The 51,390-nt window shown below is 46.4% G+C and overlaps 3 protein-coding genes across 3 annotated transcripts; 1 reads left to right on the top strand and 2 right to left on the bottom strand.

Moving 5' to 3' along the window:
- Positions 1-5,932: 5,932 nt before the first annotated feature.
- Positions 5,933-7,862, top strand: Camp (cathelicidin antimicrobial peptide). The gene is made up of 4 exons (XM_051140376.1): positions 5,933-6,239; positions 6,763-6,870; positions 7,009-7,080; positions 7,625-7,862. Exons 1-4 carry the CDS (start codon positions 6,042-6,044, stop codon positions 7,799-7,801), a joined length of 555 nt encoding a protein of 184 aa, XP_050996333.1. The 5' UTR covers positions 5,933-6,041; the 3' UTR covers positions 7,802-7,862.
- A 3,114-nt stretch (positions 7,863-10,976) lies between these two features.
- Positions 10,977-20,544, bottom strand: Nme6 (NME/NM23 nucleoside diphosphate kinase 6). The gene is made up of 7 exons (XM_051140392.1): positions 20,466-20,544; positions 20,058-20,157; positions 19,645-19,741; positions 14,881-14,983; positions 12,807-12,846; positions 11,517-11,677; positions 10,977-11,146 (listed from the first exon to the last, which is right to left on the bottom strand). The coding sequence occupies exons 3-7, from the start codon at positions 19,732-19,734 to the stop codon at positions 10,977-10,979; spliced, it is 564 nt and encodes a 187-aa protein (XP_050996349.1). The 5' UTR covers positions 19,735-19,741; positions 20,058-20,157; positions 20,466-20,544.
- An 11,047-nt stretch (positions 20,545-31,591) lies between these two features.
- Spink8 (serine peptidase inhibitor Kazal type 8 (putative)) lies at positions 31,592-38,460 on the bottom strand. Its single transcript, XM_051140391.1, has 3 exons — positions 38,277-38,460; positions 33,260-33,315; positions 31,592-31,717 (listed from the first exon to the last, which is right to left on the bottom strand). Exons 1-3 carry the CDS (start codon positions 38,341-38,343, stop codon positions 31,592-31,594), a joined length of 249 nt encoding a protein of 82 aa, XP_050996348.1. The 5' UTR covers positions 38,344-38,460.
- Positions 38,461-51,390: the final 12,930 nt, after the last annotated feature.

Below are 51,390 nucleotides of genomic sequence, written 5' to 3'. Positions count from 1 at the left end.
TAGAAGGACTTGGGCTGAAAGCTAAACACATGCATGTATGGGAAAATAAATGTCCTGGAAACTGAGTTCAGATCTCATTCACGGAGGGATGAGCTCCCTCCATGGGGCTAGGAACCCCGCAGCTGTATTGTCCATTTCTGCTGGCCATTCATCTTAGGTGGCAGCACCTTGACCACTGTTGGCCTCAGTTTTGCCTAAGTCCACCCATTGAAGGCACTAGCAAGAGAGAGCATGCAATGTGCATGGTTTCTAGAAGTCTGCACTTGCTTAGCATGTGAGACTCTGAGTTCAATTCCTAGTCATGAAAAATAAATCTGAAAACACTATACTCTCTTGCTGATCCTCAGTGTCCACCACCGTGTCCCCTGCTAACCTAGTGTGGAGGTTGTGACATTGTACTCATAGGTTCCTACTGCAAAGTTAGTGCCCAGCAGTGAACATTCTGGAAATAAGATTCTGTAGTGGGCAAAGGTGATGAGGTCTGTCTTAGGCCAGAGGCTGAGGGCAGTGATTGGAGGCCATTGGCCAATAGGGAGCCATGTAGGCAAGTAAGGGAAGACTTGCTCTCAGGGCTCTTTGCTCCTTTTCTTTCCTTCCTTCTGTTTCCTTTCCCTTTCCTTCCCATATCTCTTCTCTCCTTTTCTCATGCATTACCAAAACGGGATCTTGCTATGTAGATGAGGCTAGCCTCTCAGCTCATGTAATCATGACTCAGGCCGTACCACATCCATCAAGGGCTGAGTTGTCTCGCAGTTTTTTTTGGGGGGTGAGGGGTTCTCCTGAAATCTGGAGAAGCAGCAAAGCACTCAATTACAGCCTCTACTGGGGGGCTAAGCCCCTGCTCCGCAAGGCACTCAGAAGCAGGACGTGTGCTGGGGCAAGGAGGAGCAGGAAACTGGGCTCAGTGTGTCTTCACTGTGCTCTCACCTTTCTCAATCCTTGGGCCTTGACATGGCTTCCTGGGGCTCCCTCCTGTCCCCGTACCCACTCTGTTTCTTCATCTGTCCATAGCTAGTTGACAAATGTTCACATTCGGTGAGGTGCTTTGTGGGAGAGAAAGGGGGATGGCAAGGTGGGGGCGGAGTCAGAGCCCATGGCCTGCCCCTTTGTCTTCTTTTTTTCTTTTCATTTTTTATTTTTTTATTTTTCAAAGATTTATTTATTATGTATCAGTGCTCTGCCTGCTTATACCCTTGCAGGCCAGTAGAAGGCATCAGATTCTGTTATAGATGGTTGTGAGCCACCATGTGGTTGCTGGGCATTGAACTCAGGACCTTTGGAAGAACAGCCAGTACTCTTGACTGCTGAGCCATCTCTCCAGGCCCTTTGTATTCTTTTGTTGTTGTTGTTTTTGTTTTTTGAGACAGGGTTTCTCTTGGACTGGACTGTCTTAGCTGTCCTGAACTCATTTTAGGACTGTAATTTCTTTTCTTTTCTTTCTTTCTTTTTTTTTTTTAGATAGGGTTTCTCTGCATAGCCTTGGCTGTCCTGGACTCACTTTGTAGACCAAGCTGCCTTCAAACTCACAGTGATCCACCTGCGTGCTGGGATTACAGGCATGCACCACCAAGCCCGGCCCAATGATTCATTTTCAGTGATGCTTCTAGCCAGCTTAGGTCCAGCTGCAAATGAACAGAAAACACTAGATGCCTGCTAAGACCTCTAGTCCAGCTATGCCCCTCTGCACAAACTCTGCTAAGCTGTCCCCACTCACCCAGAGAGTTTTAGAGGAGAGAATTACTAACATCTTAGCTTGACTGTAAGACCATGCAACTGAAAAGCTTTTGTTTTTGTTTTTGTTTTTCGAGACAGGGTTTCTTTGTGTAGCCTTGGCTGTCCTAGACTTACTTTGTAGATCAGGCTGGCCTCAAACTCACAGCCATCCACCTGCCTCTGCCTCCCCAAATGCTGGCATTACAGGTATGCTTGACTTCTTTCAAAAGGCTTCTTATAGCTCAGGCTGGCCTTGAGCTAGCCCCTGTTAGCTGAAGAGGACCTTGAATTCCAGATCCTCCTATGTCCACCTCCCCAGTGCTGGAATCACGGGTGTGTGCCACAATGCTAGGCTTGAGAAGATCGCTCCTGAGGGTCCAGATAACTGCATAAAAAAGCCTGTGAGTTAGTAAAGTGTATCTTGGGGGATGTTTGTGAGAGAGCTTCCAGGAAGGACTGAGTGAGGAGGGAGCCCCTGTAAGGTGCTATCCTGTAGACTGAGGGGTCTGGGCTGAGAGATGGCTCAGCAGCTAAGGGTTCTTGTCATCAAGGAAGAGGACCTGAATTAGATTCCTGGAACCCGCCTGGTAGAAGGAGAGAACTGACTCCTACAAGTTGTCCTCTGCCCTCCATATAGGTCCACATACACCTATACATATGTACATACACAACTAAAAAAAGAGGAAGCCATAGTGTCTCCCTCTCCCCCTTCCATCCCTCCCTCCATTTCTCTGCTTCCTGGCTACCCTGAAGTGAGCTGCTTTCTGCCAAGCCTTCCCCCACATGATGGGATGAAAGCAAGAATAAATCAAATCTTTCCTGTCTTCATTTTTTTCCCCCTCAGGCATTTTCTGATGGTGACGAAACTCCCTCCCCAAAAAGAAAAAGAAGGCATCAATATGGAGGTCTAGAAGCCAATAAGGAAAGGGAAGGAGCCAGCCAAACAGTATGGGTCCTGATGTCCTTGGATTGTCCCTTTCTCTGCTGCTATAAAAGGCCTGATGTGCAAGGCCTGCTTGACCAAGAGGCCACTGGAGCAACATCTGCACCATGAAACCAGGTTGCACAGAGCCCACTTCTCCTTCCTCCTCTCAGGCTGAGTGTGCAATCAGCAGCAGTCATCCAAGCTGCCTCCCTCCCAGGTGTCCTGTCTAAGCCCCTGAAGGGCCTCACAGCATCTGAAGCCAGGAGTTATTTCAGACCTCACAGGCACATAACATGGTCAGTCCACTGAGGAGCTGCGACCAGAGTCTGCCTTGTGGACTCTGTCCTTTGCCTTGGCCCATTCTCTCTCTCTCCAGGCTGTGCACTGTATACTTTACACATCCTATACATTGTATAGCAGAGCACAGTACTGTCAATTCTTTTTTGTTTTTGTTTTTGTTTTTGTTTTTTGAGACAGGGTTTCTCTGAGTAGCCGTGGCTGTCCTGGCTTTGTATACCAGACTGACCTTGAACTCACATCAATCCACCTGCCTCTGCCTCGAGAGTGCTGGGATTAAAGGTGTGCGCCACCACACCTGGCTCAGTACTGTCAATTCTAAAAGCCCTGATACTAGCTTTATAGAAAACCCAAGTCAGTTGCTGTGTGGCCCACACATGTGATCCCAGTAATCAGGGAGGCAGAGGCAGGTGGATCTCTGTGAGTTCAAGACCAGCCTGGTCTACAAAGCAAGTCCAGGACAGCCAGGGTTACACAGAAAAACCCTGTCTTGAAAAACAAAAATGAAAGAAAGGAAGGAAGGAAGAAAGAAAGAAAGAAAGAAAGAAGGAAGGAAGGAAAATCCAAAGAGTCCCTGTCTTGATGCTCCAAATAACTGCTTCTCTTATACTTATAGTTTATTGTAATTTTAAAACTACATTAGCTGGGCAGTGGTGGCACATGCCTGTGATCCCCATGCTCAGAAGGCAGAGGCAGGAGGATCTCTGTGAGTTCGAGGCCACTCTGGTCTGCAGAATGAGTTCCAGAACAGCCAAGGCTACACAGAGAAACCCTGTCTCAAAAAACCAACACACACACACACACACACACACACACCAACTACGTTAATTTATTCTTTTTGAATGTGTGTGTGTCCCCAATATGTCCATGTATGCCATAGTGTAAGTGTGGAGGTCAGAAGACAACTTTTGAAAAAAAACATTTTACGTATTTGTTTTATGTCTGAGTGTTCTATTTGCATGTACACCTGCAGGCCAGAAGAGGGCATCAGATCCCAGTATAGGTGCTTGTGAGCCACCATGTGGATGCTGGGAATTGCTCTTAACCACTGAGCCATCCCTCCATCCCCTGGAGGGTCCCAGGGATTGAACTCTAGCCATCAGGCTTTGAAGTGAGTCTCTTTCCCTACTGAGTCATCTTTCAGGCTTTGTGATTTAAAAAAAAAAAAAATGTGTATGGGTGTTTTGGCTGCATGTATGTAGTAATATCTATGCACCATGTTTGTCAGTACATCATGTGTATACAGTGCCCGTTGAAAGAGGTCAACAAATCCCCAGGAACTAGAGTTACAGATAGTCATGAGCTGCCATGTGTGTCCTGGGAGCTGAACCTGCATCCTCTGGAAGAACAGCCCAGCCTTTTAACTGCTGAGCCATCTCTCCAGCCTCCTGTGATTTATTATTTTCTAAAATGTTTTATGGGGCTGGAGAGATGATTCAGTAGTTAAGAGTGCATTCTGAGGGCTGGAGAGATGGATTAGAAGTTAAGAGCACTGACTGCTCTTCCAAAGGTCCTGAGTTCAATTCCTAGCAACATGGTGGCTCACAGCCATCTATAATGAGATATGGTGCCCTCTTCTGGTGGGCAAGCAGAATACTGTACTAAACAAACAAACAAACAAATAAATAAAAGAGGCCATTCTGTTCTTGCAGAACAGCCCAGGTTCAGTTTCCAGTACCCACACAGCAGATGTCTGTAGCAGTTATATGTCTGTAACCCCAGTTCCAGGGAACTTGATTCCCTCTTCTGTAGGCTCTGTGGTGCACATTTACATGCATGCATGTGTGAGTACATGTGTGAGTGCTAGTATGTGTGTCAACAAACATTCATATGCATAAAATAAAAATAAATAAGTCCTTAAAAAGTAATTTTTGGCCAGATGGTTGTGGTGCACGCCTTTAATCTCAGCACTCAGGAGGCAGAGGCAGGTGGATCACTGTGAGTTCAAGGCCAGCCTGGTCTACAAAGCGAGTCCAGGACAACCAAGGTTACACAGAGAAACCCTGTTTCGAAAAACCAAAAGCCAAACCAAAACAAAAACCCACCTGTCAAATAAATGGTGTTCTAGTTTGCTTTTCTGTTGCTGTGATAAACACCATGACTAAAAGTAACTGGGGAGAAAAGGTTATTTCATCTTAGAGTTTTTTGTTTTTGTTTGTTTTTCAAGACAGAGTCTCTCTGTGTAGCCCTGGCTGTCCTGGACTCTTTGTAGACCAGGCTGGCCTCGAACTTACAGCGATCTGCCTGCCTCTGCCTCCCAAGTGCTGTGATTAAAGGCGTGCGCCACCACGCCCACCATGCCTAGCTATCATCTTATAGTTACCCACCTGTCATGACTCCTTTTTTTTTTAACGGGCATTGGTGTTTTGCCTGCATGTATGTCTGTGTGAGGGTGTCGGATCTCCTAGAACTGGAGTTACACTCTTGAGCTGCCATGTGGGTGCTGGGAATTGAACCAGGGTCTTCTGAAGAGCAGCAGCCAGTGCTCTTAACCTCCAAGCCATCTCCCATCCAGCCCCCTTAACCATATATCATGGAAGGAACTCAAGGCAGAAACAGGAAGCAGGGTCTATGGAGGAACAGCGTTTATAGTGCTTCCAACCCCTCCTATGCTCCGAGGACTGGATCCACAGAGCAAGGTGTTATGGCCTTGAATGGCAGGGACAACTTCTCCCTTGGAAGGGTGTGTCTCTGGGTGGGATGGTCACTGTCACTTATCCATCAAGTATCCACTGGGAGTCAGACAGTGCCTAGAGCTGGAGACTTAGCAGTGAACACTGCTCATTCCTAAGGAACACACAGCTCGGGGTAGTCACTGGCTCTCTTTCTTTCTTGGGATTTTTACCCCGTTGAGCAATCCTGGATATGACAGTCCCCCTAGGGCCCATCTCAGGAAGATGGGGAAATTATTTCTCCATTTGGCATGCCAGGCCGACTTCACTCACTGCCCAGGGTCTCCTGAGGCAATGAGTATGAAGCAAGTCCCAGCCCCACACGCCCAACACAGGCAGGGTGGGTCAGGAAGGCTTCTGTTTCTGCTCTGCATCCGCCTCAGGATAAGCATAAAGGAGGCTCTCAAGGCCCGGAGGAGGCAATCTTGGGGACCATGCAAACCCGGAAGGACATCCTCTCCCTGCGGTGCTCACTCTCACTGCTGCTGCTCCTGGGCCTGGGGTTGCCTCTAGCCATCGCCCAGACCCCCAGCTACAAGGAGGCAGTGCTCCGTGCTGTGGATGGCTTCAACCAGCAGTCCTCGGATACCAACCTCTACCGCCTCCTGGACCTGCAGTCTCTGCCCACAGAGGTGAGGCAGGGGGCTGGGGGAGAGAGCAAGTTCTAATCCAAGGCACTGCCTCCTTTTAGTGTGGCCTCTCCTTTCCCGGGAAGTCTCCCTAGATCTGTGTCTCATTCCAGAATACCAGCTCTCAGCCTTGGAATACCTGGCAGAAGCGCCCTCGACCTCATTCTAGTGACGAGGGTGTAATCGTTGGCTCCAGGCATTGGCTTCCTTTGCTCTAAGTTTGTCCCATACCCAGTGAAGGACTACCCAGCCTTGAGGTCCTAAGGATGTGCCTGATCCTCTAGGGAGGCCCTGGGTTCCCTATTTCCAAAAGGGGAGATGTTCTTCGTTATAGCTGCCTGAGGGCTGTTCCCACTCACTGTCTGTGTGTGGGAGAAGGAAGAGGCTCTGTACCTCAGCACTAGGCCCTTTTTCAGCACCTAGCATGTAGCGCCGGAAGGCCACCCTGTTAGTGCATGTCAGGAGACTGGTCCTTGAGATTGAGACTGAGCTTGAGACAAGTGTCCCTACTTTCTCTCCTGACCAGGATGAGGACCCAGATACGCCGAAGTATGTGAGGTTCCAAGTGAAGGAGACAGAGTGTGACAAGACATCACAGCAGCTACCTGAGCAATGTAACTTCAAGGATCAGGGGGTAAGGCAGGGGGCAGGGTGGTTGGCACATGCTTCCTGAGGAACTGGACGAGTCCTGAAGGAATCTTTCCATGCAGTGGGTTAGGGCTTAGGGGTTAGCAAATGGATTCTACTTTGATCTTGGGCTTCCCCTTCTCAGCTGGTGAAGCAGTGTACGGGGACAGTCACCCTGGACCAGGCCACAGATGCTTTTGACATCAATTGCAGTGAGGTGAGTGGGATGCAGCAGGTGGTGAGGGATGGGACATGGGTTGGTCCCTATTCCTACCCAGAGCAAACTCCTCTTCATCCTCTTGGCTCCTCCCCTGCACCTGAACTTCAACTCCAGCACTGGTTCTATTATCCCTTAGAGAAGTGACCTCAAAGTTTGGCTAACCAGGGAGGCAAATGCAGGAGGATCTCTATGGGCTTGAGGTCCAGCCTTGTCTACGTGAGTTCCAGGCCAGACATGGCTACATAGGAACTTGTTAAGGATGTAGATTTTTAGGACTTCAAGGTAAGGACCATACCTGGATACTCTGGATCCTGCCAAAGCTGGGAGCATTCTCTTACGGGGTTCACTCTCAGACCCTAGGGAGCCCCTTGCCATATCCAGGCCCCAGTGTTTTCAGCTTTTATTGGGGTTAAGGATCCAGCTACATGGCTCAAAGGCTGAAATAGGGTCCAGAGGCCACAATTGAGGTCTTAGGTGGGGAAGGATCTTGGGCGCCCCTGGGACTAGCCCCACAAAGAACCCGTTTCTTTCTGGTACATAGAATGGTGCACAACCCCAGCGGTTCTTCAAGAAAATTGCCAAGAAAATAGCCAAGAAAGCTGCCGGGCTGGGTGGACTCCTTCGAAAAGGTGGGCAGAAGATTGGTGAAAAGATTAAGAAAATTGGCCAGAAAATTAAGGATTTTTTCCAGAAAGGTGAACCTGAGACAGAGAATTAGGCCTGCCTTGGCTTGTTTCTAGATCCCCAAAATAATAAACTTGGTGAAGGAAACTTCTCAATGGCTTTTGTATTCATTTAGTCTCTAACTGTGGAGGCTGCTATGTGGATGCTGGGAATTGAGCCCAGGTCCTCTGAAAGAGCAGCCAGTGCTCCTAACCCCTGGGCCATCTCTTCAGCCTCAACCCCTCATAGTGGTTTTTTTTTCTTTTTTCGAGATTGTTTTTCATTTATTGTGTGTGCGAGCATGCCTGCACATACTTGCATACTACAGCACACGTGTGGAGGTCAGAGAACAACTGTGGGAGTCAGTTCTCTGGGACCAAAGAGCTCAAGGGCATAGGAAGTCCATGCCTCTGGCTTCTGAGTCACCAGGCAGCGCCGTCAGTGGCCTTTGAGGTCAGTGCAGGGCCTACGCTTCTGTTCCAGTGTGCCAACTGGAGAAACTGCAGCTTTGGTTCCACAGGTCTCTACGGGCATTAAGGCTATGGGGTTATGGTTCTGAAGTCCCCTTGGTCACTGTAAGACCAGAGTGGTCTCAGAGGATACTTTAGGTCTGGGACTCTAGCCACAGCCTCCAGATAGTTTCCCTGAGCCTGAAGCTTGGCATCCGGTCCCCAGCAGGCTCATGGCATCCATGGGTGACCAATGACTCTATCTGGTTACCTTGGGCTTAGTGTCTAGCCCCACTCTTGGTCCTGTTGGCACACAGCCATGAGGGGATCCTTTCTATAGCCCTTCCCAAGTCACCACCAGGAGTCACCAGTTCCCGGAGCTGAACTTCATGCAGATGTTCCTCTGAAGAGTCACAGAAGATGCTATCCCAGTAGGCTTGGAAAAAGAGGAAACCAAGGCAAATTCACTCCAACAGAAAAGTGCAATACAACCAGGACACGAGCCATCATCCATGACCCATCACCGACCACTCTCTATTAGGGAGTGGGGAGTTACGCACGGCTGGCTTCTTGACTAAGGATCAAGTGCCTGTCACAAGCTCTCCCAAGGTCTGTTTCCATTTCGCACAGCTCTGAATCCAATAGTTTTTATTTGTTCCCTGTATCTGGCTGCGCCTATCCGGAACTGGCCTCATTGCATTTGAGGTCTAACCTGCTCTCTTCATCTGTTTCAGTGTAGATTCATCTATTTGCATTTGCTTCTAACTGGACAATATGATTTGCTCTTACTTTTATCTTGTTTTGTCTGGTGGTGTTATTCGGTTATGTACATATATTTATTCTGAAGAATATTTTTAAATTGCTTTAAAGTAATCTTAAATTTTAAATTACATTTATTTACTGAGGGGGGCAATACCTAATTATGTCTGTCATGACTGCTTCCAAATGAACTCATGTTCCGAAATGATTGGAGTTAGAAATTCAATTTATAAATTGGGTAGGAAGTACAATTTAAGCCACAACTGTTGTGAAGTTATATCTTTGTGGTTTTCCAAGACAGGTTTCTCTGTGTAGCTCTGGCTGTCCTGGAACTCACAGTGATCCACCTGCCTCTGCCTTCCAAGTGCTGGGATTAAAGGCGGACACCACCACCGCCCGGCTGTGAAGTTGTATCTTTGGATATTGGCTTGTATATAATATGTCAATTAGGCATTTGGGCTTGGAGCTGTACATGTGTGTTGAAATGGAATGGTCTAGAACAGTTGGCTTGATGTTAGATCTAGACCTTAGCTTTTAGCAGTGTGTCCAGATCTCAGACCTGGATGTATTACTTGGACCTAGGCTTTCATCCTGGATTTGAACCTCAGATATGGACATCAGGCCTTAGAGGTGACTCTCACTGCAGAACCTCTAGCCTTTATTTTTTATGTAGAACAGGCTGGCTTTGAACTCACAGAGATCCACTTACCTTTTGAGTGCTGGCATTAAAGGCATGTGCCACCACATCCCAGAACCCTTATCCTACAACTCAGATACAAGCAGAAGCTTCATGAACTGGAATAAGGGCTGCCGTCTGGGCACCTGGACTAACTTGTGCTGAGCAGCTCAGCATGATCAACTATAATCAGCTCACCGGATGAATTACAGCTGCACTAGTGAGTCTGGAGGAAAACAACGGAAGCTGGCAGCTGGCAGATACAGGGAAACAATCCCTGCTGTTTTAGGGCATTGACGTCTGCTGTAACGCAGCAAAGTACTACAGGTTTTAGTGCAGGCATACCTACCATTAGTACAGTGCCTTTGTGGAAATCAGAAATACTAGCTTATTACCCAGGCTCATTAAAATGTGCCTCCACTGGGCAGAGGTACCTTGGTTCAAAGAAAAAGTACCTCTTCCTCCAGGACACAGCCCTATGTCTAGGTGCACAGCATGGTTTTGAGTCCACACTCACTTAGTAAATGGGTGCACTCATGTGCTACATAATCAACCCACTGAAAGTTTTTTTGTTTTTTTTGTTTTTGTTTTTGAGACAGGGCTTCTTTTTTCTTTTCTCTTCTTTTTTTTTTTGGTTTTTCGAGACAGGGTTTCTCTGTGTAGCCTTGGCTGTCCTGGACTTGCTTTGTAGACCAGGCTGGCCTCGAACTCACAGCAATCCGCCTGCCTCTGCCTCCCGAGTGCTGGGATTAAAGGTGTGCGCCACCACTGCCCGGCTGAGACAGGGTTTCTTTGTGTAGCCTTGGCTGTCCTGGACTCTTTATAGACCAGGCTGGCCTCGAACTCACAGCGATCCACCTGCCTTTGCCTCGTGAGTGCTGGGATTAAAGATGTGCACCACCACACCCAGTGGTAGATTCTTATACCATTCTCTCTTCAGTTAGCACAGGGCAGACACCTGGCTTCACCAGATGCAGTGACTCCAATGAAGGACAAAGAGAAAGCCCGTACAGGAGAACTGCCAGCCTGGAGGACTGGGTGGCACAGAATTTATTAAGGAAGCCAGGTTGCACAGGCACTGCATTTTTTTGGTCAAGAGGCAGGCTTCTTCTTGAGGAAGGATGATAGTACTTTGCAAAAACAGGAGTCACCATCCTTCCCAAATCCCCGTGACAACCCACGGAAGAGGTAGATATATACAGCTAGCCCTTAGCAGCTGAGCAGCACTTTGCTAGGTCTTCGGGCAGGTGGTGGGGTCCAGCACAGACAGTGCCTTCAGCGCACCTTCCCTGGCCCTAAGAGAAAAAGCTGAACACTGTGACCTGTCCTCAGGGACTGACGGGGCTTTACCGGGCTGGTCTGGGGCCTCCTGTTTCAGCTGCACAGTGGACGCCTTCCTCTGGACTGTAGCACACAGGGCCACAGCGCAGCCGCGGTTCCTCCTCTTCATACCAGCGCTGTTCACTGAAGTCAGGGAAGAAAGCTGCAATCTCTCTGCTGGCGGAAACCACGGAGTCTATGAGAAGAGGAAAGGAGGAAAAGATCTGCTTAGGAGGCTGAGGCAGGAGGACTGCAATATGGGGACCCATTTAGGAAACAAAGCAAGACCAGGTCTCGGAAAGAGAGACAATTGAGAGAAGGCGTTATCTCAGGGAACGGGGGTGGGGGCGAGTAAGACACACCACCAGGTTCAGAACCTGAACGCCTCAATCCTGGGGCATATACAGCAAGCTCACAAGCCACACAGCCCAGAGAGCTATAAAGGGCCAGACATATATGGAACACAGCTCAGTGGAAGGCCCTGGCTGTCAATCTCACCACATGGCCAACCCAGCTGCCCTGAGTTGTCCTTCATCTGTGGCTGCGGATGAGGAGTTCCAACTCACCTGAGCCATGGGTAGTATTTCGGGTGTCTGTGAGGCCCAAACTCCCACGAATTGAATCTGGCGCCACGTGGCGTGCTCGAAATACTCTGGTGGGTCCCATCAGTGTCCTCCAAAGCTGGATGGCATCTTTGTGGGCAAGGATGTAGGCTCGGATTGGCCCACTGAGAATAAAAGAAGGGATCAGACCCACTGGTCTAGAACGTGTTTGCAAGCAGGGCAAGGAGACATGTGAACTGTACATTCAAAGAGTCTCCTTGCCCTTCTAGTGAGTGCTGATGCTGCTTTAAGGAGAAAGTGATGGGTAGAGGCTGACTACTGACATGCAAGACATGATCAGTAGAGTTTCTAAGCAGCACTCAATAGTCCTCCACCATAGCCACTGGTCCAGCAAACACAGGATGGGTGCCTGCCAGGTCAGTGTAGCTCAGTCCTGTCTCTTTAGACTCGACAGTGATTACATCTTTAAAGTGAGTTGGGCGTGGTGGCACACACCTTTGATCCCAGCACTGGGGAGGCAGAAGGAGGTGGATCTCTGTGAGTTCAAGGCCAACGTGGCCTACAAAGCAAGTCCAGGACACCCAGGGCTGCCCTGAAAAAAAAAAAAAAATCTTTAAAAAGTGGTGAGGGACTGGAGAGATGGCTCAGAGGTTAAGAGCACTGGCTGCAGGCTGGGCGTGGTAGCACACGGCTTTAATCCCAGCACTCGCGAGGCAGAGGCAGGCGGATCGTTGTGAGTTCGAGGCCAGCCTGGACTACAAAGCGAGTCTAGGACAGCCAAGACTACACAGAGAAACCCTGTCTCAAAAAACCAAAACCAACCAACCAAACAAACAAACAAAAAAAAAAACAAAACAAGAACACTGGCTATTCTTCCAAAGCTCCTGAGTTCAATTCCCAGGAACTGCCTGGTGGTTCACAGCCATTTATAATGAGATATGGTGCCCTCTTCTGGCATGCAGGCATACATTCCGGCAGAATACTGTATACATAATAAATAAATAAGTCTTTAAATGGAAAAAAAAGTGGTAAGTGAGCTGGCGCACGCCTGTAATCCCAGTAATCTGGGAAGCAGAAGCAGGCAGATCTTTGTGAGTTTGAAGCCAGCCTAGTCTATACTTTGTGTCCGGGACAGCCAGGGCTATGCAGAGAAACCCTGTCTCAACAAAACAAAACAAAAAACCCCCACAAAAATAAAAACAAACAAAAAAGTGGTGAGATTGACACTTGTGTTCACAGGGAAGAGGAGCTATGCCCTAGCACATGGAGATTTGAGACCAACATTACAAGTACCTGGCCATGAACTCCACCAGCCGCTGATAGAAGAAACGCCCTGCAAAGAGAGTGGCTTCATGAAGACACGGGTCTCACTGCGCTACCTGCAATACCACACTAGTCACAGGGAGATAACAAGGACCTTGGCGCCTGGCACTCTGAGTATGGCTCTAGATTCGGCCACTTACAATCTGGACAGGTTTGGTTGAGTTGTTAATTTCCCTAGTGTGTCTTCCAAATTTTGTGTCATCATAATAACAACATTAACTTGTTATGATTTGGGAAAAAAAATTTTTTTTGAGACAGGGTTTCTCTGTGTAGCCTTGACTGTCCAGGACTCACTTTGTAGACCAGGCTGGCCTCGATCTCACAGTGATCCTCCTGCCTCTGCCTCCTGAGTGCTGAGATTAAAGGCGTGCGCCACCACACCCGGCCTGGACAATTTTATTTTATCTTTTTACAGAGATCCACCTGCTACTGCCTCCTGAGTGCTATACATTATTTTCTAAAAAAAAGAAAAAAAAGAGTTTTTCTTGAGGCCACCTATGTTGTACACACCTTCAACCTCAGCATTTAGGAAGCAGAGCTCTGTGAGTTTGAGGCTAGCCTGGTTTAAAGAGTAAGTTCCAAGGCTACACAGTGAGACCCTGCCTCAAAAAAACAAACTGCTGCCAGGAAGTATTGGTGCATACCTTTAATCCTAACACTGGGAGGCAGAGGCAGGCGGATCTCTCCTTGTCTACAGTGAGTCCCCGGACAGCCAGGACTACACAGAGAATCCTTTCTCAAAAAACAAAACAACAACAAGAACTCCCACAGAAACAAAAAACAAACCAAAAGATCCTGTTTTGTTTTGTTTTTCTTTTTTCTATAATTGAATACAGAGCCAGCAAACAGCAGTGAGGTAGTATCTGGAACACCACCTGGCACCTCCTTTTCTTGACCTGGACTCGCTTTTTTTTTTTTAAACGTGCATTGGTATTTTGCCTGCATGTATGTCTGTGTGAGGATGTTAGATCTTGGAGTTAAAGACAGTTGGACTCACTTTATAGACCAGGCTGGCCTCGAACTCACAGGGATCTGCCTGCTTCTGCTTCCCAAGTGCTGGCATTAAAGGCGTGTGCCACCACACCGGGCTGCCACTCCCTTTTCTAAATTTGAGAAAATTAACTGAAATAATGAGCACAGGCAAAGCACTTGACAAGATAAATGTTCACTCAGTGTTTTTTACTGATTTTACCAAGACATTATATTAAATTTCTGATTGGGACTATCCAGGCCGTCTCTTCTAGGAAAAGAAAATACCTATTATGGGGCTGGAGAGATGGCTCAGGGGTTAAGAGAACTGGCTGCTCTTCCAGAGGACCCAGGTTCAATTCCCAGCACCCACATGGCAGCTCACAACTGTTTGTAACTCTTGTTCTAGGGGATCTGACACCCTCACACAGGCACATGCAGGCAAAACACAAATGCATATAAAATTAAAAAAAAAAATACTGATTATCATGAGAGGTCTGTGCAGAAAAAACAAACAAAAACAAAACAACAGCAACAAAAAACCCACAGTTGGGCATGGTGGCGCATGCCTTTAATCCCAGCACTCGAGAGGCAGAGGCGGGCATATTGCTGTGAGTTTGAGGCCAGCCTGGTCTACAGAGCAAGTCCAGGGCAGCCAAAGCTACGCAGAGAGACCTTTCTTGAAAAAATAACAACAACAACAAAAAACAAAAAACCCAAAAAACCAAAACCACACACACAGAAGAGCACAGTCTGGGGAGATGGCTCCACTGCTAAAAGGCCTGCATTGCAAGCATGAGGATGACCCCAGAACACACACAAAGGCATGGTGGCATACATGTGCACACCCAGTGCTCGAGGCAGGTGGACACTTGGGCTCAGTGACCAGCCAGCCTAGACTACTTGATGAGTCGCAGGCCAATGATGGGACCCTGGCCGAGGGAAAAAAGTAGATGGTGCCTGTGACTATCAACTAAGGTTGTCCTCTTGCCTATATGCAAGTGTGTCTCACATGCACACTCACAAACACACACACTCACACTCAGGGTGTGTAAATGCAGGCTCCTGACCTTACCTTCATGCTCTCGGTAAAACCTCCGGCAGTCTTCCTTTTTCCATTGTAGTTCTCTCGTTCGTACGATGAGGAACTTGTTGCTCAGAATCTGCTGGTGAACAGCCTGGAGACCCAAGCATCCCAGACATGAACATTAACCAGATCTCAAGCTGTCCAGAGGACCACTTCAAGGTCTGCTCTGCTGACACGAGTCATGCTTTAGATACTGAGCACCCCACCCCCCAGCTCATGTGTTAAAGGCAGCCGGTGGCACTTTCCCAAGGCTGTGGAAACGTCAGGCGGTGGGTCTTCCTGAAGGAAGTGTCATCAGGAGTGGGTGTGAAGGGAACACTGGAACCTTTGCCTGCCAGTCTTCACACCCTGGTCCATGCTGTGAGCATTTCTCTCCACAGTGTTCATCCTTAACACAGGCTCAAAGAGACAGGACCAAGCAGCTTGGACTAATACCTGTGAACCCTTGAACCAAATGAAGCTTCCCTCTTTTATGTACGGCCCAGTGGCAGAAAGCTGATGAAAGCAGTGGTCAGAAGGTGAAGTGAGGAGGGCAAGACCTCAGGTATATGGCCAGAGTATGAACCTGGGGTCCATGGGGACAAGAAGCAATGAATGTCCTTAGGCCCCACTACCCAGAATTCAAGTCTTTTTGTTTGTTTTTGTTTTTCAAGATAAGGTTTCTCTGTGTAGCCTTGGCTGTCCTGGACTTACTTTGTAGACCAGGCTGGCCTCGAACTCACAGTGATTCACCTGCCTCTGCCTCTGAGTGCTGGGATTAAAAGCGTGCGCCAACATGCCCAGCTCCCATACAAGTCTTTTTAATGGTCCCCCTGTTCTCCTCCTTCATTCTATACCATCACATTTTTAAAAAAAGATATTTATTATGTATACAGTGTTCTGCCTGCATGTATGCCTGCACTCCAGAAGAGGGCACCAGGTCTCACTACAGATGGTTGTGAGCCACCGTGCGGTTGCTGGGAATTGAACTCAGGACTTTGGAAGAGCAGCCAGTGCTCTTAGCCTCTGAGCCATCTCTCCAGCACTATACCATCACATTTGATTAAAAACTGTACAACTTGCTGGGGGTGGTGGCGCACGCCTTTAATCCCAGCACTTGGGAGGCAGAGGCAGGTGGATCGCTGTGAGTTCGAGGCCAGCCTGGTCTACAAAGTGAGTCCAGGATGGCCAAGGCTACACAGAGAAACCCTGTCTCGAAAAACCAAAAAAAAAAAAAAAAAAAAAAGAAAAAAGAAAAAGAAAAAGAAAAAAAGAAAAACCGTACAACTTATTTATATGTTCCTCTCTGGTCAGAAGGTTCCGGGAGGTTTCTACAATGAAACAAAGTACATGCGCTTTGGCCTTCTGCTCAGGGCTGCCCTGTCCTTGCCCTCTATCTCTTCTCTCTGGTCCCGCAGCCCAGGCAGCCAGCCCTGCTTCTGATCTCCTGGCATTAATCAACATTTGCTTGTCCTTTGAGGCCTCAGTCCTACCATTCCAGAGTGTTCTGTTCTGTTCCTCCTGCTATTTCCTCTGTACTACACAGCGTAGGGAGCCTACTGACTTCCTAACCTTACAGCAGGGAGAGTCCCAAATGATGCCTTGCTTGTGTCTGCCTAGTTCTTAGTAGGAGCATTTCCTAAGTATGGGACTCACTGATATTCTGTGTCATTCTGCCCTTTGTCTACTACTCTACTCTCCTTCTAGTCAATCTTCTTCACGCTACCATTTCTAATTGTACCAACTGCCAGGTTCTGAGCATCAGCTCAGGCCTTCCACCCTTGTCCTCAGGTCTGTGAGTGTGACAAAATATGACTAAGTCACATCATATAACAAAAGGGATTTTTCAGAAACAGTTTTGGTTACTAATCAGTTGATTCTGCTTTAGCTAAAAGGAAGGTTCACCTGGTTGGACTAAATAGTCACAAAAGGGGCCAGCAAGATGGTTCAGTGAGTAAATGCGCTTGCTCTCAAGCCTGAGGACCCAAGTTCAATCCCCAGGACCCACATGGTGGAAGTCAAGAACCAACTTCATAAGCTGACCTCTGACTTGGACACACACACATCATGGTACACAAACATTTCTCATACACACACACACACACACACACACACACACACAAAAAAGCCCCACAAACCAAACAAATGTAATAAAAAGTCACACAAACCCTTTAAAAGCAGTTTTCTCTGGCTATGGTTTAAAGCTAGAGAGGTTAGACAAGTGTGAGGGATTAGCTGCACCATTGCTACCTCCAAGACGTGAGGGTTATCTCTGCAAACTGAGAGTTGTTCCTGCGTGAAGGCCAGTGAGGACACAGCACACTGAGCCACAGTCGGCCAGCAGTCTTAGCAACCCTGGAGGTGGGAAATCCCCGTTCTTTCCACCCACCACCATCACTACAGGTTCTCTCCGTGTGGCTCTGGCTGTCCTGGAACTCACTCTGTAGACCACACTAGCCTTGAACTCAAGAAATACACCTGCCTCTGCCTCCCAAGCGCTGGGATTTAAGAAGTTTGCCACCACCACCTCAGCAGTCCATATCTTGTCTTTGGCCTCAGGAGACCCTAAGCAGGAGATAACCCAGATAAATCTACTGGACCTCTAAACTATGGAACTGTGAGACAATAAACACGGAAAGTTAAATATATATATTTTGTTTGTTTTGTTTTGTTTTTCAAGACAGGGTTTCTCTGTGTAGCCTTGGCTGTCCTGGACCCACTTTGTAGACCAGGCTGGCCTCAAACTCACAGCGATCCACCTGCCTCTGTCTCCCGAGTGCTGGGATCAAAGGCGTGCGCCACCACGCCTGGCTATATATGTTTAAATGGTCACAAAATGAATGTTGTTTAATCTATCAAATTTGGAATGTAGAAACTAATATGTATGTATGTATGTATATGTTAAAACTAATATAGTTAAATATTTATTAGTTAAATTAATAAGTTAATATAATACACAGAGAGAATAGGACTAGAGTTTTTTTTTTTAATTGGGGCTGGGCATGGTGGAACACATCTTTAATTTTAGCACTCTGGAGGCAGAGGCAGGCAGATCTCTGAGTTCTAGGACAGCCTGGTTTATAGAGAGTTCCATGCTATCTGCAGCTACACAACAACATTGTTTCAAAATAAAAGAAAAAAGCCAGGTGGTAGTGGCGCATGCCTCTAATCCCAGCAGTCAGGAGGCAAGAGGCAGGTGAATCTCTGTAAATTCAAGGCCAGCCTGGTCTACAAAGCGAGTCCAGGATAGCCAAGGCTATCACAGAGAGACTCTGTCTTGAAAAAAACAAAAAACAAAAACAAACAAAAAATTGAGCCGGGAAAATGGTTCAATGGATAAGTGTATTTGCTGTGCCTCCATGAGGACTTGAATTCAGATCCCCAGCACACATATAAAATAAAATAATGCAATTTTTTTCCTTGTATATTAGATATGCTCTAATTCTCTAAAACTACAGTCTTCTTAAGGCCAGAGTCCATGTTTTTTTTTTTTTTGTTTGTTTTTTTGTTTGTTTGTTTGGTTTTTTGAGACAGAGTTTCTCTGTGTAGCCTTGGCCATCCTGGACTCACTTTGTAGACCAGGCTGGCCTCGAACTCACAGCGATCCACCTGCCTCTGCCTTCCCGAGTGTTGGGATTAAAGGCGTGCGCTACCACGCCCGGTAAGTCCATGCTCTTAGTTCTTCTTCTTTTTTTGTTTTTCTGAGATAGGCTTTCTCTGGGCAGCCTTGGATATCCTGTAACTCACTCTGTAGACCAAGCCTGCCTCTGCCTCCTGGGTGTTAGGAGGACTAAAGACATGCACATTTATGCCCACCTAGCTTTTCTTCTTCAATTTTTTCTTCTATTTATTTGTTTGTTTATTTATTATGAATAGTGTTTTGTCTGCATCTACACCTGAATGCCAGAGGGCACCAGATCTCATTATAGATGGTTGTGAGCCACCATGTGGTTGCTGGGAATTGAACTCAGGACCTTTGGAAGAGCACCCAGTGATCTTAACCTCTGAGCCATCTCTTGAGCCCCTAGCTTTCCTTCTTAACTTTTTGTTGTTGTTGTTTGTTTCTTGTTTTTTTCGAGACAACCCTGGCTGTCCTGGACTCTCTTTGTAGTCCAGGCTGGCCTCGAACTCACAGTCTCTGCCTCGTGAGTGCTGGGATTACAGCTGGGCTACCATGCCCAGCTTTCTTAACTGTTTGTTTTTTTTTTCCTGAGACAAGGTTTCTCTGTGTAACAGCTCTGGCTGTCCTAGACTCACTCTGTAAACCAGGCTGGCCTCGAATTCACAGCGACCCACCTGCCTCTGCCTCCCAAGTACTGGGATTAAAGGCATGTGCCACCACCACCCGGTATTTCTTAACTGTTTATATTAATTTATTTATATGTATGTGCACATGTGTAGGTCAATGACAAAGTGCAAGAGTTGGCTTTCTCAGCCGGACATGGTGGTGCAAGCCTGTAATCCCAGCACTCGGGAGGCAGAGGCAGGCGGATCGCTGTGAGTTCGAGGCCAGCCTGGTCTACAAAGTGAGTCCAGGACAGCCAAGGCTAACACAGAGAGACCTTGTCTCAAAAAAAAAAAAAAAAGAGTTGGCTTTCTCCTTCCCCCACCTGAGATCCAGGCATCAGACTCAGGCCTTTCTATACTAAGAAAACAAGGCGATCCATCTAGCCTCTCCACCTCAGCTTCTAGCCCATGACCGCGCTGTTAGCTGCCACAAGTGGTCCTGGGTCACCTGAAAGAGTGCGGTGGAGGCTTGGAGTTCATTCTTACCTCTAGAATCAGAGGGTGGGCAACTGCATCAGGCTTGATCAGGGCTAGTGTGAGCTGGAGAGCCTGAGGACTTCGCAAGATGGAGGTCATCTCGCCCCTGCTATCAGAGAGCTGGATTAAGGACCACACAGTGTTGAGCTCTCAGCCCTTTCAACCCTTGCGAGCCAAGCAGGACCTTCACCCCGGACACTCACAGAGCATCTGGCTGTTGTACTATATGGCTGTAGATGACACCTACTCACTGGCCTGTTTGCCCTCATGAAGTGGTGCTTCCCCTGCTTATCTCCTACTTGCCAATTTGCGCTCAACTCACGTCTGCAGTCAAGACTTTCTCAAGGCTCTCTGAGGGTACATATTCATGAAAGCAAGAATCTGTTCCGCTCACCATCCTACTCAAAGTGCCTCGTACGTACCTGGCTTTCCACAGTCTTTAGCTGGATGAATCAGTGCATGAACCTGACCCAGCCATGCCAAATCCAGGCTGCTGAGGGGTCTCCGGGGTGGACAGGCGACCTGTAGCGAGGGTGTGGTCCCTTTACGTTAGATTAGGGCTGTGTTGGCCAGTGGTTTACAAGAAAATGCTGTCATGTTAAGAAAGTGGCTTGACTTAAAGGTCACCCTATCAGGCAGTTATAAGTTTTTAAAGTTTGCCCCGCCAACTGAGAGGGCCTCTTCTTTTGCTCCCAAGCTGCTCAAGTACTTGTTGGCTCCGCTCCGCCACTTCTGTGGCCACGCCCCCACCCCTCCAAGTCGTGGTTCCAGACCGCCTACGAGCCCCCCCACCCCCCACCCCGCATATTCTAGGTCACAAGCCATTTAACCTGGGCTTCTTAACTATGGGCCAAAGCCCACCGCAGACTCAGCTATCCCCGAGCCAATGCCGCCCGGATTCTAGGTTCACCTGGTCCGCCCACCGATGCTCCAGGCCACCAGGCACTGAGCTGGTTGTCCTGCGGGGCCCTTTGGGGTCCTTCAGGCACGCGGTCGGGCAGCCCTCCTCGGGTCCTACGTCGCACTCCTTGAATGTTGGAAGGAGGGCTGCAGTGCTGACAGCTTGTTTACACCAGGTATCTTTCTCAGGAAAGTCCATTTATTTAAAAACATACTTTTAAAGTGTTACGCTTAAGCCTGTTCTGCCTGCACGTATGTGTGTCCCACGTGCACACATGGTGCCCATGGAACCAGGAGAGGGTGCTGGATCCTTTGGAACTGGAGTTAAAGATGCTTGTGAGCTTAACCGTGGCTGCTGGGAATATAACCCAGGCCCTCAGGAAGACCTAGCTGCCAGTGCTCTAAACCACTTGAGCCATCTCTCTAGCACGAAAATCCATTTATTTATGTGTATGATGTTTTGTCTGGCAGTATGTATGTGCCTAGTGCCAGTAGAGGCCAAAAGAGACAACTGGAACTAAAATTACAGATGTTCGTGAGCCACTGTGTGGGTGCTTGGCATCGTCCCCAACTCTGCAATATCAGTGAATGTTCTTTCAGTTTTTCGAGACAGGGTTTCTCTGTGTAGCCTTGACTGTCCTAGACTTACTTTGTAGACCAGGCTAGCCTCGAACTCACAGAGATCCACCTGCCTCTGCCTCCCGAGTGCTGGGATTAAAGGCGTGCACCACCACTTCAGTGAATGTTCTTTAACACTGAACCATCTTTTAGTTTGAAAGTTCATTTCTTATCTATCTGGCTGGCAAAGGCATGAGTCCATTTCTGCTTTCACAAGATGAGAATAACCTTACCATCTGACGATAGGCCATTTTGTTTTAATCTTACTTCCTCTGTTGTCCAAGCCCAATTTTTTTCTATTATTCCTCCTTATCATACTTCTGGACTACAAGAGACTTCCCATTAGCTCAGTTTTTCTTCTCCCTGTGTGGCTTCTACATGCACCCCCCACACACACACACACACATACACACCACAGAGTGGAAAACTAATTATATACTTTTTGCACAGACTTGTTTCAATCTCTCTCTCTCTCTCTCTCTCTCTCTCTCTCTCTCTCTCTGATTTTTCAAGACAGGGTTTCAAATCTGTGTAGGGCTGTCCTGGACTCACTTTGTAGACCAGGCTGGCCTCGAACTCACAGAGATCCACTTGCCTCTGCCTCCCTGAGTGCTGGGGTTTCAGGCATTCACCACAGCCCCCAGCATTTCCACCATTCTCAACAACAAGCCAGCATAATGAAAGGAAGGACAGATGTTGAGGAGGATGCAATGGCTTATTTGCAACTGGTGTTAACCAATGAAGAACTGAGAAGGGTAGGTAGGTGGAGGTCAAATTGTTAGGTCTGTAGATAATCTTAGGACGTTAGGGAGACGGTAGCTTAACGTGGTGAGCAAACATGCCTGCCTTCTGATTCTGTTACCTCAATACCAAGCTTCACTTGAAACAACAGTAGTATGTGTCATCACCAAAACATTCCACTGCCAGAGCATTGCCTTATGGCCACATAGTTAGGAAGTAACTCAACGTCCTGATTCTAGTGGCTTTTTGGCACTAGGACCTTTGGAAGAGCTGGCGGTGCACTTAACCACTGAGCTATCTCTCCAGCCCCTATATTGTGAATTTAAACTCAGTTGAGGAAAAAAATAACTTATTAAGAGATTAATAATGGGTTGGCAAGATGGCTCAGTAGATAAAAGCACTTTCCGCAAGTTTGATGACCTGAGCACGGTCCCCATGATCCACAAGGTATAAGGAGAGACTCAGACTTTACCTCCAGGTTGTCTTCTGACCTCCACATGAGTGCTGTGGTGTGCATGTGCAAACACATACAAATATATGTAATAAAAAAAATGAGAGCCGGGTGTGGTAGCGCACGCCTTTAATCCCAGCACTCAGGAGGCAGAGGCAGGCGGATCACTGTGAGTTCGAGGCCAGCCTGGTCTACAAAGCAAGTCCAGGACAGCCAAGGCTACACAGAGAAACCCTGTCTCAAAGAAACAAAAAATAAAACAACAAAAAATGAGGCCGGGCATGGTGAAACATGCCTTTAGTCCCAGCATTTGGGAGGCAGAGGCAGATGGATCTCTGTGAGTTCGAGGTCATCTAGGCTACACAGAGAAACCCTGTCTTAAAAAACAAAAAACAAGGGTTCGAGAGATGACTCAGAGGTTAAGGGCACTGATTGCTCCTCTAGAGTTCCTGTGTTTAATTCCCAAGCAACCACATGGTGGCTCATAACCAACTATATTGGGGTCTGATGCCCTCTTCTGGCCTACAGGTGTAAATGCAGGCAGAACACTTTATACATAATAATAAATCTTTAAACAAAGCAAAAATTTCTTCCATCTGTGATGGCATGTCAGCTAGGGTTGTCAATATGCAGGTCTTGTTTAGGAAACCATATTGTTGAGATTTCATGGGGTGCAGTTTCCTTGCTATGGCTAGGAGATGTTATCTTGCAGTAGGCATCATGGTCTTCTGGCTCTTAATAATATTTACACTCCCTTGGCCTGATTTACTGCCTGTGTTTCCCCCTGGGAAGCAGGCCTTACATCTAATCAGAAAGCAGATGGTCACCCCCATCTGCTTGTGCCACTATTGCACCCACAGGGCCTATCTTGCCATGCTGGCCATTATTGTAGTTCACAGGATCCACGGCTGGGTGAGACTTGATTTTATTTCCCTCTTAGGAGCCTGCATAACACCTTCGGGTACCATTGTGCAGGTGCTCACCTGCAAGGTGTGTGTGTGTTTAAAGATTTATTTACTTATTATGTATACAGTGTTCTGCCTGCATGTATGCCTGCAGGCCAGAAGAGGGCACCAGATCTCACTGTAGATGGTTGTGAGCCATTATGTGGTTGCTGGGAGTTGAACTCAGGACCTTTGGAAGAGCACACAGTGCTCTTAACTTCTGAGCCATCTCTCCAGCCCCCTGTTTTTTGTTTTTTTTGTTTAATAAAATGGGAATATACTTAAGCATTGTTGTTGTTGTCTTGTTGTTTCTATGCTGTCTGGAGGGCCTTGTACATGCTGGTCGGATGCTCTACCAGAGAGCAGTGTGTCCATCACTAAGTTGCCCCGGCTGTTTCTGCACTCACTCTTGTGTGGTGGTGGGGGCATACATCTTTGATTCCAGTAGAGTCAGGTGGATCTCTAAGTTCAAGACCAGCCTGGTTAACAGACTGAATTCCAGGACGGTCAGGGCTATACAGAGAAACCCTACCCTCACCTCTCCCCACAAAAAAAGAAAAAAGAAAGAAAGAAAGGAAAAAGAAAAAGAAAAAGAAAAAGAAAGAAAGAGAGAAGGTGCTTATTAAGTGAGAAACCAGTCAAACTTGTGCTGAGAATCATTTACTGAAGAACAAATCAATGCATGTGACCCAAGTATTTTCTATTACCAGCATGCTCTTCTCAAGGAGCTAGTCTTTTTTTTCCCCTCCAAACAATGAAAGTTGAACCTAAGGCTTCATACATGCTAGGCAATGCTCTATCGCTGTACGTCAGCCTTTGCTCCTCGGATCGGGTGTCTTTCGAGGGCCAGTCATCACCCTTCACTTGGCTGTCTGGGGACTCAGGAACTTTTGTTTTCCGTCTCATCCCAGGAGTTTTCCTGTAAGAGAAATACATGCTCAGAGAAGTCAGTGGCATTAAGAGAAATACTGCTGCGTTGGTAACCATGCATACCCACAGTCCAGCAGGAGGGGTGCTAGATGCTGAACTGGGGCTGACTAGAGACAGTCTGGTCTCACTGAAGGATGAAAAGAAAGCAGAGTAGATGTGGGCAGAGAAAAGAGCCAAGGATGCGGGTGGCCGTGTGAGTCTGGGGACTCCAGCAGGACAGACTGAAGGTGTGTGGCGCACGGGGATAGACTGAGGGCTGTAGGAAGAACAGAATGGGAAACTGAGCCCCACATTCAAAATTCAGCCCCATCAATTCCCAGCTCAGGCTCCCAAGCAAGTCACATGGCCTCCAGACCTCTGCTTTTTTTGAATATGAGACATAGCTAAGAGCTGTGCCCTTAAAGCTCCTGTGAGGGCTCTGGGAGAGGAGAAAACAGTAAATGAAGGGTGTGACAGGAGGCAGGAAACAGGGTAAGTGGTAAGCACCAGCTCTCCTCCTGTGAGGGGACACAGGCAGGCGCGGCCCCGTGCAAGGCTGTAGGAAGACGCTGTCACTTATTTATTCATCCCCTTTGCTTGAGACTGATAAACACTGCCACAGACAGACATGTCTGTCACTCTGCAAAGCTATGAAGAACGTGCTTTGTCATTCTTCTAGGTTTGGAAACACCGGTCCATAAGATACATAGGAATTTAATTTGTAACATTGTCTCAAACGTGAGATTGTTCTCCACAATGACTTTAAGTCCTCTCTGTTCCCAGTGACTATGATGTTACTGCTACCTTGTCTCCACCAGCACAGGATACTTCCCGGCCTCCTGACTTTTCCCACTGTAGTTGGTAAATTGCTGTGTCATTCTGGTTACAGTTTGAATTTGACCAGGTATTCAAAGGCATGTGAGCAGGCTTTACATGTTAATTAGCTCATGAGCAAGCCCTGGGGCACATTCTGTCTCTGATCTTTGTTTTAGAAGCAGTGTTTTATTACAGTGTAGGCAAGGGGTCATCTCAAAATTGCGGTCCTCCTGTTGTAGCCTCCCAAGTGCTAGCATTTCAGACTTGGCTTTTTTCTTTCTTCTGTAAAAATGGTCTTTTCCTAATTTTTTTTTTTTTTTTATCCCTGTCAGTTTTTCTGGATATTAAGAAAAGATACTACTGAGGGAGGCAGAGGCAGTCGGATCTCTGAATTCAAGGCCAGCCTGGCTACAGATCAAGTGCAGGACAGCCAAGACTTCCCAGAGAAACCCTGTCTCGAAAAACAAAACAAAACAAAACAAAACAAAAAAAAAAAGAAAGAAAAAGGAGAAAGTAAAAATATATAAGTTGGGTGTGGTAGTGCACGGCTTTAATCCCAGCAGTCTGGAGACAGAGGCAAGCAGGTGTTTGTGAGTTCAAGGTCAGCCTGGTCTACAGAGATAGAGTTCCAGGACTGCCAGGGCTACATAGTGAGACCTTGTTGTTACAATAAATTGTATCTCTTCGGCTTCTTAGGCTTAACAACTCTAATCCTCATAACCTACATATATCTCAAGCACCCTGTCTCAGAAAAAAACAAACAAACAGAAAACACCTAAGTGGGTGTGTGTGTGGGAGAAGATGCATATTCTTGTTTTCTGCCTGAGATAGGGGAAATTGGGATGATGAAATATCTCTTCAGGTTCTGCTGTGTCTACTAACTCACCCAGTGTTCTTCATTTACCAGAGATCTGGCATAAGCTAGAATTATCATAGGAATAAAATATTTTCAACAGGGCTAGAGAGATGGCTCAGAGGTTAAGAGCACTGGCTGTTCTTCCAAAGATTCTGAGTTCAATTCCCAGCAACCATCTGTAGTGAGATTTGGTGCCCTCTTCTGGCTTACAGGCACACATGCAGGCAGAATACTGTATAAATAATAAATAACTCTTAAAAAAATATTTTTTTTTGAGGAAACTAGCAAAGTCTTAATGTTTAGCTTATAATTTAGGCAAATAGATTGTCTCTCTGGTAAGTCATATAATTTTTATTTCTTGCTTTTTGTTTGTTTTCTTTTTGTTTTTTTGTTTTTGTTTTTGTTTTTTGAGACAGGGTTTCTCTATGGAGCCTTGACTGTCCTGGACTCGCTTTGTAGACCAGGCTGGCCTCAAACCACAGTGATCTGACTGTGCTCGAATTAAAGGTGTACGTCACCATGCCCAGTCTGCTTTTTGTTTGTTTTGAGACAGAGTTTCTCTCTGTAGCCCTGGCTGTCTTAGAACTCACTCTGTTAGGCCAGGCTGGCCTCAAACTCACAGAGAGTCATCTGCCCCTGTCTCCCGAGCGCTGGGTCAGGTTTCTTTTAGTTTAGTGTTGATTTTAGGTCTGCTTACATACACTAGTTTATAGCCAGTATGTTGTTGGATTTTTTTTTTTTTTCCCCTTTGGGTTTCTCTGTGTAGCCTTGGATGTCCTGGACTCATTTTATAGACCAGGTTGACCTCGAACTCACAGAGATCTGCCTGCTTTTGCCTCCCTGAGTGCTGGGATTACAGGTGTGTGCCACCATGCCCGGTGGATTTTTTTTTTTTGGTTTTTCAAGACAGGGTTTCTCTGTGTAGCCTTGGCCATCCTGGACTCACTTTGTAGACCAGGCTGGCCTCGAACTCACAGCGATCTGCCTGCCTCTGCCTCCCGAGTGCTGGGATTAAAGGCGTGCGCCACCACGCCCGGCTCTGCCCGGTGGATTTTTATTTCTTTGGTCTAAGTGTGTCTGCCTTCCCTCTTCTCCCTTTTTCTTTTCTTTTTTTGTTTTTTGTTTTGTTTTGGTTTTTTTCGAGCCAGGGTTTCTCTGTATAGTCATAGTTATCCTAGACTCACTTTGTAGGCCAGGCTAGTCTCGAACTCACAGTGATCCGCCTGCCTCTGCCTCCCGAGTGTACCCTTTTCTCTTTCGTTTTCATCCCTTCCTTTCCCCCCCACATCACCCACACTATCTCTCTGAGTTGGCTGACTGTCTATGACGCTGCTATAGACTGGCTAGTTGTTACATTTTGATGATCGGGGCAATTTTTTTGTTTTGTTTTGTTTTGTTTTGTTTTGTTTTGAGACAGGGTTTCTCTGTGTAGCCTTGGCTGTCCTGGACTCACTTTATAGACCAGGCTGGCCTCGAACTCACAGAGATCCACGTGCCTCTGCCTCCTGAGTGCTGGGATTAAAGGCGTGCGCCACCACGCCCGACCCTGATTGGGGAAGTTTTTGTAGAAGTTTAAAGTAGAGGATGCCAAGAACTAACTATATGTAGTAACGGCAATGGAGGTGCGCAGGGAAAGGCCCAAACCTCTTAGCAACACACTCTGTACTAATCTGACTGATGCGCCCGAGTCTATGTAATATATTTCATCAAGCACAAAGAGAAATTTAAATAGAGGAAAGGCACATACCCAGATGTTTGAGTCCGTATGGCAAATGTATAGATTTCATTTTACCACTAGCTCTCCTTTTCTGCGTTTTTGGCAATTTTCATAACAGTGTTACAAGTCTTTGATAACAGTGCCTGGTGAAATGTCTCAGAGGTCAAGAGAAATTGCTGTACAAGTGCAAGGACTCAAGTTTAAATTCCCGGCACCAAAGAAAACCCTGGGCATGCCTCTGAGCCCCTGAGGTAGTACAAGGGAACTGAAGCAGGTGGACCCTGAGAGGGAGCCACTGGGTCTCAAGACAACAGGGCAGAGAGCACTAACAAGTCACACCAAAAGACACCCGGCAGCCTGCTTAGAGCTCCACAGGTACATTCATGGGTGCATGTACCCAAAGACTCATGCACAACCACACACGGACATACAACTCACACTCATAAATGCTTGACCTGTAAATCATGTGTAATTTACTCTTAAAAAGGAAAAAGGAAAAGTGACTTTACTTACGCATGGTCCATCATGCATTTTAACTATGGTTCTGTCTTGAAATCTGGAAAAAATTATATCATGAAATTATTATTGCTGTTGTGGTTATTTGTTTTTTTGAGTCAAGGTGTAACAGTCTGGGCTGTCCTGAAACTTGCTTTGTAGACCAGTCTGGCCTGGAACTCAGAGATAGGCCTGCTGCTGCCTTCCGGGTGCTAGGGTCAAGGGCGTGTACTGCCACTGCCTGGCCTGAAATGATTATCTTTGTTCTGTGGTGCACCATAAACCATGACCAATACTTTTCTTTCTTTCCTTTTTTTTTTTTCTTTTTTCTTTTTTTTTTGGTTTTTCAAGACAGGGTTTCTCTGTGTAGCCTTGGCCATCCTGAACTCACCTTGTAGACCAGGCTGGCCTCGAACTCACAGCGATCCGCCTGCCTCTGTCTCCCGAGTGCTGGGATTAAAGGCATGCACCACCACGCCTGGCTTTTTTTTTTTTTTTTTGAAATAGGGTTTCTCTGTGTAGCCTTGGCTGTCCTGGACTCACTTTGTAGACCAGGCTGGCCTCGAACTCACAGCGATCCGCCTGCCTCTGTCTCCCGAGTGCTGGGATTAAAGGCATGCACCACCACACCCAGCAATACTTTCTTGGTAATATTAGGCAAAGTTAAGAAAGAAATATTTTGTTAATAACAGTGAATTAATATATGTTGATGTATTTATTTTATTTTATTTTATGTGTTTTTGTGTTTTGCCTGCATGTATGCATGTGTACCCGTGGAGGTGAGAAGGGTGAGTTTGGGCAGCTCTAGGGAATCCAGCAACCTCTTCTGGCTCATGTATTTACATGTGCTAACATTTTTGCTTGCTTTTCTTTCTTTCTTTCTTTTTTAAAGATTGATTTACTTATTATACAGTGTTCTACCTACGTACACATTAACACCACAAGAGGGCACCACGTCTCATTATAGATGGTTGTGAGCCACTGTGTGGTTGCTGGGAACTGAACTCAGGACCTCTGGAAGAACATCCAGTGCTTTTAGCCTCTGAGCCATCTCTCCAGCCCTTGTTTGCCTTTTTCAAGACAAGGTTTCTCTGTGTAGCCTTGGCTGGTCTGGAACTCACTCTGTAGACCAGGGTGGCCTCAAACTCACAGAGCTCTGTCTGCCTCTGTCTCCTTTGAGAGCTGAGATTAAAGTGCCCAGCAATAAAACAGTCTTAAAGAAGAAAATAACATGAATACATATATCAAGGAATTATATAACCTAGATGGCACTGAAAATTTCATAGAAACACAGTTATCTAACTGACTCATGAAAACAAAACAAAACAAAACAAAACCTCAGTAGAACTCTAACAGGTGAAAACATTAATTCAGTAATTTAGAACCTCCCAACTGGTCTTGTTTAGGCAACCATATTGCTGAGAAACAAGACCTGCACAATGACCACACCAACCAACATGCCAGTGTGGATGGGGGGAATCTCACAAGGCCCCCACCCAAGATGATGAGCTACAGGCAGCCAATGGCTTCTGAGAGGATGACAGTTTTCTTCAGGAAGAAGCATCTCATAAATTACCCCATCCCTAGTGGTGAGCTCTAAACAGAAGTATACATAAGCAAATATAAATGAACTCAGTGGTGTGTGTGTGTGTGTGTGTGTGTGTGTGTGTGTATGCACGTGTGTGCGCGCGCGCACGCGCGTGTTTGTGTGTGTGTGTAATGAAGTCCAAGAGGGACCTTAGGGACACACAGGAGGTTTAGTACTTGTACAACGAGGAACTCCCAAGTTCATTTTTACTCAGCTGTGTCTCAAAAAACCAAATCAAACCAAACCAGCGCCCCCACCCCACCCCACCCCGCCTTCAGAAACAAAGCAAAAACCAGCGCCCCCACCCCACCCCGCCTTCAGAAACAAAACAAAAACCAGCGCCCCCACCCCACCCCGCCTTCAGAAACAAAACAAAAACCAGCGCCCCCACCCCACCCCGCCTTCAGAAACAAAACAAAAACCAGCGCCCCCACCCCACCCCACCCCGCCTTCAGAAACAAAGCAAAAACCAGCGCCCCCACCCCCACCCCGCCTTCAGAAACAAAACAAAAACCAGCGCCCCCACCCCACCCCACCCCCGCCTTCAGAAACAAAGCAAACACCAGCGCCCCCACCCCACCCCACCCCCGCCTTCAGAAACAAAGCAAAAACCAGCGCCCCCACCTCATCTCACCCCCGCCTTCAGAAACAAAACAAAAACAGCGCCCCCACCCCACCCCACCCCCGCCTTCAGAAACAAAGCAAAAACCAGCGCCCCTACCCCCCCCCACCCCGCCTTCAGAAACAAAGCAAAACCAGCGCCCCCACCCCACCCCATCCCTGCCTTCAGAAAACAAAAACAAAAACAAAAGCAGATGCTATCAGGGAGTTCCCCCACTTTCTTAGAGCACACTTCTGTGCCTTGGATCAAAGAGTTCAGCATTTCACACAGGTGATCCCAAAAATGTCATGGGCTCCAAACCAAAGCACTGAGGGGATGAACATAAAATATATATATATTTGGAGAAATAATATCCATTCACAAACCAATAAACCATTAGTCAGGAAAGCCTATCACCCAGCTTCCTCCTCCTCCTCCCCACTCTCCTCTTACTCCTCTCTCTCCTTTTTTTTTTTTTTTTTTTTTTTTTTTTTTTGAGACAAGGTTTCTCTGTGTAGCCTTGGCTGTCCTGGACTCACTTTGTAGACCAGACTGGCCTCGAACTCAGAGACCCGCCTGCCTCTGCCTCCCAAGTGCTGGGATTAAAGATGTGTGCCACCACGCTCGCTCTTTCTCCTCTCTATTCCTCCTTTTATGCCCATCTCCATTCCTCCTCTTTAAAAGTGGTTTGGTTGGTTGGTTGGTTTTTCGAGACAGGGTTTCTCTGTGTAGCCTTGACTATCCTGGACTCACTTTGTAGACCAGGCTGGCCTCGAACTCACATTGATCCACCTGCCTCTGTCTCCCCAGTGCTGGGATTAAAGGCTTCCACCACCACTGCCTGGTTTTTAGAGTTATTTATTTATTATGTAATGTTCTGCCTGCATGTGTGCCTGTCCACCAGAAGAGGGCACCAGTACACACCTTGTGGTTGCTGGTAATTGAACTCAGGACCTCTGGAAGAGTAGTCAGTTGTTCTTAACCTCTGAGCCATCTCTCCGTCCCCCACCACCCGGATTTTAAAAAATGTTTTAGTTACATATTTTGTGTGTGTGCATGAGCATGTGTGTGTGGGTACATGGGCATGGGTGTGTCGAGGTGTGCCTACTTCCTACTGAGTTTCCTCCACTTGGTGGTTGTCCCTGCCAGATACTGCACTCTGACCCCTGTGGCTTTCTCTTTCTGCAGAGCTGGAACAGGATCTCATTCGACTTTGGGGAGCAAGGTGGAGAGAGGGAAGAAGTGGAGAAGCACGGGGTGTCTGAAGGGAAGCCCTAGTGGAAGCTGGCGGAGGCAAGGGAATAAATATAAAAGGAAAACTCACAGAATTAAGTAGCAGAGATGGCACTCACCGCCGTAGGTGACCTGGTCAGTGCCACATATAGGCTCACTGGGGCTGAAGTAGGAAAGGATCCAGCAATTCCTTACATTCTTCCTGCACAAGGCCTGCATGAGACACAGAACACTGCTTCCGTCACCTCCCGCCAGGTCCTTTGGCCATTGTGAGGAGCACAAGGTCATGAGTTCAGAAGCCAGGTGTCGGGTCCTCCGCATTCACCCTGATCCTTACCGCTGACTGACGCCTACATAACTATAACCGGGTTCTGTACATTTTCTAGCCTTTCACCAGTTCCTTAGAGGAAAGTGTGGTTGTTCTGCTGTGTAGAGAAAAACTGGGAAATGTCTTTCCAAACAGACATTTCTGGAGTCTGGAGCTCTCATAGCAGGTGGCTCACAACTGCCTGTATCTCCAGCTCCAGGGGATCTTGAGCGTACCCATGTGGCGTGCACTAACATAGACCCACATAAAATGAAAATTTAAGAAAAAAATAAAGGAAAGGAATTTCTAAAAAATGGAAGAAATTTCTTCCTTTAAGTTTTCTTTTTGCTGTTCTTCTCTTTTTCTAGTTTTTGTTTTTGTTTTTTGAGACAGGGTTTCTCTGTCCTGGAACTATGTAGACTAGGCTGGTCTTGAACTCAAAGAGATCCACCTGTCTCTTCCTCCTGACTGCTGGAATTAAAGGCATGCCCCACCACCCAACTTGTTTTCTACTTTTTGCTATTTTCTACTTTTTTGTTATTTATTTATTTTTCCTTTCGAGACAGTCTCTCTTTATATAGCCTTAGCTGTTCTGGAACTCACTATGTAGACCAGGCTAGCCTCAAACTCACAGAGAACTGTTTACCTGTGCCTCCTCAGTGCTGGGACTAACATGTGTGCCATCATGCCTGGCAAAATTGGAATTTCTTTCTTCTTGTTTCTTTCTTTCTTCTTCTTCTTCTTTTTTTAATTTTTTTTTTTCAAGACAGGGTTTCTCTGTGTAGCCTTGGCTGTCCTGGACTCATTTTGTAGACCAGGCTGGCTTTGAACTGACAGAGATCCACCTGCTTTTGCCTCCCCAAGTGCTAAGGTTAAAAGTGTGTGCCATCACACCCGGCTTGGAATTTCTTTTTTTTTTTTTTTTTTTTTCGAGACAGGGTTTCTCTGTGTAGCCTTGGCCATCCTGTACTCACTTTGTAGACCAGGCTGGCCTCGAACTCACAGCGATCCGCCTGCCTCTGCCTCCTGAGTGCTGGGATTAAAGGCGCGTGCCACCACACCTGGCTGCCCGGCTCAATCTGTACTGTCTTAAATGGCAGTACATTCAAACTTACCACAACACAACTAAGATGTAGGGTTGACATGGGGTTTTGGTGTGAAAGTGGTGCATATATGTCCTGGATATCACCATGGAAATAACACCCACACCAGCATGAGACCAACCTGAATTTGAGCCGTGACCTCCCCATATATTTAATTGAACTCACTGAGATCTACCTGCCTCTGCCTCCCACATGCTGGGATTAAAGGAGTGAGCCACCACGCCTGACTGTGATTATGGTATTGTCAATTGAGTCCCTCCTGCTCCCCACCTCACAAAAGGACCTGGGAGGGGAGCTGGCTCTCTCTCCATTCTTGTTCTTGGGAATGGAAGAAGTGGACCTCACCTTTGTCTCTTGTAGGACATCCATGGTCATGCTAAAGCTCACAGGAAGGGGGAAATCTGGAAGATGGAAGCATACACACACGCAAGAGTTACTGCCCTGTACGTGGCCTCAGGGAAAAGGCTAGATAAAGGAGGCCCTGCCTGTCATTCAAGAGCACCCCATCCCATCATGAGAGCCCAGGGGTCCTTTTTAGCACAAGCTGACCTCCATAGCAACAGAGAATCAAGAGTGAAATATATCTTGTAGCCTGCTTAACCTCTATAGCCCCTCCATTGAGACCTACCTTAGTTCCTAGCATAACTGGGGCTCTTCTGTTAACACCTACTGTAGCGGTTAGCATATCAGAAGCCATTTTGCCTCCAAGTCTCCATTTTGGTCATAAGGTAAAATTAAGTTCAGGTTCTCAGACTCTACCTGCCTGGGAGCTTGAACAGCCTTTTCCTTACAGTTCAATACTTGTTGAATATTCTGCTTGAATTAATGATTTATGTTCTACTTAAACAAAACCAGGACACCCTGCTGTGCTCCCTTCTCCCAGAATGATGGGGAACTGGAAAGTCCCCACGCCTGTATCCTAGCCAGTCAGCTTAAAACGCTTTGTCTAGCCACCTGGGTACACTGTGCTCAGAACAAAATTTCTGTTTAGCTACTCAAAATGATGTGATGCTGCCCTTTCCCTTGCTTCCCACCTAGTTATGGTTTTTCTTATAAATAGCCTGCCTTAGAAACAGAGTGGCATCACAGTATGGTTCCCAAATTCAGGCTGTGGTTCTGACCAGTCAGTTTTTGTTCAGCATTCAATAAGATTTCATCAGTTTGAGTCTGGTATTTGAATGGTCAGTGTGCAGCTATTCCTGAATTCATAACAGAGAGTGATCTGGCCCATCCACTTCATGGTTAAAAATCTTTCAAAATCCTTAGATTTTATTTTATTATTTTTATTTTATTTGTTTTTGTTTCTCAAGACAGGGTTTCTCTGTATAGCCCTGGCTGTCCTGGATTAGTGTTGTACATCAGGCTGGCCTCAAACTCACAGAGATCTACCTGTCGCTGCTGGGATTGAAGGCGTGTGCCACCTGCCAAATAAATCTCTTTTTTAAAATGTACTTATTCATTATGTATTTAATGTTTCCCCTGCATGTGTGCCTGCACGGCAGAAGAGGGCACAGCTCTCATTATAGATAGTTGTGAGCCACCATGTGGTTGCTGGGAATTGAACTCAGGACCTTTGGAAGAGCAGCCAGTGCTCTTAACCTCTGAGCCATCTTGTGAACCTGCCAAATAGATCTTAAAGAGAAGTTCTTTGGCAGTATTTCGTCTTACACCCTCCATCGTCTTCCTTTTCTTCTCTCCCCTGACGACTAGGCCTTTTCATTCTCCCAGATGGCCTAACCGCCCCCCCCCCTTCTTTTTAGGGTGGCTTTGTTCTTGCTGTATAGCCTCTTACCTCCTGAGTATTAGAAATGTGGGCCTCTATGCACGGTCACATGGTGCTCGAGATGGAGCCCCCGCCTTCATGCATGCTAGGCAAGCACTCTACTGTGCTCCCCCAACCACCCCTGCCACTTGTGTTTTCATTAGTTGGTTAAAAAAATATATATTTTAGCTGGGGGTAGTGGCACTCATCTTTAATCCCAGCACTCAGGAGGCAGAAGCAGGTGGATCTCTGTGAGTTCGAGGCCAGCCTGGTCTACAAAGTGAGTCCAGGACAACCAAGGCTACACAGAGAAATCCTGTTCTCAAAAAACAAACAAACAAACAAACAAACAGAAAGAAAGAAAGAAAAGAAAAAGAAAAACAGCAGCAACAACAACAACAATAAAAGGATGCTGAGTTCCACTGAGTTCCATTAGTTTACATACTGTATCCAAAGCATCCTTGCAACCATATGTGTACCATATAAAAAGCTTTATATCAAGTAATTACATAACTGCTTGTCATGTAAGTAATTATAGAAGAATCACATATAATTAGTTACAGTTGAGTCATATGACTTCAGGCCATGTAGTGTGTATGCCTTGACATTAATTCTTCTACTGGTGTATAATTCGTGTCTCAGCATTCACTGGGGATGACCGATAAGTATGTTTTTGTTTTATCCCAAATAGGGGATGCGGAACAGACTTGTGTGAGGGTGTGTGGTATTTTTCCTGCTGGAAACAGACTTGTGAGAGAACAGGTGGTGTTTGTCCACTAGAAGAGGAGCTGCCTCTTGTGGGGGCGTGGTCTTTGCCAGCTGATAAACATCCTAGCACAGACGCTGAGAGGATGTGTGTGTGTGTGTGTGTGTGTGTGTGTGTGTGTGTGCGTGTGTGTGTGTGTGTCCATCTCAAGACAAGGGGCTTGGCATTTTGTTGGGTCTGTTTGCGTTTTGTTTTTTTAGCTTTTTAGTTTTGGCATTGCTTCTTATTGTTTGTCTGTTCATCACTCCACTTTGAGACGCGTCTAGAGAGAACCACTCCAGAGAACACTTCAAGGTTCCAGCTACAGCAGTTGCAGTCACCTTTGCTGAATTGCTGGTTTGCTGGGTTTTTGTTGTTGTTGTTGTTGTTTTTACTTTTATGGTTTTGGTTTTTCCAGACACGGTTTCTCCTGTAGCTCTGGCTGTCCTGTACTCACTCTGTAGACAAGGCTGGCCTCGAATTTACAGAGATCACCTGCCTCTGCCGCCCGGAGTGCTGGGATTAAAGACATGCACCACCACGCCCCGCTGCTGGTTTGCTGTTTAATGGGTCTGCTGAAATCCTGACTATGAAGAGTAGAATCGCTCCAAGGAACTGAGTCTAAAAAGGTCTACTTCTCCTGTTCTCATTAACCTCTAGGGCAGGTGGGTTGGAAAGGAGGTGTAAGCATTAAAGAGCCCCAGATAAAGTAGGTTTGGAAAAATTCAAAGCCTACAATGTCCCAACAGTCCATGGTGTGTTAAGAGTTAAACAACCACCACGGCCAGGTTGGGAATATGTAGAGCAAGCTGCTAAGCTTTGCACATGGCTGGCTGGTTGCTCTGATGTTTTTGTTTTTGTTTTTGTTTTTGAGACAGGGTCTCTCTCATAGCCCTGGCTGTCCTACAACTCACTCTGTAGACCAACCAGGCTGACCTCGACCTTGAACTCAGAGATCTGCCTGCCTCTGCGTGCTGACTTGAGTGCTGGGGGTTAAAGGCATGCGCCACCATGTCTGTCATCTAAACACACTTTTATTTATTTATTTTGGTTTTTCAAGACAGGGTTTCTTTGTGTAGACCTGGCTGTCCTGGACTCACTATGTAGATCAGGCTGGCCTGGAACACACCGGAACCTGCTGGCGTCTGCCACTGAAGTGCTGGGATTAAAGGCGAGTGCCACCACCACTCGGCTTGAAGGCGCTTTTCAAGAAGATGGAGCATTCTCTACAGAAGGCTGGCATAAGACTCCATTGTTAGGTTTTGTGGAGAGAGGAGAGAGGGAGAGTGGGAGGGAGGGAGGGAGAGAGGAGAGAGAGAGAGAAAGAGAGAGAGGGAGAGAGGGAGCAGTTCTGACAAAAAAAAAAAAAGCAAGTTTTCAGTTTTTAAAGATTTGTGAGAGATAGGGAGGTCCTGTATTGTGAGGAAAAGCCTTAGCCAATACTTTTAATATGCAGCTTGCGCTGTGTGACCAGGATAAGGGAGTGGGGTGTACATGACGTCACCTAGCTGATGGGGTCACTCATTCTTTGGGTAGGAGGGTAGGGCTCAGGTAATGTGTGACCCATGCTGCATGACAGTAGTCAGGCTGCCTCTGACCCCTGGGAATCAGGGCCCTGGATGTGTTACTGCCCCTCCCTGCATGCAGGTTTTTCTGCTTAGGGCCTGGTCACCTAGAGGGCCCAAGGATTCTAACATCAGTCAGAAGAAAATGAAGTCGGATGTTGGTGGCAGTGCGCTGAGCAGATGGGATGAGGATTAAACAAAACGTGAGGCTGTGTGGAAGTGTTTCCAGCTTCCTCCACACAGGAGCACACTTCCGATATGGAGGGAAAAGAAATATTCGTGACACAAATAATAGTTCTCAAAGGTTTGGTTTGGTTTTGGTTTCCAGACAGGGTTTCTCTGTATAACAGCCCTGGCTATCCTGAACTCACTCTGTAGACCAGGCTGGCCTTGACCTCACAGAGATCCAACTACCTCTGCTTCCCAAGTGCTGCAACTAAAGGTGTGCGCCACAATGCCTGGCTTAGTTATATATATATGTATTGTTTATTTGTTTGTTTGTTTGTTTTGGTTTTTTGAGACAGGGTTCTCCGTGTAACCCTGGCTGTCCTGGACTCGCTTTGTAGATCAGGCTGGCCTTGAACTCACAGATCCCACCTGCCTCTGCCTTGAGTGCTGGGATTAAAGGCATGTGCTACCACGCCCAGCTAGTTCTCAATTATTATTATTTTTTTTTTACAAAAGCTTTTAGAGATGTGAACCTTGCAAGAAAAAGTTCAATGGGAGAGACATAAGCTATGGAAAGTATGAGAGTAAAGATAAATGCAGCACTGGGGAGTCCAATGTGTGGGGCCCCAGAGCCTCTACAGCTAACTGTGAATACCGTTTCTTGCTAAACACGGGCATTCATTAGGCAGAAGAATATCAGTTGCCTTCTACAGAGCCTACTGAAGGTCTTTTTGGGGTTGAGACATGTATAGATACAAACTGTGGGAATGAATACTTCCTAAGCTGAGTATCCCCTTAATAAGCTAGCATTTTGGAAAAGTCGGTGGTTCTGGATTTGAAAGGCTGTGATCCAACTCCTGGTTTGATCCTAGTGACAGTGAATCCTTTCTCTGACTTTCAGCTTCATCAATAAAATGAGGAATTAATGATCAAATAAATCTAAGTGATGACTGGGTGCAGCTCAGCGGTACAGTGTTTGTTCTGTGTGCACAAGGCTCCAGCCTCAATCTCCAGCATTGCCAATAAATGAATGAACAAGTCTACACGGCATTTGCACCTCTAACTTCCCCACAGATTAGGTCTGTTGCAGAAAATTGGATAGAGCAAGAACTCGTGACTCACCAACTGCAAAAGAGGTCCAGGCTGAGATGGCTAGAGCAAGGACGGCAACTGAGAAGGTCGCCTTCATGGCGACAGCAGATCTGCAGAAGGAAGCGCAGCTGCTGGTGACAGGGTCAGGAAGGCAGGACTGACTTCACCCTCCAGCTTTACTCCTGGTTGGTGAATGCTGTCAGTCCTGCCTGGAGGAGAGCTGCTTCTCTCTCTCCCCTGGCCCTCTAGTAGCTGTTTGCTGCCCTCCCCGACCCGCACCCACACACATTCTCTGAGGGGGAGCTGCCTTCTGGACGGAATAACCATCTGCAGAGTCAGTGTTCCTGAAACAGGAATGGCAACGAGTCATACTTGTTCTACTCAGTAACTTTTTTTTTTGTAGATTCCCAGAACCAGGGCATCCAGTGTCACACAGATAACGGCAGCCTGTGTGTCAGAAAAGCAGAACACGCTGGTCCCCATCTAACTGATGTGCTTGCCAAGAACTCCTCAGTTAACCTCTACATGAGAAAAAGCACACACACACACACACACACACACACACACACACACACACACACACACACAAAACACCGGGCCTGGTGGTGCAGGCCTTTAATCCTAGCATTTGGGAGGCAGAGGCAGGTGGATCGCTATGAGTTCGAGGCCAGCCTGGTCTACAAAGCAAGTCTAGGAGAGTCAAGGCTACACAGAGAAACCCTGTCTTAAAAAACAAAAAAATCAAACAAAAAAAAAAAAAAAAAAAAAAAAAAGAAAGAAAAAAAGAAAGAAGAAAGAAAGAAAGGAAGGAAGAAAGAAAGAAAGAGCAAGCCGGGCATGGTGTGGCACACACCTTTAATCCCAGCATTTGGTGGCACACGCCTTTAATCCCAGCACTTGGGAGGCAGAGGCAAGTGGATCTCTGTGAGTTCAAGGCCAGCCTGGTCTACAAAAGTGAGTCCAGGACAGCCAAGAGACTTTGTCTAGAAAAACAAACAAGGAAAAAAAAAATGAAGAAGAAAAGCCAGAGCAAACCACAGAAGCCAAGAAGCAGAGTTAGTATATTGTGAGGCTTTCCCAGAACCATGGACTGTGATGGAGGAGGCCTTCATCTTGATTTTAGCAGGTGGTGTTATCTCCGTGCTGAGTTTTTGTTTCTTTGGGACAGGGTTTCTCTGTGTAGACTTGGCTGACCTGGACTGACTTTGTAAGCCAGGCTGGCCTCAGACTCACAGAGACCCACCTGCCTCTGCCTCCTGAGTGCTGGGATTACAGGCTTGCACCACTGCGTGCCCGGTTGTGTGTTGAGTTTTATAACCAGAATGGTGGAGGCCGTTATGATAAGTCTGGAGACCTGTTACAGTGGCTTGAATAAGAATGGCCTCCAACCGCCTGGTCTACAAAGACGGTCCAGGGCAGCCAGAACTACAGGCTCAGCACACCGTGCTGCATGGAGTAAGGAGAGAGTGACTGCAGCAGCTTCATGGAAGTGAGTTAGTTTTTATGGAACTCATTTCTGGAGAAGATTTCTAAGTGTTCTGAAGCCTCTTTTGCAACAGAGAGGAGGAGGCTGACAACTGTCTCCAGTCCCTAACTACTATTAAGTGAGTGAGGTCACAGCCAAGCCAGAGGGAGGGAGCTGTGGGGACAACAGCCACACGGCAAAGGGTCTGGGCGCGATGACAAGGACTCAGAGACAGCTCCTGATGGAAGAAGAGCCTTTCAGACTCTTTGCTCTTGGCTATATAAGGAACCGCCTTTGTGTAACCACAAAAGAAAGAAAATTATGTTTAAAACAAAAATTTTTGTTTTGTTTTGTTTTTTGTTTGTTTTTCGAGACAGGGTTTCTCTGTGTAGCCTTGGCCATCCTGGACTCACTTTGTAGACCAGGCTGGCCTCGAACTCACAGCGATCTGCCTGCCTCTACCTCCCGAGTGCTGGGATTAAAGGCGTGCGCCACCACGCCCGGCTTAAAACAAAATTTTATAGTGCACACCTTTAATCCCAGTACTCAGGAGGCAGAGGCAGGTGGATCGCTGTGAGTTTGAGACCAGCCTGGTCTACAAAGTAAGTCCAGGACGGCCAAGGCTACACAGAGAAACCCTGTCTTGAAAAACAAAAACAAAAAAACCAAAAACAAAAACTTTATAAGATACCAGAAAAGGTTAACATTATTTGTGAAAAGAAGGACTAAGTGCCAAGAGTTTTTCAACAAGCTGTTTTAAAAGTTGCAATTACAGCCGGGCATGATGGCACACACCTTTAATCCCAGCACTCGTGAGGCAGAGGCAGGTGGATCGCTGTGAGTTCGAGGCCAGCCTGGTCTACAAAGCCAGTCTAGGACAGCCAAGGCTGCACAGAGAGACCTTGTCTCAAAAAATAAAAAAATAAATAAAGTTGCAATTACTTCTGGGGTGTGAGCTGTAAGTCACCAGATGGTATGAATTGCAAAGGGACAGAATCCCACTCATAGCCGCACTCATAAGCTTCGATAATGTATTGCTTTTGTTACCATAGTGACCAACGGATTCCCAGAATGAAGACCAGAGCGTTGGTGGTAAGAGCTCAGGTGCATTAAGAGGTGCTTACGGCACATTCTGTTCTCCCTGTGCAGTGCAGTTTGCTGTTCTCTTTGTCTTACACGCTTTCAGGACAAATGATCTATCTGGTTAATTTCAGCCCAAGACTTCCCCTGAATAAAAGTGAATAACCAAACACTCATTCTCAATCACAAATTAACTGGTCAGTCCACGTTACCTGCTGTGACTCCTGATGAAGTTGTCCTGGGGACCTGTCTGGCTGAAGAGGTTGCAGGTGGTGAGGAAGAAGCAAGACCTGCAAGAGGTAGGTGTTGTCTTAAAAGGACAGTGCGTGGCAGCAGAAGGCAGTGCTCTTTGAAGTTCTAGACGATGAATACAGGCGGGGGTATATTGGTGCATGCCTTTGCTCTGTGTTCTAGGGAGAGGCAGGCAGAGCTCTGTGAGTCTTAGGGCAGCCTTTGAGACCTCATCTCAAAGAAGAAAAAGAAATACAGTTCAAATTACAAAGTCCAGGGCTGGAGAGACGGCTCAGTGGTTGAGAGCACTGGCTGCTCTTCCAATGGACCCAGGTTCAATTCCCAGCACCCACATGGCAGCTCACAGCTGCCTGTAACTCCAGTTCCAGGGGACCTGACACCCTCACACAGACATAGATGCAGGCAAAACACCAATGTCCATAAAATGAACACAAATAAATCATTTACAAAACAAATCACAAAGTCCATGCTTCTTAAATTCACAAGTGCACATTTCAGCTTTCTGGGAATGAAGTATATTGTTCACTCCCACTTTGACCTCTAACTCTTCTTGCCAAATTTGCTATTTGCTATCAAATAGACCATATTTAATTTTTTTGAATGGTTTTTGAAACAGGGTCTCCTGTGGCTGGCCTTGAATGCGGAGGAGAACCTTGAAGTGGTCCTCGTGCCTCCTTCTAAGTACTAGGATGACAACTGTACACTGCCATGCCACACTGATCTATTGATTGGTTTGTTTTAGGGTGTGTGTGTGTTTTAGTTTGGTTTTGGTTTTGGTTTTTCGAGACAGGATTTCTCTGTGTAGCCTTAGCTGTCCAGTACTCTCTTTGTAGACTAGGCTAGACTCATCTCAGAAACCCACCTGCCTCTGCCTCCTGAGTGCTGGGATTAAAGGTGTGTGCTACCATGCCCAGCTTGTTTTAGTTTTTTTTTTTTTTTAAAGAATTAATTTTAATGCTGGATTCTTCTTTTTGGGGGGTGAGGGGTTTCAAAACAGGGTTTCTCTGTGTAGCCTTGGCTGTCTTGGCCTCACATTATAGACCAGGCTGTCCTCAAACTCACAGGGATCAACCTGCCTCTGCCTCCTGAGTGCTGGGATTAAAGGCATGCGCCACCATGCCCGGCCAATAAGAATTCATTTTAAGCCAGGCTTTGTGGACACATTCCTTTAAACCCAGCACTTGGGAGGCAGAGACAGGTGGATCTCTCTGAGTTGGAGGCCAGCCTGGTCTACAGAGCAAGTTTCAAACTGGCCAGGGATATGTAGAGAAACCCTGACTGGAGTAACCAAAACAACAACAAAAGAATTCAATTTATTTGCATGTGTCTAACTGCCACATATTTGTGGGTCCCAGAAGGCGGCACTGGATCCCTGGAGCTGGAGTTGCAGGTGGTTGTGAGCTGGGAACTGAATTTGAGTCCTCTGGCAGCGCAGGGAGCTCCCCAACTGCTGAGCCATCTCTCTAGCCCTGGCTTCTTTGCTTGTTTGTTTTTTGTTTTGTTTTCTTTTGGGACAAGGCCTTTCTGTGTAGCTTTGGCTGTCGTGGACTCACTTTGTAGACCAGGCTGGACTCAAACTCACAAAGATCATCCTGCCCTTGCCTCCCCAAGTGCTGGGATTATAGGCATTTCAATTATTTTGAGACAAGGTCTCTAACCCAAGGCTCACTGTAAAGCTGAAATTCTACCTCCTGCTTCTGCCTCCCAAGTACTGGGATTACAGGCATGAGCCACCATATCTTGCCCAACAGTTACATTCAAGACAGCTTCCGGTAATTAGACGCCATTTTAACTACCATCTGCGCATATGTAGTTCCTTATTTTATCCAGAGGAGGAGATTTTGAAATAGGGTCTGATTCAGCCCAGCCTAGCCTGGGGCGTGTATATTTGCCTTATTCAAGTATGTACTTACTTACAACATTTCTGTAACTGATTAATAGGATCTGTGTGTGTGTGTGTGTGTGTGTGTGTGTGTGTGTGTGTGTACTGTAAGCATGTGAGTGTGGATGTATGTGTGTGGGTAGGTGCACACTTGGGCAAGTGTGTGAATGATTGCCTGATACCAATCTCAATTGTTATTCCCCAGACACTATGCATGTTATTCTGTCTTAAAGATTTATGTGAGTGTTTTATCTGTATAGGGTACCCATTGATGCTAGGAAAAGAGCATTGAATTCACTGGAGCTGAGGTACAACCCATCTGAGCTGCCCTGTGGGTGCAGGGCACCAACCCAGGTCCTCTCCAAGAATAGCAAGTGCTCTTTCCTTTTTTTTTTTTTAAAGATTATTTATTTATTATTATGTATACAGTGCTCTGCCTGCATGTATGCCTGCAGGCCAGAAGAGGGCATCGGGTCACATTATAGATGGTTGTGAGCCACCATGTGGTTGCTGGGAATTGAACTCAGGACCTCTGGAAGAGCCTCTTAACCTCTGAACCATCTCTCCAGCCCTGTAGCAAGTGTTTTTAATCACTTAGCTATCCCTTCACCCACCCCACCCCACCTTACTCTTGTTTTCTGAGATAATGCCTTCATTGGCCTGGAGCTTGCCAAGTGGAATAGGCTGGCTAGCCATCCAGAGGCAGGAGTCTGGCTCCCCTAGGGCTAGGATTGCAAACTCACACCTCTACACTCGTGACTCCCCACTGTGGGTTCTGAGACAGGGTCCTTAACCTTGATCAGCAAGCACTTCACTGGCACAGCTAACGCCTCCTCTCTGTTTGTTTGTTCAGACAGGGTCTCATCTAGTCCAAATTGGCCCTGAAGTCTCTATGTAGCTGAGGATGCCCTTCCTGCCTGCACTTCCCAGGCATTAGGAGTCAGGTACAGCACTACGCTTGACCTACATCCTCATTCTTACCTTCTAAAACATGTTCTAATTTGCACACATTCCCCAATCCCACATACTCTATCTGGTGATGGTAGGTTGGATGACTACCTTCCTCAAAATCAAGTAGGATTACACACACACACACACACACACACACACACACACACACACACACACACACCTGGAGGCAAGAGAAGGATAGATAGTTTAGTTTTTGGTTTTGGTTTTTGGTTTTTTGAGACAGGGTTTCTCTGTGTAGCCTTGGCTGTCCTGGACTCACTTTGTAGACCAGGCTGGCCTTGAACTCACAGCGATCTGCCTGCCTCTGCCTCCCAAGTGCTGGGATTAAAGGTGTGCACCACTAATGCCTGGCAGGATGGTTCAGTTTTTAAGAACACTCATTGCTCTTGTAGAGAACCTGGCTTCAGTTCCCTGGAGGCCAGCCTGGTCTACAGAATGAGTTCTAGGACAGCCAAGACTACACAGAGAAATACTGTCTGGGGGTGCGGGGGGGGGGGGAGGTGTTTATTGTATAAGCCTGGTGACTTGAGTTCAATTTCTAGAATCCACACAAAGGTGGGAGAGAACCAACTCCACAAAGCTGTTTTTGGACCTTCATTCCCCCAAAACTACAGTCCCCCCTTGCACAATAAAAATAAAAAGCTAAGTACAGCAAGATGGCTCAGTGGATAGACACTTGACGTCAGGCTTGATAACCTTAAATCAGTACTTAGGAGGGGTACCTACCATGGTGGAAGGAGAGAACTGACTCTTAAAACTGGTTCTCTGAGCCGGGCGTGGTGGCGCATGCCTTTAATCCCAGCACTCGGGAGGCAGAGGCAGGCGGATCGCTGTGAGTTCGAGGCCAGCCTGGTCTACAAAGTGAGTCCAGGATGGCCAAGGCTACACAGAGAGACCCTGTCTCAAAAAACCAAAACAAAAAACAAAAACAAAAACAAAAAAAAAAACTGGTTCTCTGACCTCTGCAAGTGCTGTATGGCACACACATCCAGCCCTCACCCCAACCATGAACAAATATATGTTTTGTTTTTCTTTTTTTGGTTTTTTGAGACAGAGTTTCTCTGTGTAGCCTTGATTGTCCTGGACACTGCCTGGCTTAAACAAATAAATTTAATAGTGAAAAAAAGTGACGTTAGATCATTTCATGTTCTCATCAGTTTTCCTTTTATCTGTGTATTCAATCAAATAGACAGGTGGAGGCCAAGGAGGAAGGACAGTACGTGCCAGGGGCTCTGTTTACAAGAAATTATGTTGATAAGAAACTTACCAGCTGACCAGTTTTCAAATGAGTGAGATAATCAGAAACTTGCTTAGTTTTATTTTATTACAGTGAAAATAAACTCATAACAAAGAGAGTTGTTGAAAACCTTTGATCTACAATGGGCGTGGTATCATACGTATTTGCATATATTTTAGAAATATTTTAAAAATTAAAATTTTAGCTTGGCGTGGTGGCGCATGCCTTTAATCCCAGCACTCGGGAGGCAGAGGCAAGTGGATCACTGTGAGTTCAAGGCCAGCCTGGTCTACAAAGTGAGTCCAGGACAGCCAAGGCTACACAGAGAAACCCTGTCTCGAAAAACAACAACAACAGAAAAAAAAGAAAAAGAAAAAGAAAAGAAAGAAAGAAAAAGAAAAATTATGTAAAATGTTAAATTATTCCTCAAAGTTAATATTTTTATGAATCAAATCATGTTGTTATCCAAATACTTGTTATACACTTAATAAGAATCAGGGAAATTGCTGAGCAGTGGTGGCACACTGTGGAGAGCCCCTAAGGACCGCACCCTAAGATGGCGCCTGGCACGTCGCCAGAGCTGCCTCTGTAGAAAACAAATAGGTCCTTATCTGGACATAACCCGTTGCCTGCGGTAGTTCCGCCTTCGTGGACCTATGAGGATTCGAGACATGGTGTGATTTGATTGGATGATGGTGTGCTTTATTAGTGTGTGATGGGTGTGGTTCGGGGGAGTTGCTTGCACGAAGAGCTTGAATAAACTGCTTGGAGAAGAACTTGGTGGTTGCGTCTTTCTTGCTGGCTGAGCGAGACGCGACAGCACACACCTTTAATTCCAGAGCGTGGGAGGCAGAGGCAGGCAGATCTCTGAGCTTGAGGCCAGCCTGGTCTACAGAGTGAGTTCCAGGACAGCCAGGACTACACAGAAAAGCCCTGTCTCAAACAAGAATCAAGAAAGTCAGACCTGAATTACTGCCTCGGTGTTATCAAAACCAAATCACTCATTTGATGAGGGAAGAAAATGAGACTGTGTAAGAGGGAGTATATCACTGAAGGGGAGGTTTCAAAGCCACATACCATTACCAATTCCCTGTTTTCTTTGCCTCCTGCTTACAGTTCACGACATGAGAACATCAGCTTTGTGTTCCAGTTTCCATATCACTGCTCCCCTGTCATGATAGACTCTTTTGTTGTTGTTGTTTTCTTGAGACAGGGTTTCTCTGTGTAGCCCTGGCTGCCCTGGAACTTGCTCTGTAGACCAGGCTGGCTTCACACTCATAAAGATCCACTGGGGTTAAAGGCATGCCCCATTGGGCTGGAGAGATGTCTCAGAGGTTTAGAGTACTGGCTGCTCTTTCAAAGGTCATGAATTCAGTTCCCAGAAACCACATGTTGGTTCACAACTATCTATAATGAGATCTGGTGCCCTCTTCTGGCATGCAAGCAGAACACTGTACACATAATAAATAAATAATTCTTTAGGGGGGGGAAAAAAAGGAGGCTGGAGAGATGGTTCAGAGGTTAAGAGCACTGACTGCCTCTTCCAGAGGTCCTGAGTTCAATTCCCAGCAACCACATGGTGGCTCACAACCATCTAGAATGTGATCCGATGCCCCTTTCTGGCCTGCAGAGCAGTGTTTGCATAATAATAAATTTTTTTTTTTAAGGCATGCTCCACCATGCTGGACTAAATACTTCTTTAAGTTGTTTGTGTCAGAGTATTTGATCATAGTGACAGAAAAAGTAATTAAGATAAATGGCACCTCATTGAAATGCATATATTCAAGATATATAACAGGTCCTTGTCAGTCCTGCCTGCTACTCCCCTCCCCCACCATTTTTCCTTTCCATTTTCTTTTTTTCATTTTTTTGAGACAGGGTTTCTCTGTGTAACAGCCCTGGCTGTCCTGGACTCTCTTTGTAGACCAGGCTGGCCTCGACCTCACAGCAATCCACCTGCCTCTACCTCCCAAGTGCTGGGATTAAAAGCGTGCACCACCACCACATCCGGCTTCTGTTTCTTTTCTTTCTTTCTTTTTTTTTTTTTTTTTTGAGACACAGTTTTATCATGTAACACTGGCTAGCCTGGAATTTGCTGAAAGTAGATCAGACTGGCCTTGAACTCATAGCGATCCACCTGCCTCTGCCTCCTGAGCGCTGGGATCAAAGGTGTGCGCCACCACAGGTAACAAGCGTTTCCATCTTTACAAGCATTCTCACCTCCTAACTCACTGTTGGGACACTGGCTTAGCGGTGTGGGTCTCTCTGCATGTGTGTGATGAGGAACAGCTCAGCTCTGGGCCACAACTTCGGGATGTCTGGTCCCTCCTCCCAGAGCTGTGATTATCATTGTCATCTGCAGCAGAGCACCAGTAGCTGTAAGGGAATGGCATGCTAATTCTCTGAAAGTTCTATGCAGAGAATTAATTATGGCAAATGATTAGTACAGTTAATGAAAATGCCTGTCAATAGTAACCAAGAGAGACACTTTCTAGCAATTTCCAGTCCCGGGAAGCAGATGTCCTCAGATAGGACCTAATTCTACTTTCTGGATAGAATTATAGTTTCACTGAGGGATAAATGTCTCTGAAAGTGTGAGTCCTTGTGTTTTCTTACAGATCTTAGATGCTTGAGCATTTGAGCTGTAATCATGGAATTAGAAGCACACCCAAAGGTGGTGTGTGGCCTAGTTGATGGGGAGGTAGAGATTCACACAGTGGCATAGCTACGAGCAAACAAACTGCTACCCATGTCTCTCTAAACAACCCTAAGGAAACTTATTGAGTCAACAACAACAACAAAAAAAAAGAAAAGAAAAGAGGAACAAGATTAATGGGCATATGAGGAGGACAAGAGGGAGGAGAGGTGAATAGGAAATAGGATTGAAACATAGTATGTGCTTGTATGGAAAGTTCATGTGTGGATGGAAAGTTCATGTGTGGGCTGGAGAGATGGCTCAGAGGTTAAGAGCGCTGACTGCTCTTCCAGAGGTCCTGAGTTCAATTCTCAGCAACCACACAGTGGCTCACAACCATCTGGTGCCCTCTTCTGGCCTGCAGATGTACATGCAGGCAGAGCACTGTATACATAATAACAAATAAATAGATCTTTTTTTAAAAGTTCATATTAAATTCATTAGTATGTACAACTAATATGTCCTAATAATTTTTTCTCAAGACAGGGTTTCTCTTGTAGTCCTGACTGTCCTGGACTTGGCTTTGTAGACCAGGCTGGCCTCGAACTCACAGAGATCCACCTGCCTCTGCCTCCCAAGTGCTGAAATTAAAGGCATGCGCCACCACTTCCCAGCTCTAATAAAATATTTTTAATAGTGTATAATGATGTTAACAAGGAGAAGTAAATAAAGATAATTTTTTTCCTACCAATGCTTGTTGAAGCACAGAGAAGATGGAGCTGAGCAGTGGTGGCCACGCCTTTAATCTCAGCACTTGGGAGACAGAGGTGGATGGATCTCTGTGAGTTCTGGGCCAGCCTGGACTACAAATCAAGTCCAGGACAGCCAAAACTACTGTCTCAAAAAACCAAATTCAAGCCGGGCACTGTAGCACATGCCTGTAATCCCAGCACTCAGGAGGCAAAGGCAGCCAGATCTTTGTGATTTTTAGGCCAGCCTGGTCTTCAAAGTGAGTACAGGACAGCCAAGGTGACACAGAGAAACCTTGTCTCAGAAAACAAAAATCCAAAATAAAACAAAACAAAAACCAGAAAAAATGTTTATTATGTCATCAGGCTTGGCACCAAGTGCCTTTACCAGGGAGCCATTTAGACAGCCGCTAATATTATTTTAAAAGTGAAAAGAAGAATTTAGCTGCTGCTTCTTTTTGTTTTGTTTTGTTTTTCAAGACAGGGTCTCTCTGTGTTAGCCTTGGCTGTCCTTGACTGGATTTATAGACCAGCCTGGCCTCGAACTCACAGCGATCCACCTGCCTCTGCCTCCCGAGTACTGGGGTTAAAGGCATGCACCACCACCGACCGGCAGGAGCCCAGTTTCTTAGTAGCTCTCTTTCCTTCACTTGAAGACACTTTAGAAGACAGAGCTCTCTCAAGGATGCTCCCCTCACTTTAAGAATTCATTCCAGCTGGCTGTGAGTTCTAGGACAGCCACAGAGAAACCTTGTCTTGGGAAACAAAAAACAAACAAGCAAGCAAACAAACCAAAAACCAAACAGCTGGTCCTGGTGGCACATGCCTTTAATCTCAGCACTCGGAAGGCAGGTGGGTTCAAGGGCCAGCCGGGTCTTCAAAGTGAGTCTAGGACAGGCTTGCTTGTTGTTAACACAGAGAAACCCTGTCTCAAAAAAACCCAAAACCAACCAACCAAACAAACAACAAAAAAGCACTCCCCAAAAATAACCTCCCCCCAAAGAAAAAAGCAAACAAAACAAAAGAAAGGGTAAAACTAATGAGTTATTGGTAAATGTTTGTCTACCATTTGTGAGAACTTGGTTATAATCACAAATCAAGAAAAAGTAAAATTAAAATTCAACAGATAAGTGCTACATGAGGGTATGAAAAAAAGAATAATTTTTCCTTCAGTATTATAGGACATTGATTCCCTCTGTATCTCAGAAGAATCGCATTGAGTGCCATTACCCATGGACTGTCACCCACACCAAGTCATGTGTGTGCCTCCTGTACTGAGGTGTTTACGGAGTAACTATATCTCCACTGGTGTTTTTCACCCCATATGGTGAGCTCTGAGGCCACAGTGCGCTTCTGGGTCAGTGGGAGACAGATGCTATGTGTTGGCTCCCTGGAGAGCTAAGTACTTACTTTTCCTCAGGAATGGCCCCTGTGGACACAGAAAATACCAACCTGAGAGACCTTGGTTTCTAACTTAGTGGTGATTTAAAAAGGTCCACATGTCCCGCCCCACTCCATCCCGAGCGCTCTCTCACCCCCACTCTTGTGGGGAGGACAGCAAGAGGAACATCAGATTTCTTTCCACAGGCTCTAGCAACTATGCCTTTGATATACTATAAACTTGCTGTTATTTTATTTTATTTTCATTTATTTATTTATTTATTTTAGGTTTTTCGAGACAGGGTTTCTCTTTGTAACAGTCCTGGCTGTCCTGGACTTGCTTTGTAGACCAGGCTGGCCTCGAATTCACATCAATCCACCTGCCTCTGTCTCCCAAGTGCTGGGATTAAAGGTGTGTGCCACCACCGCCCAGCTAGTTTGCAGTTATTTTATAATCTAGTCAGCATAGAATTTTTTTTCTTTTTCTTCTGGTGTGTGTGTGTGTGTGTGTGTGTGCTCACATGCACCTGTGTGTCAAATATGTGCATACATAAGGAAGCCAGCGGTCAATATCAAGTGTCTTCTTTTTTTTTTTTTTGGTTTTTCGAGACAGGGTCTCTGTGTAGCCTTGGCCATCCTGGACTCACTTTGTAGACCAGGCTGGCCTCGAACTCACAGCGATCCGCCTGCCTCTGCCTCCCGAGTGCTGGGATTAAAGGCATGCGCCACCACGCCCGGCTCAAGTGTCTTCTTTAGTTGTTTCCTGCCTTCCCTTTTCTCCCAGGGTCTCACTGCACTGGGAGCTCACCAGTCAGGTCCAGGTGGATTGGTTTTCTGACAGCAAGAACTTTGTGTTCTGAGCCATTATTCTTTTTTCTTAATTATGACCCTATAAACTCAGCAGGCTTTTCATTTTCCACATAATGTGGAATATATATATTTTTTTGTTTTTGTTTTTGTTTTTTTTTTTCCTTTGGTTTTTCGAGACAGGGTCTCTCTGTGTTAGCCTTGGCTGTCCTGGACTCACTTTGTAGACCAGGCTGGCCTTGAACTCACAGCAGTCCGCCTGCCTCTGCCTCCTGAGTGCTGGGATTAAAGGCATGCGCCACTACCACCTGGCCAAGCAGAATATATTTTTGAAACACAGTTCTTTCAAAATCATGGTGAACACTTAGCTGAAAGATAAATTTGAACACAAAATTTATAAAAGGGCATATCAATTTTGAAAACATTTGATAGACAGATGTGGTAGTTGGCTCACGCCTGTAATCCCAGCAGTTGGAAGGGGAAGGCAGGAATTCTAGATTACCTTTGACTACTTAGCAAACTCAAGTGTAGCCTGAGCTACATGAGATCCTATGTCAAAAAACAAACAACGGTCTCTTTCTCTTCTGGTCCCAGGTGCTGCTGGAGCCGAGGGTTGCTGTGCTGACATTGGCCAAGTCCAAGAACCACACCACACACAACCAGTCCTGCAAATGGCATCAAGAAA

The sequence above is a fragment of the Acomys russatus genome, chromosome 32 (genome assembly GCF_903995435.1).
Source record: "Acomys russatus chromosome 32, mAcoRus1.1, whole genome shotgun sequence".
Classification (NCBI taxonomy): Eukaryota; Metazoa; Chordata; class Mammalia; order Rodentia; family Muridae; genus Acomys; species Acomys russatus.
The sequence above is the reverse complement of the archived record's forward strand: the minus strand, read 5'-3'. Positions and strand labels throughout refer to the sequence as shown.

Excerpts from the sequence above, each read along its gene's own strand:
- Spink8 (XM_051140391.1), bottom strand. The coding sequence starts at position 38,343 with ATGAAGGCGACCTTCTCAGTTGCCGTCCTTGCTCTAGCCATCTCAGCC. Across the intron at positions 33,316-38,276 it reads CTGGACCTCTTTTGCAGTTG|ATTTCCCCCTTCCTGTGAGC; the intron begins GTGAGTCACGAG and ends TCCATCTTCCAG. Across the intron at positions 31,718-33,259 it reads ATGTCCTACAAGAGACAAAG|GCCTTGTGCAGGAAGAATGT; the intron begins GTGAGGTCCACT and ends TGTCTCATGCAG.
- Camp (XM_051140376.1), top strand. The coding sequence starts at position 6,042 with ATGCAAACCCGGAAGGACATCCTCTCCCTGCGGTGCTCACTCTCACTG. Across the intron at positions 6,240-6,762 it reads TGCAGTCTCTGCCCACAGAG|GATGAGGACCCAGATACGCC; the intron begins GTGAGGCAGGGG and ends TCTCCTGACCAG. Across the intron at positions 7,081-7,624 it reads TTGACATCAATTGCAGTGAG|AATGGTGCACAACCCCAGCG; the intron begins GTGAGTGGGATG and ends TCTGGTACATAG.
- Nme6 (XM_051140392.1), bottom strand. The coding sequence starts at position 19,734 with ATGACCTCCATCTTGCGAAGTCCTCAGGCTCTCCAGCTCACACTAGCC. Across the intron at positions 12,847-14,880 it reads GTTTTACCGAGAGCATGAAG|GGCGTTTCTTCTATCAGCGG; the intron begins GTAAGGTCAGGA and ends CTCTCTTTGCAG. Across the intron at positions 11,678-12,806 it reads CTGGTGGAGTTCATGGCCAG|TGGGCCAATCCGAGCCTACA; the intron begins GTACTTGTAATG and ends TTTTATTCTCAG.